This window comes from Arachis hypogaea, chromosome 6 (genome assembly GCF_003086295.3).
Source record: "Arachis hypogaea cultivar Tifrunner chromosome 6, arahy.Tifrunner.gnm2.J5K5, whole genome shotgun sequence".
In the NCBI taxonomy this organism is placed as follows: Eukaryota; Viridiplantae; Streptophyta; class Magnoliopsida; order Fabales; family Fabaceae; genus Arachis; species Arachis hypogaea.
The window spans coordinates 4,098,857-4,168,652 of record NC_092041.1 but is presented as its reverse complement, the minus strand read 5'-3'; the positions used below and the strand labels follow the sequence as shown (position 1 = coordinate 4,168,652).

The following is a 69,796-nucleotide window of genomic DNA, read 5'->3' as shown; positions in this document are numbered from 1 at the left end:
CATTAAAACCTCCACAAGCAAAACCTTAGTTAGGAAAAATCTCGTGGTAGGAAAAAGAGTACTAGCCTTTTTACATGTTTAACTGTAATATTGTTTTAGTGAGCTAACATTCCAAGTGTTGGATAACCTTATGCCATCTAGTCTTTCCAATTGATAAGCCCCCTTTCCAAGGACTCCACGTATTCTGTAAGGGCCGTCCCAACTTGCTGCGAGCTTTCCATGGGAGGAAGGTTTCCAGACATCTTCAGTTTTTCGGAGTACCAGGTCGCCTACAACAAAGTTTCTCGGCTTTACCTTCTTGTTATGTCGCCGACTTAGACGTTGTTGTAGTGCTTGGTGGCGAATCGCCGCTGTGCTGCGTACTTCTTCAATGAGATCAAGTTCGGCTTGACGAGCTTGTGTATGTTCCTTGGCTTCTACCCGCAGGGAACTGTGCGAGACTTCAATTGGTATCATGGCCTCCGAGCCATATACTAGGCGAAATGGTGTCTCCTTGGTCGTTGAGTGTACTGTAGTATTATATCCCCATAATATTTCAGGGACGAGTTCAGCCCATAAGCCTTTGGCGTCATCCACTTTCTTCCTTAGAGCCTGCAAGAGGACCTTATTTGCTGCTTCCGCCAACCCATTTGATTGTGGGTGCTCTACAGAGAAAAAGTGCTGCTTTATTTTTAGATTCTGCAAAAAAGTTCTGAAATTATGGTCGGTAAACTGACGACCATTGTCAGTGGTAATATGTCGAGGTATACCGAACCTACAAATTATGTTTTTCCATACAAAAGAGATCATATGACTGGAAGTAATTTTGGCTAATGGTTGAGCTTCAATCCATTTGAAAAAATAATCAATTGCAACAACTAAATACTTGACCTGTCTTGGAGCAGTGGGGAACGGTCCGAGGATATCGATCCCCCACTGGTTAAATGGCCAGCTTACGATTGATTGATGTAGGTTCTCGGCTGGTGTATTAATGATCCGAGCATGTTTCTGGCAGTTATCACAAGTTCGAACTTTGTTCTGGCTGTCTTCCCAAATGGTGGGCCAATAAAAGCCAGCTCGGAGAACTTTCTGCGCAAGGCTTCTTGCCCCCGAATGTATCCCGCAAATGCCCTCATGAGCTTCATCTATAACAAGGTCGGCTTCGGACCTGTCTAGGCATTTTAGTAAAGGTCGAGAATAACCTTGCCTGTATAAATTATTATTTAACAGTGTGTAAAAAGATGCTTGCCTTTTAAACTTTTTCTGATCCTGAACTTCATCTGAAATGGTCCCATTTTTAAGAAATTGTATAAACGGTTGTTGCCAACTATCTTCGTTAGAAATAGCAAAAATACCGATTATATTTATACTCGGCTCTGTTAGGGTGGATTGCAAAAGCGTGGCTGTGTGCGATTGTGTGGTTGACAGTTTAGAAAGTACGTCGGCTCTATGATTCTGATCTCTAGGTATATGATGTATTTCACATTTTGAAAAGTTTTCCTTAAGCTGGTTGACTATATTCAGATATTTTAGTAAAACAGGATCTTTCGTTTGAAAACTTTGGTTTACCTGTTGGACCACTAGTAAGGAGTCACAGTAAACTTTTAATTCAGAAACATGTAATTTAACAGCTAACCTGAGTCCGGCAATCAGAGCCTCATATTCGGCTTGATTGTTGTTGGCTTTGAAGGAAAATCGGAGAGAGTGCTCTATGATGAGTCCTTCGGAGTTTTCAAGAAGAACTCCTGCTCCTGATCCTTGAAGGTTCGATGCCCCATCAACGAATAGTACCCATTGTGTGCTTTGTGTGCTTGGGCTTGGGCCAGTAAATTCGGCTATAAAATCGGCCAAGTATTGGGATTTAACAGATCCGCGAGGTTGATACTGGATATCAAATTCAGACAGCTCAATGGACCATTTAATCAACCTCCCGGCTAACTCGGGCTTGGTGAGTATCTGGCGTAAAGGTTGTGTTGTTTTAACATTAATTGTGTGGCTTTGGAAGTAGGGTCGTAGACGTCTTGCAGAGAAAACCAAGGCATAAGCAAGCTTTTCCAACCTCGGATAGCGAAGCTCGGCATTCTGCAGAGACTTGCTGATAAAGTAAACTGGCTGTTGACCTTTCTCATCCTCTGTAACAAGAACAGAACTAATTGCTGTGTCAGTAATTGACAAATACAAATATAGAGTTTCGCCGACCTTAGGCTTCTGCAGAATAGGGGGTTTAGATAGAAATTGCTTTAAACTTTGAAACGCAAGTTCGCATTCCTCATCCCACTGAAAGGTCTTATTCTTCCGTAAGCACCGAAAAAAGTTGGCCGACTTTGCTGCTAGACATGGTAAAAATCTCGACAAAGCTGCTAATCTCCCTGTTAATCTTTGAACCTCTTTTATGGTTGTCGGACTGTTCATATCAAGGACTGCCTTACATTTTTCTGGATTTGCCTCCATTCCTCTGCTGGTGAGTATAAACCCAAGAAATTTGCCTCCTCGGACACCGAAGGCACACTTTTCAGGATTGAGCCTCATATTGTAAGCTCGGATTTGCCCAAAAATTTCGGTAAGGTCGGCAATGTGAGATTTGCCTGTCTTTGTCTTAGCGACCATATCGTCCACATATACCTCGATGTTTCGACCTATCTGTTGTTCAAATACTCTGTTCATCAGCCGCTGATATGTTGCCCCTGCATTCTTTAAACCAAAAGGCATTACGTTGTAACAATAATTACCATATTCGGTTATAAAGGCTGTTTTCTCTTGATCTGATGGATGCATGAGAATCTGATTATAACCGGAATATGCATCCATAAAACTTAATGCACCATAACCACAAGAATTATCAACTAAGGTATCAATGCATGGTAAAGGGTAGGCGTCTTTGGGACAAGCCTTATTTAAGTCTGTAAAGTCGACGCACATGCGCCATTTACCATTACTTTTTCTTACCATTACGACATTGGCTAACCAAGTTGTGAATCTGATCTCACGGATGAACTGGGCGTCAATGAGCTTTTTGGCTTCAGTCATTGAGGCGAGTCTTTTCTCAACTCCGAGGTTCCTTTTTTTCTGAGATACTGGTCTGGCAGCCGGGTTTATCGCAAGTTTGTGTGTGATCACCGACGGGTCGATACCTGGCATATCTGCGGGGGTCCATGCGAAGAGGTCGGCATTCTGTCTTAAAAATTGGACGAGCTTATCTTTTTCCTCGCCTTTAGTGGATGCCCCAATAAAGGTGAACTTCATTGGATCATCTGCCAATAAAACCTTTGTTAGATCTTCATTTGGCATGGGACGATCTTCAACATCAGCCCTGGGATCTAACTCGGCTAAGGTCGGTTGATCGGCGTGTATAGAGTTGATTTGTCGCTCAGCCGCTCTTTTGATAGGCTTCAGGCTTGCATTATAGCAGTGCCGAGCTTCTTGGAGGTCGCCGTGGACCGTGGCTATTACCTTATCCTGCACTGGAAACTTGACACAAAGGTGGACGGTGGATACTATTGCAGCAAATTTGTTTAAAAAGGGCCTACCCAAAATGAGGTTATACGGGCTAAAACAGTCAACAACAAGGAATTGAATATCCTGTGTCTTGGAGAGCGGTTGTTCGCCTAGTGTGGTCTGCAGCCATACAGAACCCATAACGGGTACTCGTTCTCCTGAAAAACCTACAAGATCTCCAATAAATGGCTGCAAAATGTTAGTACTCAACTTCATTTTTTCAAATGTAGTAAAGAATAGAACGTCAGCACTACTTCCTGAGTCTAAGAGGACCTTTCGAACAATTAGATCGCCTAGCTGAATATAGATGACAACAGGGTCATCCAGGTTTGCATCTTTGCAAATAAAGTCGGTTGATCGGAAAGTCACTTCTGGGAGTTCTTGTGCTTGTTGGGGATTGTGGGTGGTATCCGCAAGTGCTAACATTGCTCGGTAGGTTCGCTTCCTTGCCGAGCTTGTGTTACCACCCCCAGCATACCCTCCAGAGATACAATTGATTATGCCCCTAGGTTGAGCGGGGGCCTTTTCTTTGTCTTTTGCTGATGATGACTGCCCTACGAGAGGTTGTTCGGTGGTCGGCACCGCCCTTTTTTGAATGTGGCCTGAGATAAATTTGTCAAGGTGGCCCTGTCTTGCTAGGCGTTCTAGTAGATCCTTTGCGATTACACATTCATCGGTCGTGTGACCATATTTTTTATGAAATGTGCAATACTTGGACTTATCAATATTCTTCGGCTCAGGGTAACTACCGGCTTTGCGAGGTGGCTTAATTAGCTTGGAATTTAATATTTCTTTGATGATGTCGTCTCGCTTGGTGTTGAACTGGGTATATGACTCGTAACGGGGCATTGGTCGGAAATTCCTTTTGCTCTCCCGGGGTTTATCTTCGTCCTTCGTAGTTGCTGACTTCTCTGCCTTCCGGGCCTGACGGAGTTCCTCAATATCTATCTGTCCTTTGGCTTTTTCCCTAAACTCGGCCAGAGTCTTGGGTTTGGCTACGGCAATGGTTTCCTGAAACTTACCAGGGCGGAGGCCGCTTTTGATGGCATGCAAATGGACTTCGGGGTGGAGATCAGGGATTTTCATAGCTACCTTTGTAAAACGAGTAATGTAGTCCTTCAGACTTTCTTGTTAGCCCTGCTTAATAGTGGTTAGATAATCAGAATCATGCAAGTATATAGCTGATGCTGCAAAATGATCTTCGAATTGTTTCGCCAGCTCCTGGAATCGTGAGATGGAATCTGCAGGCAAAGAGCAAAACCAGTCAAGTGCAGGGCCATCCAAGAAAGAAGGAAAACAACGACATAAAATCGGATCGGATGCACCGTTAACAATCATTATAGATCGGAATTTCTTTATGTACTGTTTGGGGTCCCCTAAACCGTCGTAGGGGGCTAAAGTTGTCGGCAGTGTGAATTGTCTGGGCAATTGAAAATTCATAATCTCTGCCGTAAATGGTCCGGCAGAGTTGTCAGGTTCTTGATTCTCATCTTCTGGCTGAGGTTCCTCGTTTCGGGGGTTGGTATTGTCGTCTTGGGGCGTCTCCGAGATATGGGTCGGCTCGGATTGGCGTTCATCGTGTCCATGTCGCTCCTGACGATCATCATTGTGTTCAAGACGAGCATTAATTAATTGCTGAATTTGCTGTTGCATTCTCTGATTCTCCTCCGCCATATGCTGGTTTGCTGCAGCCATACGTTGGTTTGCCTCTTGGAGCTCCGTCACCATCCGGAGGAGCTCGGCCGGAGTGGGAGGAGGTGCATCAGCCATTGGCAAATGTTGAGATTTGTGAGGCCTTAAAAAGAAAAAATTCGGCCCCACGATGGGCGCCAAATGTTCTTGCCTGGTCGAATCCGAGCTATAGCCTGTACTTCACCGGAAGCCGAGCAAGTATCCAATTAGTCCGCGAATATACCTCGGCCGATTGGTATAGCAAGAAGAAGAGGAAGAGCACCTGCAAAAAGCACTCCGACGCTCAAGTTAATTAAGGAATAGATGATGAGTTATAATCTTGGAGAAGAAAAATCTACCTTTTCAATTCCTGATAGCTCCTTCTTATAGCTAGGAGGCGAGGATAGCCGTTTCTTAGCATTAAGGAGGAATTAATCCTTTTTGGTGCGTTACTTCGGAAAGATCGGTTATGATCATAATATCAATACATCGGTTACAAGAGTGATATCCGAGCTATAACTCTTCAGATGGTAAGATGGTGTATAACGGCCATATCAAGTGTAAAAAAAGTATTTTTAAAAAAACTATCATGAGCTGCCTGTCTTCATTGAATCAGCACTGGCTTCTAAAAACGCTGGAAGTAAATATTAAAAAAGATAAAAGAAAATAGAAAATGTAATGATCAACTACATATAGAAGTTGACTGCATATCTTAACATATCTCCACTCGTTGCAAAAATGAAGGGGTAATCTATAATCTCAACCAAAACAGAAGAACATCAGCTAGTTAGCCTCGAGATTAGTTCCGAGTGTTTAGCAAAGTCGTTTTTCGGGGAAGAATAGCTCATAAAATCAATCACACGCACACAATTTCAGCATATCTATCTATAATTTGAATACTTGCCTCTGATACAATACAATATACATGTTAAGTTCCCAACAAGGCATTGGATAACGAAAAACTACAAGTCTACAACTTTCTTGGAAACTCAACAATATACCATCAAATTCCAAATATAAATCCAACACAAGCACCCTTCACAAATCATACCTCCCCCTCAAACTTAATCATTTTTCTGCTTTTATAATAAAATAAAGACAAATATTAAAAAATAGGAAGTAATAAATCCTTAATTGATTACCTTATGAAACTAAACTATTGTAAGAAGTAGCCACCAAGAAAGAGTGCAAAGAAGAATAACAAGCTGCCATATATAAGCAAAGCCTTCTGACCCGAAGTGAGAGAGTTACCACCGAGTCCAAATTGCTGGTTCTGAGCGAACCCAGCGATCTCAACGCTCTTGCTCTCGAAGAAGCTCTGCGCCGCCCCGCAAGTCGGGCAACGCCAATCGTCTGGAAGCTTCTCGAACTGGTACCCCGGCGGGAGCGGATATGAAGGATCCCCAACGGCCTCGTCGTACTTGTAACCGCACGAGCGGCATTCGTATATCCCGGTGTTCAGCACAGCGAACTTCTCCTCCAGGCGCCGCTTGTCGAAGCTCTCGGATTCTTCCGGTAGTGGCGGCGGCGGCGGCGGCGAGATTGCCGGTGGCGAATCAGCGTTGTTGTCGGATGTTGGAGGCGTGTCTTCTCTGGTGGTGTCGACGGAGTTAACGACTCTGAGTGTTGGAGTATGTTTGGTGCGATTTTTGGAGAAGGGTTTGAGGAGGAGGAAGAAGGAGGGAGTGGGAGAGTGGGGTTTAGGCTTGTTGAGAGGGTGAAGGTGGGAGAAGGGTGTTGAGAGGTGGAAGGTGGCGCAAGCCATTGTTAGGGTTTGGGGATATGGAAACGGTGACGGAAGGTTGGTGGGAATGGAAGTGAGTGTGGGTGGAGGAGAAATGAAGAGGATCCATGGAAACCCATCGCATATGCCCCTTACCAACAACCAGACTTGTGGTATGGATAAGGTAACAAAATTTCTGCCTTTTTTTTTTCCTGAATTTAAAATTAATTATTTTTTATATTAATTATATGAATAATTATTTAAAAGAATAATCGTAATTGTATCACTATAAAATATTTTATCGTTAATATATTAAAATTAAATATTATTATTATTATTATTATTATTATGGGTTTAAACTTTAAATACATTTTTATCTTATATAAAATACATGTATTTTTTTTTATTTTTATAAATATTTTTGAAGGACCAAAACTAAATAGCTTGTCAAAATTATTTTTTGGACAACGTGTCATAAGTTTTGTATTTTTATCTTATATATTGCTTATATTGATTTTGGGTTTTTTTTTTGGGTAATGGGTTGTCTTTTTTTTATTATTTATTGATAATTATTTTTATTTATAATGAATTCTAAAAGGACAAAAATCAAAACCAAATTTGGAAAAAAATTAAGAGGAGCTATGCCACATTTTTATTTTTAATATTGGGTTAAGAATGTTTTTTTTTTTAAATTGTGATCTATTTTTTTAAAATATGGGATGATTTAATTTACGGAGTACAAATCGGATCGTCTGATTTGGAAGAGGTACAAAAATCGGACCGTCCGATTTATGTATCCCAAATTTTTAAAATTTTTCACCTCCGATTTATGTACCTCCTATAATTTTAAAAAACAAAAAAAATTAACAAGTTTAGGTATAACACTCATCCTACTTCCATATCCAATTTTTTTAGCTGAACTATGTAAGATTCAACCAACATCCACACTCACTCGTCACAAAACAGCAAAGAAAAAAGGGTTTTAACCATATGTGAACTTTTGTAAGAGAGGTTTGGCAACTACAATAATAATAAACTTGAAAGAAACTCATGTGCCAGACAAAAGGAGCAAGCTAGAATAATCATGGAGCATGAAAAGAATATCTTAAGAAACTTTAGAGACAAATTAAAACAAAGAAGAGTTAGAGAACTTACATACAGAAAACAGAAAGGAAAGGAATTTACATAATAGAATTGGCCAAAAATGATGACAATAAAATAGAGGGTGAGGTGCAGATCATTCCCAAGCAGAAGAATGGAGAGCAATGGGAATTGGAACGGGTACAGAATGTTAGAGCATCTTTGAATCTAAAGAGAAAAAGAGAAGACAAGACAACAATAAAATGCTGATTGAAGGTATTATGCAAGCGGATATGGCAACAACAGAAGCAACAACACAGAGTAAGAAAATGAAACAAAAAAAGATGACTGAGGAGGCAGGCCTCATCAAACCCCACTAGTAGCCATGATCATCATAAGTTGGAATTGTCGCGGGTTGACGGCTCCTGCGACGGTAACTGAATTGCTAAACTTGCATAAGAATTTTAGGCCGTCTCTTTTGTTTCTTATAAAACTAAAGCTAGTAAGCAGAGTAGTGATAGAATTAGAAAGAAGTTAAGCTATGATAACATGTTTTGTGTGGAAGCCGGAGAATGTCCTGGAGCTTTTATATCCTTTAGAAAAGTAATATACATATTTGTGTTTATGCTTGGTGTCACAACTATATTAAAGCTAATATAACAAGTAGCAATAATAAAGGGTGAAAAGAAATTTTTGTGTATGGGTATCTCGATTAAAGAAGGAGAAGAGAATTGTAGAGAGAACTTACAAATGAAAATGCTAATTCCGATTTATCAGAGATTTCATAGATGACTTTAATGATGTTATTTCTTAAGATGAAAAGATTAGTTTACATCCTAAACTAAAAAGTTAGATCCAAAATTTCAAAAAATTTGTTGATGAAAATACTCTCATGAATTTGGAATTAAAAGGAATGAAATACATGTAGTTCATCAATCCTAGAAATGGTTTTCTCACAAGGGAGAAGATCGATAGAGCTATGGCTAATTGGGGATGGAGAAGGCTCTTCTAGCATGCGACTCTCACAGCTCTACCATCTGTAAGTTCTGATCACACACCCTTAGTACTCAATATTGATCCCAAAGGCAGGAGAAGTAATTGCTTCAAACTTGAAGCCTATTGGGCAGATCATAAGAATTGCAAAAATTTTGTGAGGAAATGAATAAAAGTGAAAAGACAGAAAATAATTGATGGATTGATATCACTCAAAGAATGGATAATTGTAAGAAAGGGATAGCTAGGTGGAGCAAGGCAACCTTTAAGCAGGTTGATACAAAGATAGAAAGGATGAAAAGAAAATTAAAACAAGCCCAAGAAAGTGATTTCACTGTGGACAGCAAGAAACTATTCAGTACTTAAAGAAAGAAATAACTTAATTATAGAGACAAGAGAAAAAATATTGGGGTCAAAGGGCAAGAATTAAGTGGTTAAAGATGAGGACAAGAATACTTCTTTCTTCCATACATCAACCATTCAGAAAAGGGATAGAAATAGAATTGAGAGATTGAAGAACAGCAGGAGCGAATGGGTTAGTGGAGAAAATGATATAATAAAATTGACAGAAGATCACTTTTATTAACCTATTCACGGCCTCTGACGATCTTAAAATGGAGGTATGCATCAGCAGAGTGTCTAGGAGAGTTACCTCAGAAATGAATTAAAAGATTATGAAGGAAGTCACTGACAAGGAAATCAAGGAGGCTGTTTTTAGCATCGGAGGTCTCAAGGCACCAAGCACGGATGGTCTAAACGGATTCTTTTTTCAAAAACATTGGGATGTCATTAGGAGAGAGGTATGTGATGTAGTTAAGAATTTTGTTCCGGAAGGAAAACTTTCTCATAACATTTGTGAAACAACTATTGTTTTAATTCCAAAAGCTAAGAATCCTGAGACTCTTAATAATATGAGGTCCATTAGTTGTTGCAATTTTATTTACAAAATTGTATCTAGGATTATGGTCATGAGACTAAGGAAGATTATTGATAAAATCATATTCCCTATTCAAAGCGCATTCGTGGCGGGTAGGCTTATTCAAGATAATATTGTGATTGTACAAGAGATGTTTCATGCTTTAAACAAGAAAGAAAAAGGAGCATAAGAGGACCTGGCTATTAAGATATATATGAATAAATCCTATGATAAGTTAGAATGGTCATTTTTGGAATCTACTATTAAAGCATTTGGATTTCATTAACATTGGGTCAATTTGATGATGGGATGCGTGAGGAAATTTAGCTACAAAATCAAGATTAATGGTATTTTGTCACAAAATATTAAGCTGCAAAGAGGTTTGAGACAGGGAGATTCACTCTCTCCATATCTATTTCTCATAGCGGCAGAGGTATTCACTATCTTGATGGAAGAAGCCACGAGGAAAGAGAAAATTTCAAGAGTAAAAATTGGCCCTAGTGCACCAATAATTCTCATCTTTTGTTTGCGGATGATAGAATCATCTTTTAAAAAATCTGGGATTACTTTTGACTATATGGTCCCTATTAGGAAAAGGGTTGAAATTGAGGACATTTTGGGTACGTTAGCCGGGACAATCCTAGAAAGTATTTTGACCTTCCCACTCAATGGAGAAGAATAAAGAACAAGACTCTGAAATGGGTTGAAGAGAGAGTTATAGATAAGCTAGGAGGTTGGAAAGAAAAGTTTCTCAACCAAGCTAGAAAAGAAGTGCTGATTAAGTCTGTGACTCATGCGATTCCAGCATATGCTATGAATGTGGTCAAATTCCCTATGGGCTTCTGCTAAAGACTAAATGCAAAGGTTACGAGATTTTGGTCGGTTTTGAGCGGTAAGAACAGAAGGATTCATTGTAAAAGTTGGAACAAGATAGGATAGAGAAAGAGCAAGGGAGGCATCGATTTTAAGGATTTTATATTCAGAATTTAGCACATCTTGCCAAGAAAAGCATGGAGAATCTTTGAAAATCTAAAAGCTATTTGGATACAAGTTCTTAAAGCAGCCTACTTTCTCAAATGCAGATTTTGAGGAGGCAAAAATTAGAAGAGAGTCATCTTGGACTTGGAGAAGCATCATTCAGGGGAGAGACTTCCTTCTCAGAACTGGTAGATGAATAGTAGAAAAGGAGAACAAAATCAAAATATGAAAAGATAAATGGATTTTACAACAGGATAGAGTTGAGCCTCCAGAAACAATGAGATAAGTAAGGTAAAGGAGTTGCTTAATGAATATAGGAGCTAGAATTTAAGAAAAATTAGAGTTTATTTTGACGATTCCACTATAGAGAAGATTAAAAAGACCCAGTTAGCATAATTAATGGTAAGGACAAGATTATTTGGCCACACAGATTGGATGAAAAATATACAGTTAAAACTGATTATCACATTGCAAGAAAAGAGAACAACACAAGGGATCAAATTTCTGCATCTACAAATGCAAATTTCAAAGATCTGTGGCCTGAGTTATGGAACCTACTTGTACCGCCAAAAATCAAAGTGTTTATTTGGAAGGAGGTGCATAACATTATTCCAGTTTTTAAAAATTTATTTAATAGGAGAATCACTAACACACCTATGTGTTCTATTTGTGTGCAGGAACAGAAAACTATAGAGCATGCCTTGTTATTATGTCTATGGACGAGAGCTATATGGTTTGAAGCGTAAATTCAGTGCAGCCCCAACAGACAAACAGTCTCTTCACTAGGATGTTCGATGCTAGAACTTATCAAAAAAATAACATAAGATATGGGAGATGACTATAGATAGTACATCAGTAAAGCAAGATTCCTCATGTGGAAGGTGTAGAAAGCAAGAAATCAAACAGTTCATCAGAAAATAGAATTAAACCTAAACATGGTCTTATTCAAAGTTAGATTATTAGAGCATGAGTATGCAAAAACAATTGATTAATTAAATGCAACACCCCATACCACCAGAAGAGGAGAAAGAAAAGTTACCTGGCATCTTCTACCTAAAGATTGGATAAAATGCAACACTAATGCTACATTCCAGGGAGAAACAGCAAGCGAAGCCATAGCAGTGGTGTTTAGAGATCACGAAGGGAAGTTACTTTTGGGGACAACAACAAAAATAGTAGCTAGTTCAGCACTGGCTGCAGAAACATTGGCATTGAGAAATGCTTTTACAATAACAAAGAATTTTCAGATGGAAAGAGTAATTGTTGAATCAGATAGTTTGAATCTTACCCAAGCTATCAAGTCGAAGACACCAATAGCTAAAGTGTATCCGATGTTGGAAGACATATGGAAGCTGGCAGGAACAATCCAATGCAGTGGTTTTACATGGACTCTAAGACAAGGCAATGCATTAGCCCATGAAGTAGCAAAAAATGACAAATACATGCAACCTACAAACTAATTGGAGCTCTAATCCTCCTTAGGTTTTAAGAAAAATTATCAATGAGGAACTAAAGCTTTGCAATTCATAACTTTATCGATATAGGGAGATACAATCTAAAAAACACAGACCTGTTCGAAGTACTTAAAAGGCCAAAGCAACAACCTTGTATCCAACCTATGAGGGTGGGGATGCAAGAGTCTTCAAGAGCTCTTCATTGCTCTTAGAGTATTGCTGGGAAGCAGGGAGAGAGGCTTATGAACTGACATTGAGAGGTAGCAAAGTGAGCCTTATGCGGAGGCCACATCTATCGAAGTTATTCCTTCCGTGCTTCAATGGCGGAGTTAAGAAGTAACCAAATCTCAATACACAGGGAACTAGGGAAGCGTCAACTATGGATTCAAAATGGATTAGTGAGTTCTATGATCATGTAATGTAGCTCAACAACTTTAGGTAGTAATTAGGAAGGGGATGCTTGTTTTTCTGAAGTTGGTTGAATCCATGGGGGACCCGGTTGAGTTTTTGTGTTTGTTGGTGTGGGTCGGACCCTTTAGCCCACACCGTGTAGAAAAAAAATTGTTAGGTAGGTTTCTATATTGGGTTTGAGTCCAATAAAGAATAGCAATGTGAGTATTGATAAGACTTTACGGTCATGGCCTCAACATGCATTATAGTTTTGTTTGTTTAAGGGATTTTAAAAAAATATATCATTGCACTAGTTTTTTCTCTGTACAATTCTCATGTTTCAGGCGGTACCCACCGTGATGAATGGTGAAGGGAGCCCGAAAGGGCATCTTCATGAGCACTAAAGTACTGCAGAAGAATAAGACCTGCTGAGCAGAAGTATCAAGAAGGTAAGGAAGGATGGAGAAGGCTTCACATGGACTCAGATTTTTTATCCTACAGAAGAAGAATGGATGGTTGACAACCCATTAGCTGTTAGGAAAAACTTGATGACTGGAAAGATCTTTGCGCAAATGGTTAAGGGAGGACCGACAAAGCTACATATGGAAGAAAATGATCTAGAATCAAAAGAAGATAGAGCAAACAGAAATGAGAACATAGAAACAGAGCATCACAAAAGGAAAAAAGACAAAGACGAAGACCACAACACATATAGGATAAAAGTTGAAATGGTAGAAAAAAGTTTGTTATTAAAGAGACGTTTGAAAGGAAACTATGGAAAGCCTTTGTGGAATACTTTAATAGTTAAGCTACTAGGAAGAAAGGTGGGATTTGCAGCTATCAAAAGGATGCTAAAGAGTATCTAGAGTAACAAAGACCCTGTAGATATCATTGATTTCAACAATGATTTCTATCTTGTAAAATTCTATATTAGTGAAGACTTTGGTTATGCTTTACTGGAGGGTTTGTGGAAGATATACGACCACTACCTCACAGTGAGGCTTTGAGAACCCAACTTTAATCATATGAGATCCATAATTGACAAAATCACTATCTGGATGAGACTACCGGGTTTACCTATAGAACTATATGATAGAACCATCATGAGAAGAATTAGAAACTTGATAGGAAGAGTGGTTAAAGTTGACGACAACATAGCTAAGCTGAGTAGAGGAAAGTTCTCTAGATTTCGTATGAAAGTTGACCTGGCTAAACCGCTGATGGAAAGATATATGGTTATTGGGGAGGACTACCAAGTGGAATATGAAGGAATTCACCAAATCTGCTTTGCATGTGAAAAAATAGACCATGATAAAAAAAAATTGTGCCATGAGAAAACAATAAACAAAACCAGCAACAAATAAAAAAAAAGAAGACATCAACAAGAAGCATCAAATGATGAAATATAAGATGCTAGTACATAACAAGCAAGAGGATAAGAGGAAGAACATGTTAGCACAAATAGTCATGGATAGTCAGAATGCTCGAAGGTTATGGTTGATATTAATAACTATAGTGCAACTTCGGATGGTACTCCTTTCATTACTAACATTGCTCGATATGTTCTTTATCTTGCCGAGCTGGTAAGTCCTTCTCCCGAGAATCCTCCAGAGATACAGTTAATTACACCTCTTGTTTGAGGTGGTTGGTATTTTGCCTTCTCCTGTGCACTTGTATTTTCAGGTTGGCTCTTGCTGGTCCTTGGTTGTTCTTGGTGTATGCAACCGTCAACATACTTGTCCAATAGGCCTTGTCTCGCTAGTCTTTCCAGAAGATCTTTGGCTCTCACATATTCATCAGTGGTGTGGCCAAATTTCTTATGGAAAGCACAATGCTTGGATTTGTCCACGTATTTTTAGTCTTTGTAGGTTCCGGCCTTGCTTGGTGGTTTGATGATTTTAGCATTGAGTATTTCCTGGATGATTTCTTCTCTTTTGGTGTTGAACTGAGTATACACATCAAACTTCGAGAGTTAGCTTGAAAGGCTTCCTAACATCTTTGTTTTGTGGTTTGTTTTGTCTTTCCTCCTCTCGGTGAGGTTGTTGTCTCTCCAAATGCTGAGCTTCGCGAAGTTCTTCGGTTTTCATCTGCTCTGCAGCTTTCTCTCGGAACTCCGCCAATGTCTTTGGTTTAGTTACTGAAATAGTCTCATGAAATTTTCCCAAATGGAGGCCACTTCTAAGTGCATGTAAAGGGACGTCTGGGTTAAGGTTGGAGATCTCCATGGTTACTTTAGAAAATTGCCCCATGTAATCTTTTAGGCTCTTGTGTTGACCTTGTCTGATAGTACTGAGGTGATATGACCCGTGCACATATATCTTGGAGACAACCAACTTGGGTTGGTCGAGTGGTCAGCTCACTTGTCCGCTTAAGCAAGTGTCGGGAGTTCAAACCCTGCCTTGTGCATGCAGCAACTCATTGGCCAGCGGCAGACCTTTAAATGGAGCTCAGATCCGCGATAGATTAGTCCTTAATCTGTCGGGTTAGGGGATACCATTTGGGTAAACCAAAAAAAATATATCTTTGGAGACTGCAAAGTGGTTGGTAAAGGACTTGGCAGAGAAGCAAGAGATGGAACCTGCAGGTAACTTAGAAAACCAAAGTAACATAACACCGTCTAAGAAAGTTGGAAAAGATCGGCAAAATATAGGGTCAGAAGCACTATTAAAGAACATCATAGATTGTAACTTAGTAACATGAATGTGAGGGTCTCCAAGGCCTTCGTACGACTTTAGTGTAGTCGACAGTACGAAGTTCTTTGGCATCTAGAAAAAGGATTAGATAAGGTCTTCCTCTCCTTAGGAGGGGTTACTTCCTCAGGATTCTGTTACTGCATGTCTTTCCGGCTTATGTCCTTGGGATCTCCATCACTGTGTTTCCCATTCCTTTCTTAATCTAGAAGCTCGGCCATTCTCTGGACCTTGGCTTGGAATTTCGCATTTTGGGCCAGCAGCTCCGATTGTGTTAATTGTGGGATTCCATTGTCATCCATACTGGGTGTCCCTGTGAAATAAAGCACGGGAATAAAAGAAAACAAAGAAAGAAATTTCGGTGGGGTTAGTCTCTTTCGGGCCCCACGGTGGGCGTCAATTTGTTATAGGTAGATCAGTCGTTCAGCCGATGTATACCCGAACTCTCTCAGAACTGGATTACTCGGCGTTGTTGATCTTCTCTTTTCCTTTTTCTGTAGCTCCAAATGTTGGGATCCCTGTAAGAAAACACTCTGATATCCACGTCAGTGAGATTATCAAAGATTAATATTCTTCTTTTAGTAGGTTTTTTTGTTTTACTATCTCCCCCTTTGTTTGATTCCTTTTCCGTTTTATAGGGGTTGGATTGTTACATTCGTGTTTGACGTTATGGTCCTTCTCAATAGGAGTAGTCGTTGTGTATTTCAAATGTTTGTTTCAGGTCATTGTTATCATGGGTTACTGATGCCGAGTGTCTCGGCTTCTGGAAGTTTGTGGCTATGCATGCTTTATCTGAGGTATACTCTATTAATTCTGAGGTTTTAGGTATAGTTCAGAAACCAAACGGAGTAGGGAGAGAAGGGCCAGACATATCCTGTCTGATGTTCGCAGATGACCTACTTTTGTTTGTTGAGGCAACTGTGGATTAAATAAGGAAAGTAACAAATGTGATGGAAACATTTTTCAAAGCTTCAAGGCTCGAGATCAACATAGGAAAATCTTCCATTATTTTTTCGAAAAGAAAAAAGATGGATATTCGACAGGAGATTACAAAGTATTCAGATTTCAAGGAACAAAGGGAGTTAGGCCGCTATCTAGGGCAATGATTACGAACAACAAAAGAGGAAAAGATAATTTTAAAGACACTTTGGAAATGGTACATAGCATGCTCAAGAGTGAAAAAGCAAGTGTCTTTCACTGGCAGGAAGACTGATAGTAGCACAATTGGTTTTAAGCCTAGCGCTCAACTTTAACATGCAACATGAAAGAATATCGAAAGGAATTTGCTTGGAAGTGGAGAAATTGCAAAGAAATTTCATATGGGGAGATGACTTAGAAAAGAAGAAAATGCATTTTATAAGCTGAAAAACTCTTTGTCAGTTGAAACACGTGGGGGGGTGTTAGCTTTCAGAAGACTTAACATGATGAATGATGGCTTCGTTCTCAAAATCATTTAGCAATCTATAGAGAACCCAAAAGCTCTTTGGGTCCAAGTCCTTTCCAGCAAATACTGTAATGGCAACAGATTGAATAATCTGACACAAGCAAAACAGGAGACTCACCTTTATGGAGAGAAATTGTAAAGTTGTGCCCTACTTTTTTAAACTACTTAATTCACTATATTGGAAATGGACTAACTACGCTCTTTTGGAAGCAAAATTAGTTGGAAAATGAGGGCATCCTAATCAATAAAGCCTTAAACCCAGATTCAGTGGATACTGAAAGTATCGTTTGAGAATAGACAAACCAGAATGGAGAATGGGACTTGGATAAGCTTTTCCAAAATTTGTCCCTGAGAGTGCCATGGAAATTATGCGTAGATCACCACCACAAGCGGAGTATAAGGATGATAGAAAATACCAGAGAATATCACAGGATGGAGATTTTTCTATTAGCTCTACTTACAAAGCGCTAGTGAATTGGTCAAAAGAGGAGGCAACCATATGGAAACAACTATGGAGTTGGAGAGGACCACAGAGAGCAAAGATATTCTTGTGGATAGCCGTACACAAGAGAGTCATGACAAATTAGAGAAGAGCTATGATATTTGGAGGAGTAGAGAATTGTACACTATTCGGTGGAAATTGGGAGGATATTATACGTGTTGAGAAACTGCCCAAAGGCTTTTTCTATTTGGTTGAAACTAGTGAAAACAGAGAAAATTTCTAGATTTTTTTCAATTAGTGGGAAATTTGGATTGAAACTAATCTCAAACAACAATTGGGAAAGGAAGAAGACTTAGATTGGAAGGATGTTTTTATTACAGTTTGCTTAAGGATGTGGCAATGGAGAAACAAGAAAATTCATGAACCACAGTACCAAAGACCAACTCAACCATACTCAAAGATCAATAAACAAACAAAGAAAATTAAAAGGGCACTTGAGAAAGCATACCTAATCGGGCAAAGAAGAGGAAGAATAGAGAGGAACATTCAATGGAGTCCACTACTGCCGGGATGGATCAAATTGAACTCGATGGATCTGCGCTGAGCAACCCAGGAGCCATCGGATGCGGTGTCATTCTAAGGAATGACGAAGGGCGTTGGATAGCAGGATTCTCTCACAAGCTCGACATTGGAATGGCGTTCACAACTGAGCTTTACGACAGGAAAAAATGTTTGGACTTGGCTTGGGCAATGAGCTTCCGTAAGATTGTGGTGGAGGTTGATGTAGGAACAGTTGTAAAGCTTTTAAACGAAGGAGAGAATTTGTCCTTCCACCTTAATACTTTGGTTAGAGAGATATATGAGGTAAAAAACAGAGATTGGAACAATTTTTTTTTTACAAATTTATAGAGAAGGTAATAAAAGTGTATATTACCTAACTATAAATAACATGAATTTAGAGTTTGATTTATTTTTTGGAATATGCCTCCACTTGAATTAGGGAGGATTATTAGTGAGGACGAAAGAGGACTACTTTGTCTCGATTAGTTTGTATGCAATTTTTTTTTAGGTTTTTAACCCCATTTTAATATGAAAAAAAATCGTTTGTTTTTTCTTTTAAAGAAAAGACAGAAAAAAATAGTAATAAAAGGAGAATTGGAGTTGAATAGAAAATCCAAAACTAATCAATTTGGATTAGTCTAGTATTTAGTTTATTAGTACGCTTAAGTAAATATTAATGTTTAAATCTCGCTTTATACATATAGTAATTTGTTGGTTAGTAACAAAATTTTAAATAGAATTTTGATCCATTATGAATTAGTCATTGACCTGCTGAGATAGAAAATATCGCAAAAAAAATTCAAAAAAATTCTAAAATTTAGATAGAAGAGATTTAATCGTTAATTTGTGGGTGCAATTACATTGGAGCTTTTAATGTTAGTATAGCATGAGTATATGACATGAGATTAAATGATAAATCCTCATAATTTAAACATCACTTTAATTTAAACTCATGTTATATTTATTGAATTATTCTTTGATAATGTGTAAATGATAGTACATGTCACATGTTATTGTAAGCGGAAATTTGAATTAGAATATTTGTTAGACATTGCCCTAGAAGACAGAAGTAGTTTGATTTGATAAAATTTTTATTTTTTTAAAATTTTAATATTTATGTTTGGTAAATTAAATTAAAATAAAATTTGTATGTAGTTTGTTTTTATGTAAAATTGATAGTAAAAAATTGTTAGATAATAAATTAGTTAAGTTTGTCAAATTATTTAATAATTTTTAACTATCATGTTCATATGAAAATAACTGAATATGTGTCTTTGCTTTAAATTAAAATGACTTTTAATAAGTATAAACAAAAGTTATATTTGATAGAATAGTTTTTAAAAGTTAAAAATACTATAATAAATATAAATATATGAGTTAAAATTTAGAAATTAATTAATGTATAATGTCATATTAGACTTTTTATTTTTTATAAATACAAGTCAACTTTCAAAAAGTCTACTTTAAATATTTTAAAAAAATACTTATATCTTTTAAAAAGGGCAATTTACCTATATAAAATGAAAGGAAGAAAAATTTACTCAAATGCAATAATAAAAATTTGGTTACTTGTATGTTCTGAAACATATTTATATAAACAGTGGAATCCTCTCACGTTTTAGAAAATATATACAAACCGTGGTAGGCTGCCACGGTTTATGAAGGAATCATCAAATAAGAAAATTGTGTGACGCTAGCACGGATTATGGAAGCCACAATGGGGGAATAAACCGTGCTATCTACCCACCGTTTATGAAGAAGGATGTTCGTGTATAAACTGTGATATCCTCCCACAGTTTATAGGCACCTATGTATATACTTAATTTGCGGAACCTTTGGGGATTTTATTGTTGGGGTTTTAGGGTATTTGGGGTGTGCTTGGAAACCCGTTGAAGGGGAAGAAGCACGTTTAGACTTTTTGAAAACTTCAATTTTTGGTTTGGCAAATTTTTTTCTCATAAACGTGAAAATGATTTTGCTACAAAAACCACGTTTACAAGAAGTAACTATTTTTTGCTTCTGCGTTTTCTTAATGGACTTTTAGCAATGGATACTAACTATTTATTTATCTTTTACCAACTTTATCCTGTATGTATATTATTGTATTATTTATAAAATTCTTGTTATTTTTATTTATATGAGCTCTATTCTTCTATTATTTATTATTTTTATTTTTTTCAACTGTTTGTTTGACATTATATACTTTTATAATTGTGATTTTTGTGTATTATGTTTGTTATTATCTTTTTATAATATGGTTTATTGATTCTATTAGATAAAGTAAATTAAATAAAAAATTAACTGTAAATAATAATAATAATAGTGAAAACTTATAGCATACTAAAAAAGAATACTAAAAATATACTATATAAAAAGATCATAAAAAATTTTTAGATTTGTTTTAGTTACTACAAAGTAAATATTTAATTTTTTATTATTTTTAGTACTCTCTTTTATAATTGTAATTCTCGTATACTATGTTTTAGTGTGATTTTTTATAATATAAATTATGATTCTATTAAAAAAGATAAATTAAATAAAAAAATTAATCATAAATAAGAGAAAAATCTATTAGCACTTTTATTATACTGAATTGTTTGTCTATATGTGTTATTATTGTTAGGGTAAAAAACGTTATTAAGTCATGGGAGGAAACAATTTACGCAATTCAGCCAAAATGAATTCTGATACACCATTCCACCAAATATGACTTTTATATAATTCGAATCAATAAAATTCGAATTATACTTACACGTAATTCGATATGATTCAATTCGAATTAGTGTAAATATAATTCGAATTTTATTGATTCGAATTATATAAAAATCATATTTGGTGGAATGGTGTATCAGAATTTATTTTGACTGAATTGCGTAAATTGTTTCCTCCCATAGCTTAATAACGTTTTTTACCCTTATTGTTATTATTATTATTATTAAAAAAATATAAAATAAAGATGAGAAATAAAAAAGGTAAAATTTTAATTACTGATAAAGAATATATATGCTCAAATTGTATGTTTATACTATTTTTTTAAATTATATTTATTCATATTAATATTATAAATATGACGAAGAATACATGTTATATGTGAACCATTCTTTTTCATAAACCGTGGGTGGGTACCACGGTTTACGTGTGCATGTCTCTTTTTTATAAATTGTGTGAGGATACCATGGTTTAAGTGTTTATGTCTCTTCTCCATAAATCGTGAGAAAATAACACGGTTTATGTTCATTATTCTCTCTTCATAAATCGTAATAGGATACCACGGTTTATGTGTAAACGCTGAAATGTGAGAGATTATACGGTTTATATAGATATGTTTCAGGACATACGAATAACCAAATTTGTATTATTACAATTGAGTAAACATTTCTTTAATTTATTTAATTTAAGTAATTTGTCCTTTTAAAAATTACAAATATAAATATATAATCTTTTTAATTTATCAAATATAAAATAAAGAGTTTATACTTCTCAAAAACACGGTCACCTGTTCAAAAATTTTATCAAATCAAGTTTATGCCAGTAGTATAAAAAAGGAAACAGGAAACGCCAAACGCATAGTATATAATATTCGGGTTGCCTAATTCTTAATCAAGACGTATAGTATAGCTTTTCATAAAGATAAAAAGAGCGAGAGAAATGCACTGCCGAATCAGAGGGGTCGGCCAGAAGTGATGGAGAAAGAGTCATATACTCAATATCATAAACAAACACCCCAAAAACCACTTAATAATAGTAGATAGATAATTGATTATTAACAGACACACCGCATCATTTTGTCATATCCATACGCATCAATTCCAATTCTTTCTGCCGTGTAGTTCAAGTTAATTACTATATTCGCTCGGAGTTTGGAAAAAAGGTTTAGCTTAAATTAAATGCAACATCATTAATTGTATCCAAAGTAATTCTTTGGTGCAGTGGTGCCACATTCGTTGTACAGAACCGTTAACATTAGAAGAATAAGACGACCCAACCTGTTGAGTTGTTAAACAAATGATCTACAATATCAAACACAATGAATGTTTGACTTTGACCTTTCCCCCTTTTTTCTGCTAAAACTATATAACAATTTTCTTTTACAGGGTTGACCGAGTGCCTTTTCATTTTGGTGGTATTGTTTCCTTTTCACACATGATTGGCACTATGACTATTTTATTATGTTCTTAGAAGTGAAATTGTGGGATTTTTTAATCCATATAAATGAAACAGTTTACATAGGAAAAACTAATCATCGCGCAAAACTCAAACAAACAAGCCTTGTCTTCCAACACCTCCCAGCAGACCTTTCTTTACACCTCTTTCTGTTAAATAGCATATAAATCTTAAAAGAAAGAAATGAACTTGCAGACGCAGTGACATGCTTTTATCTGTAAACTTCCCTCTTTCAAACAAATGAGTGGATTTGAGGATTCCCAGAGAAAAAAAAACTACAAGTGATAATTGATCATTGTTCGAAGACATAACTTAAACAAGTTAAGCATAACAGGGTGCAGAAAGCATTTCCACTCCTGTTAGTGCATATTAGTTTTAAGCAACGATTGGGCAAAGCTTTTTACCCATACTTCTGTTGGAACTTTCCAAAAAGCTGAACACAATTCACAACCCTTTTTTTAGGCCAATTCAACTTTCTATATATATTCTATCTTCCATGTTTAGTTGTTTACTTCCTTATCTACAATTCTCCCAAACTTTTTCAGGTTTGTCAGGCAGTAACATAACAGCCGACACAAAATTCAAGAACAGCTTCAAAGCCCTATCTGCATTGCAAGCAGGAATCAGCAGATAACAATAGCAGAATAATCATCAGAAGTTGACTTTATCCTTCTCTTACAATCTATTGACTATTATATTGCTATAGCAAATACGATAGGTAATTAGGTACAACAATAAACCCCACTGAAACAGGGTAACAGGTGAAATTTAACTTAGAAAAGTAAGCATCTGATCTTTTACAACAACATATCATATCATAATACAAGCCTACCATGGATGGAGTGCGTCATTTTGTACCAATTCATTTCAATATGACTGTAGATCCTGTACATTATAATTCAAAAGGGAACAAGAAATTCTACCCAAAAGCACTATAAATTAAACATTTTTATTCGACAACTGTTCTACGAAATCAGCAGAGACTAAATTTATATAAAAAGGAAAAAGAGAATCCTTAGTTACCAGCTACACGCTAAACTCTATCATCATCAACCACTGATGGACCAATTCACCAAGCAAATCAGTATGAAAACATGAAACTAACCCCAAGAACAAGACAAAGTCAGCTTCCTGCCGTTGAACGCAATTCCTCAAGAGCAGCTTTGATCTGTTCCTGAACCAGTTCCAGCCTCTTGGAGTACACTTCCAATTCCAATATTTGCTGCTTCCTCCATCTCTCATCCACTAGTTCCCCACCACCCAAACCCAAACCCAAATTATTCATCGCTCCGAACCCCAATGGAATGGGGTTCAGTGAAAAGCCTCCACCTCCAAACCCTCTTCCGCCAAAGTGACCACCTCCCATGGCAGCACCACCCACCAATTCCTTCACCAACGGCGACAAACAACTCCTCACCGTCTCTTCAACCAAACCCGGTATGCCATATCCACCGCTACACTTGTTACTCTCACAGTTATTGTTTGGCGTTGCAGGGAGACCTGTAGCGGCAGCGTTGAGATTAAAGTTATGCTCTTTATGTGACGCCGATCCATCCATTGACTCGCGTCTCTCTTCGATTTTCACCGTTGTCGCAGCGGATGATCGCGGCCGTGATCGCTTCCGCGAAGGCGGCGTTTTCTTCTCGGAGGAATTCCCGAATAGAGTCTCAGTCCTGGGCGCGGGGAGGGCGAAGGTAAAATTGAGGTTAGGGTTAGGGTTAGGAATGGGATTGAGGTTGATTTCGTCGTCGTCCAAGGCATTATCAGCGACTGGACCCAAGTTGCTCCAGATCTTGCGTGAAATCTCGAAGGTGGCTTGATCGTGAGCGCTCTTAAAGTTGAATTCCTTACCGGAACCAATCTTGTTGAGAACGTTGCGGTACTTCTTCTTCAACCTCCGGATCTTCTCCACAAGCTGGTTCTTGTTGAAATCCAGCTGAAGCTTCGACTTAATTTGGTCGTAGAACAAAGCAGTGTCGTTGTGGTGAGATGAACCTCGCTGCGATGTGTACTCGAGAAACCCTTGCAGAAGCTCGATCTCATCCTCGTCCGTCCACAGCCGCTGGAACAGCCTCCGTGAATCGTCGAGCGGCTTCTTCTCCTCGATTTGCTGCTGCCGTTTCGGATCGGAGGAGCTGCCTTCGAGGGCAACGACCACGGTGGTGGCCGCGTTGGCAGTGGGGGTTGAAATTGGAGCCTTTTCGCCGTTGGGGATGACGGAGGAGGGAACGGCGACGGTGACGGCGAGGGCAGCGGACGAGGTAGAGGGAGAGGGCTCGTTTTCTTCGTCGTCAGGCAAAACGTCGTCGTCATCGATGTCTTCCTCTTCTTCGTCCTCTTGGGACTCCTCGTCGTCTTCGTCCATGTCTTCTTCTGGGAAAACGGTGTCGTGTTGCTCCGATGCCATCATTCAGAGAGAGAAAGCAGAGAAAAGAGAAAGAAAGAGAAAGGGAGAGTGAAAGGAGTTTGGTTAGGCGAAGCCAAAGCCGAAGAGTGAAGTGGGCTCACGGGTTTCGGTTTCGGTTTTCGTTTTGGTTATTGTTCGACTGACTCACTGACCACCCTTTGGTGGTATCTAGCAATTGAAATTGTGTTAAGAGTCGTTTCGGTTTAGGTGGTGGACCAACCTACCGTATGTTTTTTCTTTTTTAAATCCACAGACCTGTTTTAATAGCGGGAGTGGATTTTTTTCGGTGAAAAAAAAAATATAGATGGTGTTAATTGTGATTTTTTATTTTTTATTATTTTTTTATATTTAATTTTAATCCCACTTATAAATTTAATAGTGAGAGATCACACTTCATTTATTCAAGTGTTAAAAAAATTAAAGAATATCTATCTTCGACTTTAATCCGTTTTCAATAATAAATAAATAAAGGTGAAAACTCAGGTGAAGTCAACTTCATACGAAGTTGATATCTAAGAGCCGTTAGATAAAAATTTAGTCAAATCAGTCAAATCATTTAACGGTTTTCAAATATCAACTTCACGTGCACATAGAGTTTCCACCATAAATAAGTCCCGTAAGAAAGGTAAATCAACTTGATTGGTTGAGTCTTTAGTCTATTTGAATTCAAATTCTATTTTGTATATACAGTAATTCAATGAGCAACAACAGATCATTAAATGCATCTCAAATTCGCAAGAGATTCTGTTGAATTAAGAGATACTATGAAAACTAAAAAAAATTCCCGTAAGGTATACTGTGTTGAATGTGGTATAGTGTGTTGAATGTTGATCTCTGTATATTTTCTTTCTAGTTCTAGTTTCACCTCCTCGAGTTCAAACTTGAAACTTCACTATTTAGCATAGCAGCACCGAAATTTGGTGGACTAAATGGGCAAATGGCTAATTGTGTGCCTCTCTATCTGTGTCCAGCTACTTGTTTGTTGATGCCTTGAAACTCACGTATTTCATTTTCTTCCTATTTGCTAACCAATCCCATTAACGTGTTCAATTCAGTATGTACATTACCAAGCAACTTCCATCTCTTGTGCCTTTTCCCCCTCTACAAAGTCTATCCCATGTATGCACGTGGAGGGTTTTTTTTTATTTTCAAGACAGTTAAACTTCCATTAATTAAGAAATATTTACAGATGTCTATACACTAGGACCACAATAAAAGAGGAAATTATTATCTCAAATATATCTTTATAATAGAAGAAAAGAATGTAGTAAAAATTAAAGAGAGAAAAAATTTTGTCAGAGCTAAAAGAGAGAAAAGTAAAGAAACTTCAATAACTCAACTAGTAGGCATATTGAGGAGGTCACCATCGCCTGATTTTTTTAAAAAACCTACGAGTTTCTTTCTTTTCATATATTCCAATTCCATAGCAGAATCACAAGTAATTGGAGATGATTGGTTCTGCTGGTGGCTGTTCGAAGGATTTGCATACTGTTTGACCACCACTCGGAGAAGCTGTTGGTTGTTGGTTGTTGATCCCACTACTAGGTCTAAGAGAAGGCTATGGTTCCAGATCTCCAGCTGATTCCTTTTTCAATCACATTTCTTTTTTTAGCAGGTTTCTTCAAACTCACGAAGGTGAGGTTCTATTTTTGTTCTCAAAGAATTACTGTACTTGTAATATTTTTTTAATATTCTGGTTAGAAGAGAATTTAGTTGTTATGCAATTCTTTAAAATTATTTATTTAGCAGTGTTAGATTCTGAGCTTTTAAGTCCTTGAATCTTAATCAACCGTTCAAGTTATGTTTAGTTATTGTGTTTTAGTTATTCCATATTATTCATCGTTCTGACCATCTTTGTTCCCACCAAAATTGTGTGAGTATATTATGAATATTTGTAATTAATTCATATGGCAATCTAAAACATGATAAAATATAAATAGAGACAGTTTCACCAATAACTTTTAGTAATACATGTCTTATTCTTGTTGATAATAGGTTTCATTTCCACCCTTGAACCGTCTTCTGAACTTTCTCTTTAATCAAACTAAATGTTGTTTTTTCGATCTAACGGTAGTAGAAGAAAATGTCAAAATACTTGTCTTGCGAGCTAATATATTCTATATTTGGTGTTTTTGCCAGTTACATGCGGAGTAGGTTGGATGTGTTACTAAAGAATACAATTAATTTATTTAAATGAACAAAAACTGAAGATTTTGTAGGATTCTAGTAGATTAAGAATGTTAACACAGTTATCTATATTAGTCTTACAAAACAGAATAGAATCGCAACAAATAATAGATGATTCATCCTACAACAATGTCTAATCACTTGTATTTTTTAGATTGAACTATTTTATTCTGCCTTATATAACAAGAAGGAGAGTTTTTTCTGCACATAATAACAAAAGATAGGAAGATAAAGAATCTCTTTATCGGATATTTTTATTTAGCCTAAAGAATTCTAAAGATTGACTTTCTATAATGACAGAATAAGAAATAGTGGTAACTAACTATCAAATTCAACCAATTCAAATAAAAACTAAGTTTATTTAAGATAAACCATAAAAAGTTTCATTTAATTCTGTCATAAGCTTTGCTCATATCAAGTTTAACAACTATTTTCGAATCCACACCATGCATTTTGTTTTTAGATAATGCATGCATTCATATGTAATTAGGGCTGGCAATTCATACCCTACCACCGGTATTCAACTCGATCCAACTTGCACCTCGTATATAACACATATTTTTTAAAAATTAGGTATATAGTGAAGGAAGTGAAAGTTGAATCCACAACCTCTCTTATGTAATGACTTACAATAAGTGAATAACCACTAAACTAGTTTGTTAATTTAGTAATTTAGAGCATTAATTTTTTTATTTTTTATGTTATTAATATGTATAAAATTCGAAATGATTGAATTTTATATTTATTTAAAAAAATTGATATTTCTGCAGATATGATAGAGTTTAGAATTTTAGGGTACAAATAGAATTAGGGTTGAGAGATTTTCAACCCGCGGATAGGATTAAGGTAGGGTCCAAACCCTACCCTACTCTACCCTACCTATTGCCAGCCCTATATGCAATAAGGATATTATCTAAAATTAGGTTGTTCCTTAACAAAAAGACCCTAGTTAAAACTTATTAGCTTAGTCATTATTTCCTAAAATCTATGCACTATAACTTTAGAGATAATTTTATAGACAACTGTAAAGAGAATAATTGGTTTTGCCTAATTTATAGAATTAGTATCTGGAACTTTCAGAGTCAAGTAGATTTGCCTGTGATTAAAGCTCTTGAGAATTTGGATCTCAGGAAAAAAACTAAATTTCCCGACAAACATCACTAATAACAATATCCTAGTAATTCTAAAAAAGTTTGGCTGTCATTCTGTCCTCACTAGGTACTATTTAACTCTTGATTTGGCCTTCTAATATTGCTCCTCTTCATGATAAATTATTTTTAATTGTCTTTTCAAATCCGTTAGATAGTATTTAGTTTGTGGGTGTGTCCATCTAATATATAAATACCGTGACATACCTCTATTATTTAGTTGGAGGGACACAAGTTTTTGAAGAACACAGTAATATATGGTTACACACAATAGACATGTACTTTCAAAAAATTAAGACAAATTTTGTATGTTGGACACAAATTTTTTATTCATTTTTACCTTTAATATTTTGTAAATTTTCTAAATCTACCCTCATTCTCACAACGTTTCCTTCTTCTCCTTCATTCTCACCAATGTGCTGTCTTTTCCTTCTCTCCCATGACAACAACTCTCTCTTTCTTTCTCTTTCGTATTCAAATCATTCACTGTGTTTTTCAAGTCATCTTCTTGCAAATCTAGTCTCTCTTTGGAAAAGAAGACATCACCACCATCACTCCTTGGATAAGACATAGTTGCTTTCATAACTTTTTTTTTCTTTTATTTTTTTTTAATTTTTTTTATAATAATCTATATATAGATTTATTGTTTTTATATTTAAATTGTTAAAAATATTGGTAGTGATCGTACCAATCTTTAAAAAAAAAATAACAAATTAAAATGGGAACAGTGAATATAAAGTTACTGATGTGTTGATAATAAAAAAAATAATGTTGACATTTTAATATAATTGTGATTTGTGTATTATATTGTGTTTTATTTATTAAACAAACAAAAAAAATTATGTATTATTATGTCTATGTTTATTTATGTATTTATATTTATGGGTTATTTTCTTCCGTTCATTAACCAAACACAACCTTAGTTCAGCTCCACCATGAGTCACCATTCTCATTTCTTTAAGCTGCATTTGTAGCGGCTCAATTTTCTTTTTTGAGGTGCTGTTGCTGATTTGTTGGCATTGGAGTAGCTTGTGCCTGCATTTCTTAATACGAAACAAAATAAACATGGTTGATCCTTTCACATGCTCTCTCTATACGTCACTGATAATTTGCCTAATTTCAGGATTAGACTACTATCTCTTCTGAAATTTAAATCTTCTTTTCGATTTTTTAATGGGTGAATTTGTGTCTAACAATAACGATGCATGATCAGAACCTAATTTTGATAATTGGAGAACAATTGAATTTACGTAACTAATCATCCAGCCAATGCCACAAAGTACTCGGTCCAATTTCTCTTGAATCACATCATCTCCTCTACGCTTGTTATACCAAGTGAAAGGCCTGGCCACTAAGGTGTTCAAATTTAAATCGATCCAAATTAAACCGTTCATTCAATTCAATCTAAATCGAAAACCAATTAAAACTATACTAATTCGGATTTGATTGGATTCTATTTTTTGCAAACCGTTGGATTAGATCGGATTTTGAATCTATTTTTCATAATCGATCCAATCCAATCCAAACCGCACAATGTGGTATAATATTATTATTTTATTATTATATTTACAATTATACTTATAACATGTTCAATTTGTTATATGTTTTTTTATTATTCATGTATTATTATTATTTAATAAATATTTTATGTTCAAAATATTATTTATTCGTTTATTTTAACTAATCTATAATTTTATTTCTATTGTTATGTTATCGTTGGCTTTTTAAGATATTGTTAAGACTTGTTATGTCATTGTTGGTTATTTAAAATTTGATGTTGAGACTTGTTATATGTATTTAATTTTTTTATTTAAAAAACCGCCGCTTGTAATCGGATCGGATTTCCAAAAAAAGTTCATCCAATCCAAACCGCACCGCACATAAATTAAGCGTACGGATCAGATGATTTTTTTCCTTGAAATCGCGAACACTGGTCACTATACCCAAGGCTCTTTTATCATTTCCTCCACTATTTTTTGTTTGTGATGAGATCAAATAGAAATTTCCATAAAATAGTGACAGCACTCTGAAATTGTTGAATAACACCGTTCCTCGTCCAGCGTAGCAGTCCCTCGCTTAGCTCGTTGTTAAAATAGTTTTTAAAATTTAAAAATATTATAAAAGATATAAATTTAAATATTAAATTTAAAAATTAATTAAGATATGAAATTATATTAAATTTTAAAATTTTAAAATATACAAGTCAATGTATTTTTAAAAATATTCTTATTTTTTAAAAATTACAAATACAAACATATAATCTTTTTTATTTATTAAATACAAAATAAAAAAATTATATTTAAAAAAAATTACCAAATCAAGCATATCTAAAACTTGACTTAACAAAACCACTTATTGGCCAATAGTCCAATAATGAAGTGTGACACAGGAATTATGAAGGGATTCACAAATTTTGTTTTGAATGTGGCATGCTACGACATGCAAATGCTAACGACCAATTGTGAATGAGAATTTTTAGTGTTATGTCATATGTGACTATGTAATGTTAGGGAGCGATGAGTAATATGATTATATGACCAAAAAAAAAATCATTAAGCCAGACTCATTTTCTTTAAGAAAACTTTTATGGTGCTGATAGCAAAAATAAACATGTGATGAGGTCTTTGTGTAACTAGTGACTATTGATCTCATTGACTATCATGGAGTAATTAGTAGGCTGTGTTTCTTGTTAAAAAAATGGCTCCCGTTCCTTGCAGCAACCTGTGGTTAACTAAATGACATATTCGGCCTATACTGAAAATTTGGTACTGGGCTATAATGGTAATAAAAAAATATAAAATTCAAGTGTTTTACCAAAAAGAGATTACAAAAACTTACGTTATTATTTATTGAATGACAGGAATATAATTGTGAAAATTTTCGAATTCTATTATTAGTTATATATATACACACACGTAAGACAGAAATGATTAATGACATTTATTTAATTAATTAAATAAAATAATAAAGGATTCCTTTTTGTTAAACAATAACCGAAGCACATAGTATATAATATATAAATAAAATACATGCATAAATATGAATATAACCATAAGTAGGACAAAATTTGTAGAGCTAAAAATTTATCATTCATATATTAGAATATTATAATAAAAAATTATAATAAAAAAGTTAAATTTATTTTAGAAAAAAAAAGTCTCTGTTCGATAATAAAATTAGAATATTATATTTAATTTACATATATGTTTTTTCATCCATATAGATTATTTAGACACACTTAAATTTATCTGTTATTCAGTTGTAATTTTTTTATATAATAATAAAGAAGTATAAAAAATTAATTTTTAAATAGTTAATATTAGTTATTTTTTATTATAAAATTATTTTTAACTCCCGTTTAAAGAAGATTTAGAATTTATGATTAAAATTTAAGATTTATAATTTAAAATTTAGTATTTATATATATTTTTTTAAATTATTGTTGACTAAAAAAGTAAATTCCTAATTTAACTCAATAGTAACTCCAAATAACTTTTGAGAAGATTAATGTTGTGAGAACAAAGGTGAATTTTTGCACACTTCTTTTACTTGTTGACAATTAGATTCAAGAATCTCTATTAAGACGCATACTGTCAAAATCATCAATTCCACAATTAGGACACTTGAATCTTTAAATGTGATAATGTCTCCTCCAATTCTGGTTTTGAAATCTTTAGTTATAACTGTTGCATCAAATTTCTAAGAGAATTGGTTAAGGTATATTTTTTGCGACCCACAAAGACTTACTGCAGTTAAAAATTTTTCGCCATTGGAGATATCTTCCTCTCCTGCACCTTTTTACCTTCACGGGCAAGGCAATTTCGGCTAATAAATCATGTTACTATTAGACAAAATAAACATTTTGGAGATGAAAATGACTTCCAGTAATGACCGGTAAGGTGACGTTGTGAACGAAAAATAAAAGGTTTGGACAAAGATTAGCATAATATCTGAGATTTAAAAGGATAAAGAAGGATTGATGAAAAGAGAAAATTAATAACAAAGAAGGATAATTTAGTAACATACATTTTATAAAGGATAAACAGAATTTTTTCAGTTTAAAATTCAGACTATTGACTCACCAAAGATAACAAACACGGTAACATTTTCACCTGTTTCTAATGCAGATATGAAGAAGAAAATTGATAGAGTAATATGCATGGGATTTTGAAGATAAAAGAGACTTCTAATTTCATTCTCCAATGACATCTAACATTAAAATAATTTGGGTCAAAATGTCATTACGAGATCATGCTATTGGTATACTAGTACTACGATCCAAATACAGAAGAAGGACTACATGGAGAAGAATGAGACTGTTTAGCCCAAAAATCGCCCAGCACGATATTTCACTGTAACTGAAACTTGAAAGTAGTAACTAGTAAGTATTGAAAGGATAATGACAAACGAAAAAGAATTCTCAAAATTGTTCATTAATAGTACTCAGAAACTCGGTTAAAACGGAACACAAATTAAACCAAGATCCACTAACAATATCATTCTATAGACCTAACACAAAAGAAAATAGGTGTTGGATAATACCAATAGAGCAAAACAGCACAGGATCAGAACAGGGCAACTCAAGACTCATTTCTTTTTTCCAGCCTTGGCAGCATCAGAAGCCTTGGTCTGCACAAAAAAAATGCAAGATTTTTTAAAAGTTAATCAAACAAGGAAGGCATTAAAGCTAAACAACCAATGATAAACCAGAATAATTGTAAGCTACTTAAATACCTTCTTGACACCACGAATCTTCTTAGCTCTATTCTTTCTCTCCTTCATTTGCTTCCTTGACTTTTCTACTTTAGTATCAAGCCCGTTCTGAAATAGACAGAGTATATATTTTAGCTTTTGATCGCCCGAAACAAATAACCAATGCCAATATAGGGAAACAAAATGAGAAAATATAAGAAACCAACTTTTAGTTAATCAACATTAGCCAACTTTAGGGTTTAGATTTATAATTTAGGATTTAGACTTAAGGATTTATGATTTAGGGTCTAGATTTAGATAAACAATATACATTTTTAAAAAGTTGACTTATGTTGGCTAAAAAAAATTGATTGCCTAACATTACTAAAAAAAAATTGTACAACAATAACATATATGGCAAAAAGCTAATTGAATATAAAAATCATAAGGTGCTAAACGACATGATGAAATTTAACAACCTATATACCTTCATCACCATTTTTCAAAAGATAAAATGAAAATTTTATGCGCATATGTTGACAAGTATATGGGTCTATAACTTGAAGAACTACCAATTCCATCACAACAAGTAACATAACAAAATGGGAGCAATGTCTATAACAAGCATTAATAAAATAAACCAATAAAGAAAACAAAATTACAAACAAAATCCACAGGAGTAGAATGTGTTGGGTATATACTGACCCTGATAAGCCTATACTTGGGTTCATACTTCTTTGCATTGTCAACAGAATCATAAATCAAACCAAAGCCAGTGGATTTGCCACCACCAAAATTTGTACGGAATTTGAAGACAAACACAGTGTTTGGATCCTTCACATCATACATCCTTGCTAGCTTCTCCTTCAACTCGGCCTTCATACCATAAACACACAAAACCAAATCAATAAAAATTAAAAAAAAATGCACTATTCTAGTCACCTAGTATATTAATATTAACATCTAAATACAAAAAAAAAAATTGAAGAAAAATTGAAAAAACAAAGCACCTTGGAAACGTTTGCCCTTCCTGGATGAAGGACATCAATGACCTACATAATGATAGGGGAAAAGTTAGGGCAAGAATGAGATTAAGCGAAAAAACAATGAAAAGGGAGAAGACATACGAATTGCTTCCTGGAGAGGAGCCTGTTCGTCATGAATTTCCTGGTTCGGATCGTAACGGCCTTGTCCGCCATGATGGTTCTTCACTGCAGCTCCGAAGGGAAGAGAAGGAAATACAACAACAGCAGCAGCAGCAGCAGCAGCTTCACAAGGCACAGAGGATGGCAACAACACAGGGTTTCTATAAGGTTTTCTCTATACATAATGGGCTGCCAATTAAGCATTAAACTATGGGCTTGGTCCATTATCTTCTCTTTTTTCTTCTCTGGCCCACTAACATAAAACAAAAACAATTAAAGTGAGTTGCTAACAATCCAAGAAAAATAGGATCAAACCCATTTGAATTACGAGCAAAAAAATCATTTGAATTCGTGAGACGACTGCTTAAATAAATGTTAGAGGGATAAATTGTCTTGTTAACAATCTATTCGAAGACAAATTCTTAAATGAATAAATAGAAATTTAAAAAATATATGTAATAAAAGCAATAATCATCTCTCATATTCAAATGGAAAAAGTAGACGGATATCAAAGTATAAAAGGAAGAAAAAGAAAGAAGGAGGGTTAAGGATCTTTAATTATCTGTACAATCAAATATTAGTTCAATCACAAGTAGAAGTTGATAATGACAGAGATTTTAGGAAATCAGGAGAATGAATGAATGATAAGATGAGGCTGAGAAGGCATGGCCCATTACTGCCTAGCTGGCCGAATAACTCCCCCACTTCTCCCTCCCTCCATCCCATTCACATAACCGTCTTTCTCCAAACCTCCTTTCCATTTCTTAATCATCTTCAGAAACAATAAAACGATTCACTAATTCACTTCAATAGAGAGGCCAACAATCCATAACCATGCCCACAACTCTCATACTCGAGGCCAGTCCCGTCACCTCCTTCAAATGGAATCACCGCACCAGCTTCCTCACTAAACCCCCTAAGCTCTCTCCAATCCTCTACACCAAACCCCCACACTCTCCCTCATACACCCTCAAATGTTTCTTCTCCCCAAATCACAATCACATCCACAACCAAAATACCTCCTCCTCCAAATCTCCTTTCGATGTTCTCTTAGACACTTTATCAAACACCTTGTCCGCGTTGCGGAAACCCGCCATAGCCGCCGTGTTGATGGGGCTGCTTCTAATGTACGACCCCAACGCTTCTGCTTTGGCCGCATCTGGGGGTCGAATAGGTGGTTCATCCTTCTCTTCACGTTCTTCTTCTTCTTCATCGTCGAGGAGTTACTCTGTGCCTAGAACTTCGGCACCTACGCCGGGCTTCTCTTACTCTGCGCCCTATTACGCACCTTCTCCCTTCGGTTTTGGCGGTGGCGGGATTTACGTTGGACCCGCCGTTGGGGTGGGTGCAGGCTCTAGCTTGTTCCTCATATTTGCTGGTTTCGTTGCCTTCATTTTGGTCTCTGGGTTTCTTTCCGAACGGTCAGAGGGTAGTGTACTCACCGCAGCTGAGAAAACCACCGTGCTCAAGCTCCAGGTTTGGTCAAGTTGCTCACATGAATTACGTGAACACAAAGTGTTGGCGCTTTCGTTTTGTTTTCTTTTGCTGGCATTGCCATGGATAATAATATAACATTGCTTCTTGTTTTTTCTGTCAATGGAAAGTATGACTTGATATAGGCTTAGGCTTGGGAGTTTGCTTATTATTTCTTACCAATGCATCGTTACATTGTTGGTTTAGATTTCTGAACCCAAAGGGTCGTGTGTGTATGGCTGAAGTGGTTTGCCTTTTGTAATTGGCTCTATAAAGAGTTGTTTTGTCCAAGGATTATTCATTTTATGTGAGATTAATTATTGGCACTTTGGTTTATTGTTGCTTACTTAGTTGATTGTAGGTATTGGTATAAGTGATTTTCCTTGGCGAATGATTCGTTCAAATGGTTTGCCACTTGTTTCTCTTAAGCTAGGTCTCAAATTGATTAGTATGAATGGGTGAAAAAAGAAAATAGTACTAAGAGTTTTATACTTCCCCCTTGATAGGCGATACTGCTCAGGTTAAATTAATTGGAATACACGAACTGTGTTCATAAGTAGATTAGATCTAGAATATTACTCTCCTACTTATGTCTTGACGTTTGATAATTGATAGTTGAAATTTTTCTTTGATTTAGGCTAGTTTTTGGATTTCTCAACCAAAGTGTGTGCGTGAAAGACTGTTATTTGAATTAGTATCTGACAATGCTTGTTTGTCAGCTTTCTCTTGCCTACTTAACTATCACTGCTAAAACAATATGTGAAGTGTGATTTCATTAATGATTCTTAAATCTTTGGTAAATATTAATGGAGGAGTTGTTCCTTCAGGTTGGATTGTTGGGGATGGGTCGCACACTTCAGAGGGATTTGAATAGGATTGCAGAAGTTGCTGATACATCAACTCCTGAAGGTTTGCGTTTTGTATTGACAGGTGAGGCTCCTTAATATGGGATTTTTTTTGTCACGTGTTTTATTTGTTTTGTATCACAGGTGATTATGGTATATCTGGTTTACCTATCATGTGAACATGATTAGTATCTTGTATATATTGTTTTTCAAAGAAATATGCTCTGACAAAGGATTGATGGCTTATTTTAGTGAAAACAAGTGTTATATAATTTTAGTTTCCCTCTTCTTAGCACTAGAACTTATGATTATGAACTTTGCTAAATCCGTAACTATTTCAAATTTTGGGTCACTCCTATGATTTCATATGTAATGTACCTTATGGTGACTATCTGATCATCTTTCTGCGTTTGTTATGTGTGATGTAACATACATCAAGATGGCTATATGATCTTTCTATTCTAATGTACTTTTCTATCTGATTTTCTTTACAGAGACCACTCTAGCTTTGCTTCGACATCCTGATTACTGTATTTCAGCATACTCAGCTGTAAGTGACTTTTATGTCTAATATACTGCATTGCTATCTTGATATTAATGCAAACAACTAAGTTCTATTGTTCTGTTAGTTGTGCTACCTTTTTTATCATAAAAGAGATTTTTTTTTGGGGGGTCTCCACATGCGTGTTGAGTTAATTGTATTGATCTAATACCTTTCGGAGTACATTATTTTTTCACTTAATAAATTATTTACTTTTTGATCTCATCATCCACCCCCCAAAAACCTTTTCAACCTTACTCGTGTTCAATTATACCCAAAATTGATCTTAGCTTGAAGCTTGAACATCTGCTGCAGTAGCAGTAGACCAAACTGCAACTGATTTTAACATAAGATTTCCTTACACAACTGCAGGTGGATGTAAAGCGGGGTATAGAAGATGGGGAGAAACGTTTCAATCAACTTTCAATTGAAGAACGAGGAAAATTTGATGAAGAGACACTTGTCAATGTGAATAACATAAAAAGGCAAAGCTCAAGAAGCCAGAGAGCAAATGGTTTTAGCAATGAGTACATAGTGGTAACATTTACTTTCATAATTAGTTGCTTAATTTGTGATTCAAAATTTTGTATTGCAGCATATAAAGCAGTTAATTTGATGCATTTTACTGTTCTTTATTTCTGTTACTAAATAATTTGAAAACAAGGCAGCATAATCAAACCATATTGTAACAACTTAAATTATTTTCATCGGTGTTTAATTTTTAGAGACCACTAGTTCTATGGTGGTGTTTGATGGTAAACATGGCATACTTCAGTGTGGTCACGGGTCACCACTTGTTGGATAATTATGATGTTTTAATTGCTTCTTACTGTAAGATATGCATTAAGAACGACTTTAGACTGTAAGTTCTAGTTGAGAGTTGAAACTTTGGTTCTTCCTTTACCTCTCTTGATAATTGTGTGGTTGTAATGACTAATGATTCCTTCATGTTGTCCCCAGCTTTGGTGGTTACTGATCTCACTTTTTAATCATAGTGTCTCTTTCTTGTAAATGATATTGGTCTACATTAATTGGCTTACATCTCACCTTCATTCAATAGGAACGGAAGTGAGCAACTGAGGCTAGCTCAGTTGGTGTCGGATGTTAGATTAGGCATCCCCTTTCCCATGTCCCTGGGTTCAACCCCCCTCGTGTACCCAAAAAAATAGGAATGGAAGTGAACTAAACTCGTTCAAACTGTTGGTAGATGTAATATGTGTTTATTTTGGAAATTTTGAATTTAAGCTCTGCATTTCTGTTTATGGAAAAGGAAAGAGAAGATAAAGAAACAATTTGTTTTAATGTTTACATTTTGAGTGCATATAGGTGTCATCTGGTTGCAACTTTTCCCTCTATTGTTTCTCTAAACTAGGAAGGCTGAAGCTCCATGGGGTCAGTTCTTGTGTCTTTTTCTAACCCATTTGCTTATATACCACAGATAACAATTTTGGCAGCTGCTGAAGGAGAACATAAACTTCCTACCATCAATGGTGGTAAAGACTTGAAGGAAGCTTTACAAAAACTTGGATCGATTCCATCTAGCAAATTATTAGTAAGAGCTAAGATATTTTGATAGTATCCTTTACAGATTTCATTAATATGTTCTTTAACATGATATAATTATATGGTTGTATACAGGCAGTTGAGGTGTTATGGACCCCACAGAATGAAAATGACACCCTATCAGAACGGGAGTTACTTGAAGATTACCCACTTTTGCGACCTTTGTGAATTCTGATCTGCTTGCATATGTGCGAGCAATGGGATTACGAGCAGAATTTGTGGATTGAGTATCATTGACGGTAATTATGCATAAAGAACAATGTTATGAACTTATATTGTCTTTCTACTCAATCTGCAAGGTGTGTATTCTTCTAGCTGCAACCAATGTAAGTAATGCCGGACTGTCACAATGAAAGGTTCAATCTTACAATTTGATGTTATTAGTTGTACAAATTACCAGTAGGATCAATTCTAAAGAATATATACACTATTTATAGAGAATTATTTCATCACCTATTCATCTGAATCGAAAATAATGTCTTTTTTTTGTCTTGAAACTGCTTTGCTCTTAAATTCGGTGCTCTCTTCCAGGATTTGGTCGTGTATGCTGTTGGAACATATTCTTTATAATAGCCTTTTTCTACACGGAAACTACACAGGCTTTTGTGCATGAAATTTTAAGGGATTTTTTGACGATGAATGATTACAATGAGGCGTTATTAAGCAAGTTAATGTCTGATCCACGCACTAATGAAGACAAAGTATATAATCTCATCTATTGAGCAGTGTTATAAGGCCTTATCAAGCAGGCTCTTTGAACTGAGAAAAAATTTGCCCCCTTTTATTTTTTATTGAAAGACATCAATAGCGTCCATTTCCTAGCAGTCTAGCACTGATTTTACTTGGCACACATTACTTGGATGTTTCAGCTATATAAGCTTCGCTTTGCTATTCATTCTGATTTTCATTTCTTCGCGTTGCTTTAAAGAAGAGTTAATTAAGTGTGATGTGTGCATAAGATATCGTCATTCACTAGCTAATTGCACAAGTCAGCACAATACAACTCAAATTTGACAAGGCAAAGGGAGCGTTCCTTGGGTATGTATTCTACTATATAAGTTTACATTAAACGCAATTTCACTTGTTATATCAAGACGAGTAATTTATTGGCGATAACCCCAGAGCATGGGTAACAGAGAGTAAAGGAAAGGATACGAATTTGGGATCAAACACACACACACAATGAATTCATGAACCTTAATAAAGGATTCAACATCAACATCCCTGCAAAGATAAAATCCATACCACTTAAAGACAGATTATTCATACAAAAGTTCATCTAATCCATATATCCATATATAAACACTAATACATACATGATACATCATCTTCCACAGCAAAGAGCAACTTGAAGTGTGAATTTAATTTCACTTGGCTAACTCCTTCTCAATGGCGTTCTTAGCAGTCTCAAGATCCTCATCAAAGAACATATCCCAGTGGCCATCCCACTTGATGAAGAACTCGGTGTCCTCATAATACTTAACCCGATGAACATCACCGGCTGGAGTGAACAGGTAATCCCCAACCGTCAGATCGTATCTCTCCTCCTTCGTCAGATTCCAAACGCTCTTCTTCCCTTCAATCACCACCAGGTCATGCCCGAATGTGTGGTGGTGCGCCGGCTCCACGCTTCCCGCCTTGAACCTAACGAACGCTGACGTCGGACTCTCCCTCAGGATCTTCATCGACCCGCCCGGAATTATATCGATCGGATTCAGTTCCCGATTCTTCACCAGACAACAAACCGCGCACGTGTCCTGCACCGTTCCAGTTTTCCCGATTTCAGGCATTTCCTTGAGCGAGTTGTCCAGGAACGACTGGATCTCCTCCGGCCAAGGTTTGTTGTCGTTTGCCGGGCAAGGGGACTTGAACGGAGTTTTGAGCCACGTCTCGACGATCTCAATGGCGGATTCCGGTGTAGTGGACTTGCCAGAGACCGCAAGGACGTTGGAGTTGTTGATGGATCGGGCGTTGATCGCGTCGGCAGGGGTGAGACATGTTGCGGCGAACACACCAGGGAATTTGTTGGCGAAGATGGAGACGCCGGCGCCGGTGCCGCACGCTACGAGGCCGCGGACATCGACGGCCGAGGATGAGGAGGATTCGGAGACGAGGCGGCCGACCTCGGCTCCGGCGGAGTAGTAAGAGGAAGTTCCGAGATCTTCGACTTCAATGTTGCGGGAGCGGAGGTGGGAGACTAGAGCGTCTTTGAGAGGCGTGCCGAAGTCATCAGCGCCAGCGATGATTTTGACTGGGCGAGTGGTGGTGGCGGTGCCGTCTGCTGCCATTGGGTGGTGGAGACTGAACGAGAGTGAACTATGCTCAGTGATTCCTTCACTCGGTCACAGATTAAAACGAAGAGGGGACCGAACCTGGTCTTATTATCGTCCTAATTAATTGAAGATTATTTTGATATTTTCCTCCCTGGTTATTCTTTTGGATTTTTTGTAAGTAAATAAAATAAAAATTTAATTTCCAGCTGAGATAGGTATACAATACATATATCTGTTTATAGTTATCTCATTTATAATATAAAAGAGATATGTGATTAAACTATATTTACATTATGAACAACACAAATGTTATTTATATTTATATATTAAAATTAGTTACTAAAATAAATTATTATGCGTTTATATATATATATATATATATATATATATATATATATATGATGTTTAATTTATTTTTAATATATTTATATATTTTAATATGTATTTAATATTAGTAGTGGTTAATTTTAATAATTAATTTCAATACATAACTAATATATTTGTTTAAATAATATATATATATATAATATAGTGTAAAAATATAAATACTCTTTTATTTATATAAATTGATAGATATTATATTTATTTTATTTATTTAAAAAATCTCTTATTATTTTATAATTTAGTTAATATTTGTAGAATGTATTAAGATTATTATTATATTAATTATTATTATTATTAGTTAGTTGAGAATCTTTTAGGTGTTTTAAGATTAAAACTAGTTATGTGTTTTATTTTATTTAACATCTATCACACAAACATATAAATATAATGAAATGAGTCTATATATTATTTTAAAAATGTGTTATTTTTCAAATTTTAAAAATTTTATTTATTTGAGATGATTTCAAACTTATTTTATGTGATTATTTGCTTTAATTGTAACACATTTATCAATTAATTGTACAAAAAAATGTAATTTTATTTGCTTATTTATTTTGTATGTGAAATAGCACGTTTTGCTTATGTATGCGTGAATATTCTGGAATTGTGTCCCTCACCACTCAGCTGGCTGTGGATAGGTTTTCACTTCAAGACAAAATAACATACAGTTACCGTTTTAAATAAGGGTAAGAAAAAATACGAGCGAGATTATACTATGAATATTTAGAAGTTCGTTGCTAGAAATATTTATAGATAATAAAAATTAGAATAGTGAGTTTTTAACTGAAAAAAGTGGGTGTGTATAAGTATTAGTTAATGCTGTAAATTAATATGGTTTGCAAATCTAAACTGCTACACAGCACAACAAAAATCAACCTCAGCCTCAACTTCAACTTCAACCTCAACCATTCTCCATTTTCTTTGGATCGCCAACTACTATAAAAACAACCTTCAGGTATCTCCTCTGTGTCACTCACTGAGTGTTACTAAGCTTAATTTAGTGATTTACAATCACCAACTACACTAGACTACTGTATAGGACCAATATAATTATCAAGTGTTTAGTTGCCAATATACACGGAAATATTTGGTAACAAAAAAAAATTTTTAAAAAACCAACTATAGTATAAGTCAATTCAATTAACTTTTTTTTTAATTTTGAAATTTTAGAAAATAGGGATAGTGGAGAGTTGTTTTATTTTATTTTATTTTATGTAATTAGCATATTTTTCAATTAGTTACCTTTAATTGGCTATACTTTAAATTAGTTCCTTAACGAAAAAAATCGAAACTTATCTTATTTAATATTCATTAATTATTATTAAAATTAATAAATATTAAATAAGATAAATTTTAGATTGATTTTTTTTTTCTCTCGAACATTACCAATTAAAAATTCCCACGGTTGTTTATGCGTTGAAATTCACACAAGATTATTCAATGCAACAGCTTTGTTTTAAAAACAATTTTATGTCAACAGCAGCAAAAGGTTACTTTGATATTACAAAAAATGATAGGGGAATTGGAAACAGCTCACATTGATGCTACAGAGAAATAATTAAGAAAGGATCACCTTTCTATCTGTACTCTGCATAATAAAAAGGGGTTTTGTTATTCTATAAATGGCACTCCAACGTGAGAAATAGATTTTCTCCAATTTTTTTAACTTGAGAAAATGAGTGTAATTTTTTATTATTAACTTCATAAATGAGATCAAAATTAAATATAAGAGAAAAAACAATAAAAAATAAAAGATTACAATTAATATCATTCAATTTTTTTTTTTTTTTTACGGGAGAGAATTCATTCCCCTTCAAGGTGGAATAGTACTGGAGCGTGCACACCTGATAACACTGTTGCTTTGTATTAAAGTTAGTAAACTAGGCCCCAAAAAAGAAGTTTATCTTAGCCTGTAAACGGTCTTCTGGGCTATGACTATGTGCTGGAACCATTTATATTAGTCATTATTTATGAAAAGACTTTTGATTTCTTAATGAGGTGTCTCACAAGTCAGAAGTAGTCATCCCCTTATAAGGGGAATCATACAATAACACCTTTATTAATAACTATATAAGGATATAAGCAATGACACCTTTCCCCGCCCTTGACGGGATGAACATTCATTCATTCAACGAGAATCATAAAAGATATTTGAATTACTAACTAATCAAGAGTCTGTCATACTCATTCACCTAAATGCCTTAATTTACAATCATAGAACTAACATAATTCAAGATTTTCTACCAGGATTTTATGGTTCTTGGAAAAATGTGGCAAATGATGCAGCAAACTAAGCGTGTGATAAGTGAAAATTATAGGAACGATTATTTCTTGTGATTGTGCATCTTTCATGTCTTTTAGTGTAACAAGGCACGGAATCTAGAGTGTGCATGCCCGGTCCGATCCGGCTTCGAATATTTTAGAGATTAATTTGGTGTGATTTCATTAGAGTTGGGTAAGGGTCTTAAAAATAGATCCAGTTATTATTTCGGATCGGATCTAGACCATGATTCAAGTCACCCGAAATCGATCCAGTGGTCCGGTTATCATACACAATTAATATTTTGTGTATTAGTGATAAATGATGGCTATTCTTATGTGAAATTTAAGTATTGTAAACCTTAATATTTTGTATTATTAGTTATTATAAGACTATAAGTTAATGTTTTATATTTAAAATGCATAAGATTTTAGACTAACTAATGCATAATATTGTGTTATTTGTATTGATTTAAATATTTGGTGTTAATAGATAATATTAGTATTAATTATAGTTATGCTTTAATTTTAGAGAATAGTTGGTTCTTGTTATATTTTTCTAAGTGAATTTTATTATGTCAAATAATGGTTGGAGTCTTGGAAATTTGGATATTTTCACATGCTAGCTTGTAAGAAGGTATCAAGATAATGTAATATTAACGACCCAATTTTTACCCGGTATAATCATAACGCAAAAGTGTGTAAGTTTCATCGAGCCTAGGGTTTAGGTTCGAGTCTACTAAATAAGTCCGATATATATTTTGAGCCGAATCTAAGTCACATCAAACTCAATTTCACCCGACTCATGCACACCCCTACCGAAATCTACATTTTCTTAACACTGATCATCATTCTTCTCGTTTGGAAGGAATTTTCGGATCATATGCTGTCATCAATAATGCTATTCGCTGGAGGTATTGCCCCATTATATATTATTGGTACATGAAATGTCACACCATACATGACCAAAATTGTTTGTGTTCTATGATATCCATATATTTCATTTCATGTTTTAATTAATTAAAATATAAAAGGTAATCCATTATTCAATGATTTAATAATTGAAATCACAAAGTCCATTCACACCATGTGTTTGCAGCATTGCTGATCTATCTCAACGTGGCTTAGATCTGATTAATGAATAATGATTGCCAGAGAGACTGATGACAAATTTGTTATTAATGTTAACTACTTATAATAAAAAATACTTCTTGAAACAATAAAGTGATCTTACATTAATCTTGATTAACTTGCCTAGCTACTCTATTACTCTCAAACATAATTGATTATTTAATCTCACAACTAACTGTCACTCAAGTGTGAACTTGAAACATGTCTACAAACACATAATTCTTAAATAATGACACACATGCAATAAGCCAATAATTAATAAAACTATGACTAATAAAAAAATATCTTTTCACTGAAGAAATAAATTAAAACAAGGCAAAACATAAATTATTCTCCTTATATTATACGGAGGTAAAATATAAGTTTTATTCAAATATTGTCTTTGTGGTCTAAATGATTCACTTGTAAAATAGAAAACACAAAGTACTGACAGCTATTAGAAAATACAACCCTTGTATCCAACGCATTAACCTTAATATTTGAACATGAAAGGCATCTATTTCTTAGTATGGAAGATAAACAATTCAATATAATATAATTTTGTACAGGTAGAAGAGATGCGTAGTGTATATTGTAATACACACAACAAAAAAAATATTAACAGCCCAACTAAGAAGAATCCAAAGTTGAAGCACCTAAACTAAAAATTAAAGAATATATCAAAATATCAAACAGTAAAATAATGCTCACAAGAGACCAGCATCACCATGAAGTTGGTCGAACTGTAAGTAAAAACAATTATGTTGAAGGAGACAGTGACGTTTCTAATTAGTCCATTTCGTAAGTAGCTTTCTTTCGAATCTGTGACTTCTTAGGTGAATACAGAAAAAAGACTATGTGATTTGAGTTATAATTCGTTTGATATTTAAAGATTAATTTTAAAAATGATAATAATATAATTGAAATCTCAAAAATTAAATTGATGGATGATATGGGTTTCAGAACTATTTTGATAATTTAGTTCGAGTTAGTAATGCTTAATTATAGAACCACTAAAAAATAATGAAATTAGTTTTTGGGCCAAGCGTAAAGCAACAAGGAGAAAGCGCCGCCATTACTGGCAGAAGACCTTGCCGACGAAGAAGAGGAGATTCTCCCACCGTCACTGGTCTCCTCCGCCCACTGCAAGACACCGGATCCCGGCAACAATCCTTTCTTCATCAACTTCTTCTCCGCACCCACCATTTCCGGCCACACGGTGCCATCGCCACCGACCTGGAACACAAAAACGCCGTGCCTGCCACCGTTGGTGCTGTTATCGGCGTTGGCCACCCAACTCAGGACGTCCCAGTAGAACTCAACTTCTACGCCGTCTACGAAGAATTTGTCATTCCCTCTGAACTTCCATGCAAGCCTCTTGACCACCAAGCGAAGTTGACTGTCAACTTTGACTCTGAGCGAGCCTCCACTGCATTCAATCTCAATGTCATGCTTGCAACCCATGAACACCGCCCTTGACACGTAACTCTTGCTCCCAAACACGTGCTCTCTCCTCGAAAGCAAGATCGGATCAACGCTTTTCTCTTGTGTGTTTTGGAGAATGTTATAATTAATGTCACCCATGAAGAATTTGATTCTCCCATTGCATGAGATCGCCAAGTAGAAGCACGACTCTGGCTCTGCTGATTTCTGAGTGAATTTCGTCCGGGAGAAGTTCCATTGGAGCTTGATCTTGTGGCGGCGCTGGTTTTGATGGTAGTAGATGGATTTGGAGCCGTGCGGTGATCGGAATAAGGAGAAGGTTGAAGGGTTTAGGGAGATGGTGGTGGTGAATATATCTGCAGCGTAGATTGTTAAAGAGTGAGAGAAAGGGGTTTTGGACCAACTGAGAGTGAGGTATGTTGATGAAGATGATGAGTTGAAGAGTTGAGTTTGGTATATGCATGTTACTACATTTTGTGGCGGCGTTTGATTCGAAGTGGTGGTGGATTGGCTGAAACAAGCAGGGATCATCATCTTTTTTCTCTTCTTTAATTTCTTGAGTTTGTAATAGTTGTAACCATAGATGGAGGAAGAGGAAGAAAGGGAATATATATGGAGTTATATATATATATATATATATATATATATATATATATATATATATATAGAAAAAGATGTTAGTTGGCTTAGCTTGTTGAATTGAATTATTCTGTGATGATTGAATGAGTATGATGGAAAATTTCCAACTTGGATGTTTGTGGGATTGGTAAGACATACACACAGAGAGGGAAACGGGGTTGTTATGATTTGGATTTGGATTGATGAAATGTTTCAATTTTATATATATGTGTGTGTGATTGGGCAGACTTAACTACTCATTGGTTCATGTTCATGTTTATGATCCCTTGATTTACGCCTTTGAATGATGGCTTCTTCTTAGCTTTATCTTTTGTATTTGTGTTATGCTTGTGAGCTGTGTTGCACTGGCACTTTTCCAAGTCATCACACACCACTGCTCACTTTGGCCATTTTTCTTTAAAGAATGGTGCTTTTTCAAATTATTTTGCTCTCTCAATCATCATATATTCATCTCAAAACCGAGTGGAACATGGGCCCTCCTCAAGAAAAAGGACTGCCCCAATTAATATTTACTACTTTCTCTCTTTCACGGCCAAAGAAAATTATGTATGTTCCTGTCACACAATATTATATTGTTAACTTGTTAAACAATGCTACAATAAGAGACTAATGTTGATGTATACAACAATAGTTATAAAGTTGAATACTTCAAAATTGGATGCTACAATAGCGACTAACGAAAAGTTAATGTTTTTCTTCATTCAAGTTAGCTGAACACATGACAAGATTCTACCCCTTAAGATGAAAAATAGATTGGACATAAAAATGTATACCCTTTACTGAATATATACACATTTAATGGCACAAATCCATCATATCATGATTCTTCTTATATGGACGTGATAAGCTACATAGTTGTGCAGAGGAGAACCACAAGAAATAGGAGTGCAACTAGTCCCAAGAACAATAAGAAAGTAGAGCAAGCTTTCCTTAGTGAAATCATTGACATAAAACTTAGTTCATTCTGCTGTTAGGCCACAAAAAACAGATTATAATGTTAATAGATCATGACATATTCAATACATAACTAACTACGAAAATACCAAAGACTAGAGTACTCACCTCTACCTGACTTCTGTTTTCATCATCAAACTGCCACAAAATACTCAAAGCAATAATTAGTAGCCCTTAATTCATGGTGGTATATAGTTTAGTTTATTAGTTGCAAAAAACTTACAAGAAGAGGTTTCATCAACTCTTTCTGATCTTGGGAGTATACGGTTTTCATGAAATCTACACATAGTATTATTAAATTTCAAAGATAATTAAAAGCCTATAGCTGATTAGGGGGTGAATATTCAAATTATAAGGTGCCTATAGCAGATTAACAATAATTGACTGATTATAATTTTGATTACTTGAACTGATTATGACTTCCTTGACTGAAGCAGAATAGTTTGGATTAGCAGATAATAGAACTGTACCTTGGTTATAACGGTCAGTGTTATCATTGCTACCAATATCAGGAACATTGCTTGGCCTAAAGAGAAGCACAAGTAGTGCAATTACTGAAAGGTGAACCTATCTGTCAAAATCAGTAGTAGACTGGATAATGATAACATAATCATTCATGTTTAACTAGTGTTATGTTATCTATTTATTAATTAGTATAGTCATAAGATGGTTTATGAAGCTGTAAGACAAGGGAATTTTTTTAAGCCTCTTCCTATCATCAAATATCATTCCCTTTTCCGTTTTAATTATCATGTTCCTATCATTTTCTGATTGCTATGCTGGATAGATATTGTAAAGGGGAAATTTTGCATTCTCAAAGTATCACTTTTTAGTAAAAGGACCTTATCAATTATGTCAACCAGCTAAGTCAGAATTATAGCATCAAGTTCAAGAAAACAGTTTGCAAAAACTTTCTAAGTAGGCCCATCTCATCATATTCACCGTCCAAACAAGCTAAGATTTATTTTAACATTTATCTATTTGTAATGAAAGAGTCTAAAATATTATATAAGATCTTTGTTTCAATATGAACAAGCGAGACAAGGCTACCTGTTTGGGCATGTTAATGATGCAGAAACAGAACGAGCGAGTGTTCTGGTTCTTAGCTGAATGTCTGAAAGCATCTTCCAACGGAAATCCAGGTCTTCATTAGTTCTGCAAATTGGGTGAAACATATATGATTAATACTCATTCATTACCAAGTGATATGTGTAATGTGTTGGTTGGTGCTAATAAATAGTGTTACAAGATGGGTCTAGTGGGAGGATTAAGGAGCAGAGATTCAAGACGATCGAGCTTCACTCCAATGTTCACTAGTATGGATTCAGCAGCACTGGAATTGAAATTGAGATTGAGTTTGGTCTCTAAGTCTTCCAAAGAGTTTATGGCCTCTTGGGCTTCTGTAAGCCACGCATCCTTTATCATCGGATTCACAGATATTTTTGTTTGACATAAAAAAATAATCTCTTGCTCCTTATTTATTTGTTTGTTTATTATTCATATTGTGGTATGTATCTCAGTACAACACTAATACTAGGTAAGAAACACAAACATGCCTCTCACCGTCAGCATCAGCTGGTTATGGTTATGTTCTTGTACCTTCCGTAAAACCAATTTTCTTATGTCTTGGTATTAAGTATTAACAATCGTGTTATATGATATCTTATCTCAACAACTTAACATGCATTTCAACTTAAACCAGTTTCATGTGCTTGATCTAATTTATAAATCATGTCCCTCTGAAAGACAAATTAAAGCTTAATAAATTTGTTATAAATTTTTTACTTTTTCAATTCTCTAGTAAAGTCTCTAGTCTTAGATTTTCTTATATTTTGTTTTCTGTGCTTTTCAGAGCTTGATTATAATACAAATGAGGGTGTATGTTAAAACATCACCTTTGATGGACAATGAAAAGGGCATCAAAGCACTATATATCTCAATCACTGGCCAGCAAACAGAGTATGCATTTTTAATATCTAAATCGTATTGTTTAATAAATTTTGTTATGTTTTTTTTCTTACGGTGTTATTCAATATATTGTATTGAGTTATTTAATCTTTGTTTATTAGCTACGATTGCGGATTATATGTCATAAAATGGTTGTAGGTCATTGATACTGAAAAAATCAAAAAAGAAAAATATACATAAAAAAATTAGAAAAAAATATGTATATTTAAACATGGTTTATTTTCTAATTCTAAATTAAAACAGATTAATAATTTTTTTTCAATTGTAGGATAAATTTAAAGTTAATAATTTTAAATAGAAATATGATTCACGGGTTCTTTTTGACGAAACAAATGAATTGAAATATAAAGCCATTGAAAAATTTAAAGTCATAAGACTCTCCAAACTATCTGTTGCAATTACAAGCCTTTTCTGTAAATTTTCATAAGGAGATATAGAAAGTAAATAGATTAAATACTATACTTATCTTTTTGAATTTTATGGAAGTGTTTCTTTGTAAATATATTGAAAAATAACAATTCCATGGATATTAGGTCTATTTGTAAATTATTTAATATGGTGTAACACCGAAATTAATTAATATTAACACATAAAACTCTTTATCATAATATCATTACAGAAAGTAAAGCATATGTCACTACATTAATAGAATAACACCAAAATTCTACAACTACAACACCAAATTTAATTCTAGTGAACACTAAAAAATGCTGATATTAAAACCCAAATAAAAAAATAAAATTCATTATTCAACAAACACAATAATACCGAATGTCATTCAAATTAAAACCGAAAGTTTTATCTTATTGTATTAAATTTCTGAATTGATAATTCATAATTTATCCGTGATAAAGGTTTGAATTTGGCTACGTCATTGATCCATCATCTAAAAGGTTCAAGTGCAAAAGTTAAAGCATATATTAGCACAAATATTTACATGCAAAACCTCAATTTTACCTAATCAAACACATCAATTTTACCTCATTAACAGCTTTCTTTTTCTTTTCTTTTTTTGATACATTTGCAATTTGTTTTTCAGTATGTGATCTCAATCTATTTTTGGGACGTCCTTTTGTTCACACGTGGTGGACTTTGAAGGTTGTTAATTTCATCCAAAGAAGCATCTTCATGTGATAACAAGCATTTTCTTTTACTTTTGGTTTTATGTTCTTGCGTCTCAGTCATCACATTATCATAAGTGTGTTGCAGAATCGTAGTCAACTCCTTCGATTCTAATACAAATTCACATATATTGTGTGACCGAAACACCAAATCTCTTACTTCTTGGATCCAATAAAGGTTCATCATGGTTACTCTTGATATGTGTGTGCGTCCTCTTTACATTCGTACTCTAACGTTTCAATATATATATATCTCGGTGCCACTTTATCTAGTCGCTCAAAACTTAACGCACTCAAACAATGACGGCACAAAATGCCTCTTGACTCGAATAATAAGCATTGGCATTTTACTTCATATGTCGTGAAACCTAGAGCAAATTCCGTCGATCTTATAATACAATTCATCTTTTCTTTAAATTGTGTTTGAATTTTTTTGAACTTCGCATGAGTATACACGTGTTGAAATTGAGCTTCTATTGATGACTTTGTTGCATAAGGTATGATAGTATGAAAATTTTCAGCATCGGATTATCTCTTTTTGCTCTTTGCTTCCTAGACAATTATCATATTATTTCACAAACTGAATCAATGAGATTTTGCATGTAATAAACTTGTTAAAAAAAAAGCATGCATGCTCTCACTCTTTTGTGTGCTTCTCATCCCAACCCAAAAGTGATGATCTAGATATGTTGGTATCAATAAATGCCAATCTTTAAAAAGCTCTAAAAAAATATCAAAACAGTAAGTCAGACAGCACAACACCCAAAATGTATATAATTTCGCATTGCTATTACAATGCAACAACACCAAAATATCTAATAAAGTTACTGTTATTTGACAGCCACTTATTGTCTACAACACCATACTTTGTAATAAAATCATTCCAATTTCAAATGCATCTTTTGTAATAAAGTTTCAAACAACATGACTCGTCTCTTGTTGAATTTCTTCATTTCTCTTGTAGCTATTTAATTTCTGTGGAATCTTCTTCATAATATGCCAAATACACCACCTATGAATTGTAGTTGACATGCAAATCTCAATAGCTTTTTGCATTGATGTACATTGATCGGTATTCGGTAAGAATACCTTTTGAAGCCTTTCTTCCTATGCAACGAAGTCAACATTCAAATAACCATTTAAATAATTGAATATTCTCATTTTTTATCAAAGCACATCCAAAATGTGTAGAATGACCATAGTGATTCACACCAACAATAGAACCAAAAACTAAATTATACCTGAACTTAAGCACCTCTGAAAACACAACAACTATTTATAATTGACATCGACAATGTTTCAGACCAACACAGCAAAGTCTCTGTTTGTATTATAAGTGGTATCAAACGAAACAACATCACTAAAATACTAAAAAGCAGCCCAGCTTTGTGCATCAGCCTAACAAACATTTTTAATTAATTCACCAACCTCAAGTTCAAGCCCATAAAAGAAGTTTTTCTTATTTTATTTCATTCTGAATAAGTATGTCCCAAAGTTTTTGGCATCATTTTATTCAAAAATATTACGAACTTCTTTTGTAATGTAAATTTCTAACATCTTTTTCAATAAACTTTAGTTCACGATAACCTCTTACTACTGTAACAAATGATTGATATGTCTTATTTGGCCTAATATCAGTTTTATTGTTATTCTCAATTGTGCGACGGTCAAACATACTTAGCTGCCTATGTTGTTTAAACATCTCTGTTTGATTTGGACAACATGCATGTAAATGATCCAAAACAACTTTGGAAATAACTCAAACACCAATCTCCTTTAATAGATGTATATAAATTCTTGCACGACAATTTAATCCTGTTGATGGGTTTATCTTCTCAGTAGAAGATATGTTGGATTTCCATTTCCCTTCTCTATTACATGTAATTGGTTGATTTTTTATTTTATTTTCCTTTCTATTTGTATTTTTTTGATAGCAAAACCTGTAACTTTAGTATAATCTTTGTAAAATTTTTCAACTGCTTCAAATGTGTTAAAAATGATCCTAACTTTTGGCACAAACTACTCATTAACATCAAACAAAAACTGCAATAACACATAAAACTGGTTAATACAACACCATTATTATCTCAAAACAATAGTAAGATCATTCATATTTGACATCAAAGAATTTTATCAACTAATACTTAAATAGAAATCACATAAAACTAAACACACAACCACTAATGCCATTTAGCACTTAAATTTAATGAACAAAACACCAAATCATTAACACTGATCTTTACAAACCAATCCAAAAAAAAAAATGAACTTATCAGGACAATGTCATTCTTTACTCTGAAAAATTTTGAAACTCTCATTAAACGTAACATAAACATATTTTCACAATCAAATTCAAAACAATTCAAAATTCATAGATCAATCAAACTCAAATCCTTAATCATCAACATTGATTTTCACAAAGATAAACGTAACAAAAACTAACTATATTTATTCTCTCAATCAAACTTCGTCGACTACGTTCGATTGAAAAAAATCATCCAACTCACCCTAGTTTAACGTAATCAAATTTGCATAATCCAACTCGCCTTAGTTCAATGGACTCGAACTTGCATCGTACCAGAGGCGAAACTTTAGTTTGACAATGGGGTCATGGCCTCTCAAATTTTTTATAAAAAAAATAGTAGTATTTCTCTAAAAAAAATATAGTTTAATTAGCTTACCTTAACTCCTTCACTTTGATACGAGGTATTTGAATTCAATCTTCATCTTTTGTATTTATTGAATAATTTTTAGTTTTACTTTTTTTAGTTTTTCACCATATCTTCCATTTCAATAAATTAAGGATTAATTCATCGCAGTACATAAATAACTTGATATTTGGATTTGGACCAAAGTGGATTTTGACATGTTAAAAAAATTTGTTGGCTTTTTCTAGAAAACACATCAAAATTTTTCATTCTATTTAAAAAAAATCAAATCTAGAAAGATTATATAACAAAAAAAAAAGGATAAAAATCATAGTTAAATCCTTGCCAAAAAAAAAATTCATTGCCTTTGTTCGTAAAGAAAAAACACCCAAAACAAGTTTTTAATGGTGTTAGTTATAAAAAAAATATTTTTTATTTATTTAATTTGATGTTATTTTATATTTTATTATTTATTTAATTTAATTTTTATATTATGTAAAAATATTAGAATATTTAATAAGTATTAATATTATATTTATTATTATATTTTCATACATTGATAGAAGAATTTATAAGTTATAACTCAAAAAGCTTTAATTTTTTAAGCTAAGTTTTGAGTTTAAGCAATTATATTAAGTTTTGAGTTTAAGCAATTATATTTTTTCGCATCATCTTTATAAAATTAGATAATTTTTTGTTTATTTAATTTAATATTATTTTATATATTTATTGAGTCCTTAATTGAATGTCTTTTGGCTAGAAAAAATATTCAATAAATATTATAAATTTTAGTAGTTATTATTCTAATTTTTTTATATATATTTTATAAGATATATATTCAAATTTTTGTACAAGCATAATTATAAAAAATCAAAGAATTATTGCATTTTTCAAGAAAAAGATTAACATTTAAAAAAAGGAAAAATATCACTTTTACAATATCAATATTTATAGATAATTCTTCTACTTCAATGAATCATGAAAAAATTGAGATACAATTTTTGAAGATTTAAAAAGTTACATTATTGATGAGTTTAACCTTAATATTGTGTAACTAATTCATTCTACAAAAATACTTATCCTTTTATCCAAAACATAAGAAATGACAGATAGAAGAAATTAATGAAAAATATGAAATCATTTTGTGAGTAACATGATATTCTAATTTTTAATTTAACTATTTCTTATGTAGCAAAGTAAGGATGTTCCCGTCACCAAAAAGATCATATTACAGTTGAGCATTATTTTAAAGTGAAGATATTTTTAGTCATAATTGATAAGTAATTACAAGAGTTGAATAGCAAATTCAATGATCAATCATTGGATCTACTAAGTCCGAGTTCTACTCTCATGCCTAAGGATGCTTACAAAAATTTTGACATTGCTAAAATTTCTACTCTTGTTAACAGTTACTATCTCGAATACTTTACTGAATAAGAAAATATTAATTTACCTTTTTAACTTCAATATTTTATTCTTGATATTCATCTACATCCAAAAATAAAGATTCTATCAACTATTCATAAATTATGTAAATGTTTAGCAAAAATAAAAAATAAAAAATGTATTATTTAATTAATAGATTGATTCGTCTGATATTAATTTTTTCAGTTTTTACAATTACTATAGAGAGATCATTTTTTGCAATAAAAATAATGAGAATAAGGTTAAAAAATAAGATGAAGGATGAATTTTTTTAGATAATTTAGTTATTTACATTAAAAAAATTGCTAGAAAATTTAATTCTGACTCAATTATTAAAAATTTTAAATCATTCAATATTCGAATAGTATTATTATAAACTATTTTATATTTTTTATCTGTAGAATTATTTATTATCTTATTAGAATAATTATATTTATAAATTTTATTTTAAATTTTTTGTTTCTCAATTTTTTTTCAAGTTCTCCATTATATCATACATTATTTGTTCTTAATTTTTTATTTCAGATCGACGAAAACGAAAAAAAAATAAAAAATGCAGAAAATGCAGAAAAAAATAACAAAAAATTTAAGAATGCAAAAAAAAAATCTGCAATAAAATTACAAAAAATATTAAAAATTAGTTAGTTAAAATTTTGGTATAGCACATGAATGAAAAATAAATTAGAATAATTTAATTGAACTTAATTACTTAAAATACTTCGTCGCAGAGTTTTTGAAATAAAAAATCTGATTATGATGATTATGAATGATAATTGGCATCGCACATTCCCCATTAAGTTATTTGTTCGCGGTTCTTCACGTCTCATTCCCATCCTACACCCTGGCAAGTGTGGCAACATTGTACACCATTAAATTTACGAAACGTGTAAATGTTTTTTTTTTCTTTAATTAATTTCATACACCATAAAATCAACAAAAAAAAAAGGAGAAGTACATTTCACTCATTCAATTGTAGAATAATGATTGTATGGGCATAACTTTAATAGTCTATTTAAAAATTTTCAACCGTATTGAATTGAATTTTAATATTTAGAATAAATGAATAAATTATAAAATTAAATTAAAATTTTATAATAAATAATTTTATTTTTTATTAATATAATATAATATTATATTAAATAATAAATATATTTATATATTAAATTATATAAAATAATTAAAAATTATATTTTTTAACTATTTTTTTCAATTAAAATTTATTCATCTCTTAAAAAAATAAAAATTAGATTAATCTAAAAATATTAAATAATTTTTTATGATTAATTCCAACGACAAATCAACGACAAATCAACAATAAAAAACAAACATGAACTATCAAAAATTAACTTGTTAAGTGGTCTAATGACATAGCAAATAAGAAAAATTAGTTATTAAGGTAAATTATAACAACTAATTTATATTAAAATTTAAAATAGAATAAAATTATTCCATTTTTTATTAATATCATGATTGACACAACTTCACTTAAAATATTTTGGCGTATTGATAATTTTTTTAGATCTATATAGTAGATTTTTCAAAAAAAAATATATATTATATTAAGTGATTTAAAAAAAAAGAAAAAAAGAAAATAAAAATGATAAGAGAAGAGAGAATGTGTGTTGCAAAATAAAAAATATTTAAAAATATGAGTAAAAAAATTTAAAAAATAATTAAAATATAAGAATATTTTAAATTAAATACTATTGAAATGAAATTTTAAATTAAATCTATTTAGGTCAAATTAATTTTAAAAAGTAAATTTAAATTAAATTATATCTAAACTAATTTAATCATTTTTATTTCAAACAGTAAAATTAAATTCAATTCCTATAAAAATTAAATTTAAGGAATTTTCAAACATCCTGAACAAAATTTAGCCTATTCACACTGACAAAGAGATCGGGTGAGGCTTATAAAGAAGTGAATTTTTGTTGGTTGTAATTGGTAAAGTTTATTGTATGATAAATGCAATGTGTTAAAATTATATCTATATTATAAATATCAAAACTGTAGTAAAAAAATATTAATTTTTAAAAGTAAAATAAATTATTATTTTTATTCATGAAATATTAAAATATTAAAAATTTATCTATAAATAAACAAAAATAATTTTATATGATCATATTTATAAAAATTAAAAATATTAACACATTTATACATAAATAAAATTAATATCTTTTATAGGTATAAAATTAATTTTGTTAAGCCAACGAACTATAATTCAAATAATATAATTTCTCAATATTCATTTAAGAGATTGAAGGTTCGAGTTTTTTTTATTTTTTATTAAAAAAAACTAATTTTGTTCGATCATGGTTTAATTTAACTCTTAAAATATTAGTGTAAAAATATTTTTTTTTTTTACTCTTTATAATATTTCCTATCATCATCACAACAATATCATAATGTCCATTTGGAATTTTCCATGAAAGATGATGATGGCTCATGTGAAGTAAACAGAAGACTCACTCTCTCAAATCTCACTTCAACTTTCTTTCTTCACCAGGTAAAAGGCAACCTCACACAGTCACAAACCCACACAAAAATAAAAAAACAAAAAAGTGAAAAAAAAAATATAGTTTCATTTTTCTTTTTTCTCAGTTCACATTCCTTCAATCAATGTAGAGAGCGACATCTACAACAAAACCCAGTTAATTTTCCTTCTCTCTCTTTTCCCCCATCTTCTGTGTCGACCTCCCTTGTTTCTGACGTCGGTTTGCAATTTGTATATCCTCTGTTCCGTTTTCAATTTTTTTTTTTTTGTGGCTTTTGGGGGTTGTTTTCCCTTTTGAAAAATTTTCGATCTTTAGTAGCATTGATAGCGAAAGAAGTTTGCTTTTTTGTCTGCTTCTTCTCTCTAAGCTGTTTTTCACTCCCTACATTCTCCAAAATTGTTTGATTCTCCCTTAATTTCGATTCATGGGTTCTTAACTCTAACATGGCAACGCCCCAATCTAAATTTCAAATCAAAGCCCCAGGAGCATTTTTGCCAACGATTTCTGAGATGGGTTTTGCTGGTTTTGCTGTCTCTGACCAAGTTCAGGTAAGGTTCAATCTCAAGTTCGTTTTGTGTTAATTACTCTTACGCCGGAAAACTGGGTACCATCTGTTTGGTGAAAAGCCTAAAAGAAAAAAAGAAAAAGAAAAAGGAGTCTTGGTAGTTGGATTGAATTGGGGTTCACTTTTGCAAGAACAAAATGAAGGATTTCCCTTCTTGTTTTGGTGAAAATGGAGTTCAAGTTGCAGATTCTTCATCTTCAAGCTCCAGTAAGAACGCTCAGAATCTAGTTTCCAGTTCTTATCAATGCCAGATTCGAAGCCAGTCCTGTGTGGTTACTGTCACGTGGAGTAAGAATTTGATGGGGCATTGCCTCAGTGTCGGGATCGATGACTCTACAAACCAGTGTCTTTGTAAGGTGGACATCAAACCGTGGGTGTTCTCCAAGAGAAAAGGTTGCAAGAGCCTCGAGGCTTATTCGTGTAAAATTGATGTATATTGGGACCTCTCTTCGGCGAAATTTGGCTCCGGGCCTGAGCCATTGGAGGGATTTTATGTAGGAGTTGTTGCAGATCGGCAAATGGTTCTCCTTCTGGGGGATTTGAGGAAAGAAGCTTTTAAGAAGACGAATGTTGGTCCATTGTACTACAATGCAGTTTTGGTTGCCAAGAAAGAACATGTTTTTGGTAAGAAGTTGTATGGTACCAAGGCCGTGTTTTGCAATAATGGTCAAGTTCATGACCTTGTGATTGAATGTGACACAAGTATTAGTGAACCGTCACTTATGATTCGCATCGACAGCAAAACGGTGATGCAAGTGAAGCATCTGAGATGGAAGTTCCGGGGAAATCATACTATCCTGGTAGATGGCCTTGCAGTGGAAGTTCTCTGGGATGTGTATAATTGGCTCTTCAATCCATATCTCGGAGATGCTGTCTTTATGTTCAGAACATGCCTATCTACTGATAAGATGTGGCCTGCTCAACCTCTTTCTGATGCAAATCTGTTGCACTTGTCTTTCTCTCAGAGGTTTTCTGATACCAAATCGCAAGGTGTTGGCTTCTCGCTTATTTTACATGCTTGGAAGAATGTGTAGAGAGATGCAGGAATCCGTCATTGATACTAACAGAGACCATTTTAGTGAGTTTTGATTTATCAAACATGTGATTGAAATATAGTTGGCTATAAATGAGTCCTCTTGCTTGTCTCATTTCCCTTGTCAAACTCATACCCTCAAGTTAGCTGAGCTATTTGAACTGATCGGAAGCCATTTTTTATTCCAATTGGCTGTATATTCGTCTTCAAAGTGTTGATTTTATGATCTATTTTGCTGAAACTAAAATGTTGTGGTTCTTTTTCTTGTGCTATTCAAGTGCATTCCTATTCTCTTTTACTTTAGTGTATACCTATTATATCTTGTTGAGTTTGCCAAATATTTTAACTGTTAGTGTTGCCAATTCATTTGATTATGTAAAAGTGGCACTGCAAGCTGGTGCTTTTGGAAGAAACCTTATTAGCCATAAGTGTAGTAAGTATAGGGGAGCCAAGGTCGGGGAGTAAGATTGAGAAAGATTAGTGAAATGGAATAAATTCTCTATAATCTTCTCTCTTTCTTTCTTGCTGATCTAATAACCCATGCACTGGAATTGGATATCAATATCCCTTGCCTTGATAGAATTGCTTGCTTTGATGCTTGATAATAGTTAACAAATTGTGTATGAGATACTGTCCAATTATATTTGTATGCTGAGTTGAACTTTTCAAGTATGTCACTAGACCACTCTGATGATATTTCTCTCTTTTTAGTACCATTAGCTTCTCTGTGTATGATTCACTTAATGCAAATTATGCACCAGGAAGAAACTTACTACTTAGTAATGTGATTATTTTCTTTGAAGAACATCAACCTTGACATAGCATCTGTGTGGGTAAAAAATTATACCACTATGATAGCCATTCCTTCAAAGGAGAGCCTTCGAGCAATGGTTGAGTTGTCTTTGTGTGACCTTAAGGTCACGGGTTCAAGGCGTGGTAACTGCCACTGATTTAGTTATCGGGTTAGGCTACTTACATTACACCGTTTGGGTGCGTCCTTTTCCTAGACCCTGCTTTAACGCGGGATGCTTGTGCACCGAACTGTCCTATGATAGCCATTCTTTCTCAGTGTTTCTTTCTCTTACTGGGTGCTGCATTTTGATCTTACTCTTTTTAGCATAAATATGTTTTGTTTTGACTCGCTTATCTCTTAAATCATGAACGAAATCTTCTTTGTTCTAACACAAGTATGTGAACATGCGCATGTACACTCTTGCTCCTGAGTAGTAGTGCTATGAATAGATAGGCCATAACAGTACATAGTTATATCCAGATCAACTTGGAATATATTATTGTGATTACTATTTTTTTTTCCAGTCCTTCATAATTCATATAGCCTGAGAAATGAGATGATTACAAAAATCAGATGTATATGATTTAAGAAAGCATCATCCACTTGCACTTTTGAGGAGTCCAGCTCCCAATTGTCAAGTTCATGAAGAGCATATCTTTGCTGCGGATCAGTCAATAACGATGGCTGCAAGTTAATACTTTGGGCCATTATTGTCAAATTGCTACATCATAGCACCCCAAACAAGAATTCAAAGATTACCTTAGAAGTTTGTTGTGGATGTAAGTTTGATCAATAGATAAACATGAAGGGATTGTTTTAGTAACATAGTAGAAGGAATAAGATCAGAAACTTACATTTATACATGGTGTTGGTGTTGAGTTCTTTTGCAAATTATTATATTAAAAAAGGAAAAAGGAAAAAGAAAAAGATACAAGCTTCCTCGTTGGGCAAGCCACGTGTATTCAGACATGTCAAATGTTTTTTCTTGGATCAAGCATTACTGCATTGTTTCTTGTTTCCTTTATCCTTTTCTTTCTTTCAAAAATTGTAACATTCACATTACTTTACGTTACCATCGTCCAACATTTTGATTATGTAGAAAAGTGGTAAAAGATTATTATAAATAAATTATTATTGTAGAATGAGGAATTGCAATGAAATCAGGGAATCTGTAAATTGACATGACATCTAATAATAAAGTCATATTTCTGTTTATGTTGTTTGTCTTATAGGTTGTGCACGATTGCACTTTCCCGCCTTCGGCTAACATAGGATGCCAAAAATTTAATTTAATTTTCATGTATTGACAAAGAGTATAAAATTAAATGTGTTTTAGATGAATAAGGAGTGATAGGGGACAGCAACTTTTGTGATTTATAGTCATCAAGTAGCCATTAATGATGTTTTTAATGGTGTGAGATTTCATCCAATGGTGTGGGATTATTCACTTTTTTTTATGGTTACATGCTGGCTAAAATTTAATAAAGTTGTTGGCTCCTTAGACTTTTTCTAGATAAATTTTGGGTAAAGTACTGATTTAATTCTTAACGTTTGGATTAGTTCTAATTTTGTTTATAACATTTGAAACATCCTATTTTATTTTAAATATTTAATTTTGTCCTATTTTATTTTTATTTTTTGTTAAAATTAAAAAATTTTCTTTTAAAATTAAAAAAATGTTGAAAAGTTCAAATGCATTCATTCATCATTGTATGGAAAAAAGTCAAAAGAATAATTAATTTAGAAGGGATGATGAAAGGCATGAGTCTTTTAAGTATTGACATAATGAAAGGCACAGTTGTATAGAGGTGAAGAATAATTGCAGGTCCTTGAAGAGGAAGTGAGAAGATCACAAGAGTAGAGGTTAACCCCGAAAAAGCTAAATGACATTTTCCGCAGTTACAAAAAGAATGGATCCGCACCAAACATAGCAGCGTCCGGTATGGCCGCTTGCCCAAACGGATTGGGGAGACAATTTCATAAATATGTTATAAAGGCTGCAAAATTGTACGTCAATTCTTAACATCACCATAACACTGGTCCCTACTACTTAGCGGGCTTCACCATCTTCAACCATAATGATGCTTTGCATTGCATGCAATCGATTCCAACATAAACATGTGAGACATAATGTCCAGTGGCCAATGCTATCTCGGTTACTAATTTAATGAAAATATTACTTTTCTCATTGTTGGAATATGAATTGATACGTTATCCCTCATTATACATACCGGTGGAGACTCCGATGCAGTGATTTTTGTGTAAAATTGTTAAATAATTTAATATATTTAGTTAAATTATCATCTAATAATTTTTAATTTTTAAATTCATATAAGACAACTACATATGAATTTTTACCGCACATGCCACAAGTCCACAACATTACATATTATCTTTGTGACGTGTAATTCATTGTCTTTTAATTATGTAGTTGATCAACTATGCTGCATGCAAATAAAAAAAAAGGTGATTAATCATATAGCTGAAAATTTTAAATATATATTCCGATTTTTAAAATTAAAAAATAGATAGATATAGCACAACTCATTGCAACTTGAAAATTTATGCGCCATTTGCATCACATCACTGCATGAATTAACGACCTTGTGTTCTGCGTTGCGGACAAAAGCAGAATGTCTCGTATCGGTGTCGTGTAGTAGTTTCTGATGCGTATGTATATGGTTTTCCGTTTTTGAGTTGATTTGAATTCGTGGCATTGCTTCACTCGACCATTTTCCGCTAAGGATTTGCGTCCACCCGTTTCAACTTTGATGATGGCAGAAAATTATGGGTCAACAAAACAAACTCGTGTCCATGAATGAATGAAAGAGTTCCATGAGAATAAATAATATCTATCAAATTCCATGTTGGTTACAGGTACAGCTGTGTCGTTTGAAACCCGGATGTGGCGTATGTGTGAAAGCTCGCTGGTTCATTGTGTTCTTGAACAAATAATGTGATATTTGACGAACAAAGATGACAAAAAAAAGAAAGGCAAACAAGTTTCCAATTTAAATTGTACAGCCATGAGCCATCTAAAGTACTAGGTTGTCGAAAACAAAAGGTAACCCGACCTTATGGCTGAGTGAAGTCCTATGAAATGGTAATTTTAGATCCACAGGACCTGCTGAAACTTTACACGTCTTAAATAATAATTAAGTTAAAACGCATAACTATATGAATTTTCATCTAAAAGTAGAGAAGAAAAAGACGGGGGAATTCTAACGATGTTGATTCAAACCGGCAACAATCTAAGGCAATGTAAAAAACTCGGCTAAATAAATAACAAGAATCTTCAAGAAATGCTGCATCATGATGTCAGTGTTAAGCTCTTCAAGGCGGTTGTAAGTTGAGGAAGCTTGTCGGGAGCTCTCTGCTTGTAATCTTTCTCCAACATTTTGGCTGCTAGAGATTGTACCTGTGATCCTTCTTTCTCTTCCTTGCTCTTCCCTTTTGTAACCTGTGTGATAGCCGACGTGCACTGGAGAACAGGAGCACAGCTCAATTTTCAGGCATATAAATTACTAGTTGTGTAAAGAACTCATTAATCCCAAGCTTCAGAAGAAAATCAACAATCTATGGAGAAAAATCTTAAATTCATCAAAGCATAACTAAATGATTGCTTTCACTATAACCAATAAAACCTTTTTGTTCATCCCTCCACCAAATAACGCCATGTTAAGTTCTACAGACATGAAGTTGCACCGAACCACACGACAAAACACTCACAAGGGAGGAAGGGAGAAAGAACTCACCAAGCATACACCAAAAAGTGCTCTTGTATTCTTGCCTCCAGTCAGGTCAATAGTGGATGTATAGTATTTCTTGGCAGTTTGGAGATTCTCTAATCCACCAAGTGTATAAAGTACCTGCGAGTATCATAATTTAAGATGATGCTGATGAAGACTGTAGAGCAACTATTGCGCTGCCATTCACATAATCCATGGCATGCAATGTTCTGTGCCCTGCTATTAACATAGCAAAGAAATGGGGAAAAAATCACAGTTCCTAGAGACATAACTTACATCGGCATAGGCTAAGTGGTAGAGTGGCACAGTAGGTTGAGATAATATTAACTCCTCGTAGCAAAAAGCTGCTTGTTTATACCTGATAGAAAGATAGAAATATTAGTCAAATAATAATATAATAATATAATGCAGCCAACTAAATAATCGATAACATACTAAAATCCTAATAATAACTTTTGTCGGATGGAAAGAGAAAAACAGCAGAATAAAAAATCTTACATTTGCAAGGAGACATATATTTCGGCCAGTTCTCTCCATGCATCATGATCTGCCATGAATCTGTTATAATAAGAAAAATAATTCAGACACTTGATCTAGTTTTTTAAGGTACAGGACAAAAATTTCCTTTTTATCATCAATGAAGGGATGGTATAAATAATTACAAAAGGGGTCCCTCACATTTCTAGATATTTATTAAGCCATTCAATAGCTCCTGGAATGTTGCCTTGTGCCTTTGCCATAGCCACTCTCCTCTTATGGATGGTCTGTAAATTAGAAAAAACAACCAAGGGGAGACAAACTTAAGCTTTTGGCTTTCTTTGATTATGCAACCCAGCTTAAATTGGGTGATAAAGATTATGCATCAAATCATATGATAAAACATAACAAAAAAGGAAATCATTGTTTGATCACATAAAGTAAGATAGCAACTAGTATGCTAGTTCCTTTAGGTTTCCCATAAGGATAAGTGGCCTTACTTGATCAAGAGGATTATCCTCCAGTAGGCTTGAGTATGCCTTCTCTGCTAATTCCCAGGACCCCTTAGCTTCAAGCAACAATGCCTCCAACCTGCCTGTAATTTTTCCGCGAGTAAGGCACCAGTGATAAATTTTTCCAGGGAAAAAATATGCAGAAATGCATATGCACAGTGAAAGCTATTTGGATAATTGAGTAATAAATAAGATCATAGGAAGCACAAACACATTTAGCCAAAGTAACACTACCTACATACATAACTCACAAAACTGTACATGCAGTCCCACTTAAATTTGTTTTCCCTTTTAGGCTTCCATGGTGGATTAATGTAGTGCGAGATAAATCATAAGAGTTGCGTACTTTAGATTGTGCTATATTCTTGACAAATTAAAGTTACCATATCCATAACATAAAAAAAGTGCAAATTAGAAGGTAACTTACCAACTCGTTTACTGTCTGGGAATTTCTTCCGGAGAACCTTTATACAATCCTGATAAATAAGTAAATTATTGTCAACTTCAAGAGGATAAAACCTCAAGCCATTAGGTTTCTCATCACATATGAAAGGAAAAAATACATCAAACACTCAATTTTGGGAACATAAATAACATGATTGGCAGCATACAAGTTCATTAGCACACTGGTTTTCAAAAATCTAAAATGCTAACAAGATCAAAACATCTTGCCCAAAAATTTTAATTAGAATGATACAACCTTTGTGAAAGAATCATGATTCATGCTATAGCCAGATATTGTAAAACCATTATTTTCTCCATCCACCACCACCACAAGAGAAAAGGGGAGTAGGGGACTCAGACTTATAAAAGCAATTGGCCAGAAGATGAAAAGCAGCCAAAGACACCGCATTTCTCATCACTCATAAGTGACGTATATGTTGTACAACCACCATGCTCCATGAAAACAAAGGTATCAAATAATCATATAATTCATTGAAGAACACATCAGCAACATTATAACACTCATGCCACCTCCATAACATAAGTAAGAATTAGAAAAGCAAAAATATATACATTAGTAAAAAAGACATTGCATTCACAACATTGTTGAATGATCATAGAACTAAACTGAACTGCAAACCAACAAAGATACCTCAACAAGTGGAAGCAAAGATTTCATAATTCAACGTGCAAAGCATTGTATTAAATGAAAGAGACTAAGGGAGAGGAAAGAGATCAACACCTTAGCAACATCAAGACTTTGGCAATCCATAGCCGCAACAGCAACCTGTTCATACAAAGTCCACTCTGCATCAAGAAATAAACAATCAATAGTCATTCAGAAAAAGTAGACTTACAACTGAACTGAATTTTAGTCAAAAAGCATTCCATCACTGCAACTAACAGAAACCTAATATATAAAGGAAATCGGTACATAACATAATGAAATAATCAGAGAACTAAAAGCATAAGAATGAAATTAGGTCAAAAAGTAAGGGTATGATGGTGACCTTCAGGGCCAAGAGCGGATCGCTTGGAAGGATTGTTCAGGATGGAGAGGCCATGGTTGAGGACTTTGTCTGAGCGGCGAAGCTTGAGCTTCCTTACGAGACAGAGGTACTCCCATGCTCCACCTCCGGCGTTGTCCACCTGGCTCTCGAGGCGGTTCAGTTGGTTCTCCTCCGTTTTCGTAACCATCTTGTGCCCCAATTCACACGCAGATCGAACAACTGATCGATTTTATTCGCAATCAGAATAAGAAAAGAAAGAGTAGTGTCTGCTCTCGGCGGCTTGGGAGGGTTTGAGGTTTGGATCTGATGCAGTGATGGTGTTGGAGTGAAGTGTGCGCCACAGAGAGACGCTATCTAAGGTCCAAATTGACTTTGGATGGATCGCACTTCCCACGTTCACTTCCACTGCGCCACCCTCCTTGCCAACTGAACTCAATTAAGGGGAAAAAAAAATTATCTCCAATATTGAAATCTAATCTAATCTAATATAATCCAATATATTTCTATACTCTAAAATAATAACAATGAGAATATAAACAAAAGTTTGTGTACACATTTTTCTTTTTAAAATATTTTTATTAAATACTTTGAAATCAATAAAAAGTAGATTAATAAACACATTAATATCTATTAATATACTAGTTTAAGTAATCTTAATATACTTTGTAAAACTCTTCTACACTATTTTTTTCTCAAGCATTGGTCCATAATTTTAAAGTTTGGTATGATTAAAGCAATTGAATCTTAACATTAGTTGAAGATAATCTCTTCTACTTAACCACACTCTTCAAATTGGATTTTTATTATTAATTATATTATTTAAAAATGCAATTGACATATAAAATTAGAATTCTGTTAGGTAACTAAATAAAAATATAGTCAACTGTAATTAATCAATAAAAAAATTCTATTAAAACAACAATGCTAGGAACCAACTCTATATAAGCCAAGAATCAACCAACTGGTAAATCAGAGACACCGATAACTTTAACCGGATGTTGCTACTGATAGGCACACGGATGTTTTTTTTCTTATAATTTGGATGGTTTTGAATATGATTTCTATGTTTCATGTGTTACGCATTAATAAAACATAATTAATTATATGAAACCAATTAATGAATGATCAAAGCATCTGTTCCGTGATTCTCTCCTAACACTAGCGTATCTTCCCTCATGTTTTGAACGTGATCAACAATAATTTAACAAATAAATTATAAATTAATAAAACTAATTATAATTAATTATGTTGTTCCATTCTTGGCTGATTATTAGTTGGTTCCATATACTTTTCCCTATTAAAAAAAATAACACCACAATTCAAGAATCACCTTAATTTCACTTTTAGTAAAACAAAAATATATATATATAAAAAACAAAAAAAATATCTAAAACTAAACAAAACAAACATCTAAAATTGACTAAATTCTATAGTGATCTTTGAGATTCATAATTTTCACTATTTTAGTCCTTTATATTCAAAATTCACTATACTAATTTTCGAGATCCAGCTCCAAACATCATATTAGTCTTTGAACCCTTTATAGTGAGCTAATTCTAACTTGTCACGCTAGACACAGGACTAACTAACGTCGTTTTGTTTTAGCTCTTACACAAGGTAAAAACGAAGTCGTTTTGGAGAATGAAGGAACGATTTGCACATCATATAAACTCTTCTTCGTCTCTCGTTTTTGCCTTGTTTAAGCGCCAAAACGAAACAACACCGTTTAGCCATATGTCCAATGTGACAAATCAGAGCCAACTCAATACTTAGTTCACTAATTCAGTACTAGAAAGGATCAAGGGACCAATATAATGCCCAAAACTGGATTTCGAGGACCAATATAATAAATTTTGAATTTAAAGGACTAAAATAGTGAAAGTCATGAATTTAAGGACCACTTTGAAGTTTTAATCTACAAAATCATAGTAAAAAACTATCCAAAACTTTTTCAATTATGGTAAAGAAGAACGCATCACTTTTGGATATAGAAATATCTAAAACCTAATAAAAGAGAGATATCCAAAAGCATTTTAAAAAATCATCCAAAATTTAACAAAAGAAACATCTAAAACTATTAAAAAATAATTCAAAACCTAAAAAGAAGAAATATCTAAAACATAAGAAAAAGAAACATCTAAAACATATTAAAAAAACCACAAAAAGCAAAAATAAACATCTGAAAAGTAACAAAAAAATCGTCTAAAATCATTGTAAAAGATTATTCAAAACTCTTTCAAATATGGTAAAGAAGAACACATCACTTTCGTCGTCATTCGTGGCCTGCCGTATTTTGACCCTCCTCCACCATCACATGCATGACAACTGCCTTCTCTGCTCGTGTCTCATCTTTGCGGTCCCAAGAAAAGACCGCCAGTATGAGTGACGGTGGCTTAGCCACGATCGGAAGTCCGCAGCGGAACCTACGAGATCCGAGATCTTCGCCCTTCCCCGTTGCTGCTCCATCAAACTAAATAGAACTTGTTTAGTCTTTTTTGCTCTCCTTCTCCTTTGCGACGGCGCCGTCCACGGCGCTATTGCTAATCGTTTGTCATGTGACATTGGTGCTTGAAGGGGTTCTATAGTTGACTTCTTCAGCCAAATCTATTTCGTGCCATCCACAATCGCCTTCATCCAAATAGCTTGATTCTGCATCTAGGGAGGTTGGTACCAGATCCAGATGCTCCAATTGTATATCTAAAGTTTTTGCTTTTGAATTTTTTTTTAATGGCTATTGAGTAGTAGAAATTATGAATCATAAAATGTCATAGTTTATGGCAAGAAGGAGTAGATCTAGCAAGGACTAGGATGGCGGCAGCGATTTGGGGGGCATTGGAGATCATTGGAGGTGGTTGAGCCAGCTAAGGATTGCGTGCGAGGAAGGATGAGGGAGGTGATATCAGGATATCAATGGCTATTAGAGTTGAAGGAAGGAAATGAAATGCAATTTTTTGAACAATTTAGAATGAGAAAATGAGTGTCTAATCGTTTATGCAATGACTTGATTTTCAATTATGGTTTAAAACCTAATAAGGTATTAGTGAAAAAGAGATGGTAGCAACATTCTTATACATGCTTGGGCAAAGAGCTTCTTATAGAATGTTGGAAGAACAATTTTAACATTCAGGTAAAACCATATTTCATCAATTTCATCATGTTCTATTGAAGGTTTCTTAATAGACTAAAGAAGAGGGGTTGAATCTATGACCTCCTTTTTAACTCTTGTTCACTTAGCTTCAAACTGGATTCAGAACTTATTTGCTATTGAGTCTGTCAAGTTGATATTTTAACATACAATTTTCTTTTGTCTCTTCGCAAAAGGATCAGGAACAAAGCAACTCTTTATTTTTGGATTACTGTGACTTCTGAGGAATAAGCAATTCATGAGACACTTTTGTTTGTCTCATATCGAAGGAAAACAGAAGAAAAGTAGAGAAGAGAGAATCACACAGCCATGTATACTGATTCAACCACCATGTACAATGTGACATACATTCAATCTCCACCACAACAGTGATTGAATTTTCACTATCTTTCACCAAGATTACATTCACCAATTTTTTTAAGATTCAACCTAATCCTATCTGGGACAAACTTAGCTTCTACCCAAGCTAGATTTGGCAAGGTTCACTCCTAAACTTTCAACCACTAAGTGCTCACCCAACTTAGTAAGGAAATTTCTCAAGATCATGTGTACAAAGTAGAAATACAAACAAAAGAGTTTGATATAATTTTCTGGCTTTTTCTTGATAACTCTCTTTGTCTTTTCTTTCAATAGCTTTTACTGATACCTCACTTAATGCATTTTTCCATTAGAAAGAAACAAAGAAAGATGAACACTGAAAAACATAAAATTTAATGTAAAATCATGAAGGAGAAGAAGGGATAGCTTGAAAGCTATGAAGACCCAAACTTATGGCTCACTCCTTGCTTTAATTTCTTGCTTTTTATCCCTTTAATAGAGGAGTAAAGCTTCCAAAACTTGAACTTAACTTGAATAGCTTTGACTTCTTCTTTCCCAAATAACACAGCAGCAACGCAGAAAAGAAATGGAACGATAATAGTGATTAAAGTTAACATGCATTATTACCTAGCTGCTTTTCTTTCTTCCTTTTTCAATTTTCTTTAAGGATCTATGCCATTCATCAATACTTTGTGCACTAAGTTTCGTTCTTGACCCTTGGTTTGTAGCAAAACTTCATAACCTCCATTTTCTTTTTAAGTTTCTTGTTTGGTACATGTAGGAATAAAGAATCTTCAACAAGCTATAATGAAGTACAAAATTGGAAATAATTTTCTGATTCACCTTTGATTTGATCTTTACTTTTGTGCCCTAACCTCTGACTTTTCTTTTTCTTTTCTTTTTGTTTCTTGATTTTGGCAATCACTTTTTTCTTCTTTATTTGAGCTCTAATCAAAGCTTCCTTTTCTTGGTTTCTCTTATAGCTAATTCACGTGGGTTGGAGAAGAGATAAGAGAGAGAATGAGTTTGGTCACTTTGCTTTGATTC

General features: G+C 34.0%; 10 protein-coding genes and 1 long non-coding RNA gene across 13 annotated transcripts; 4 read left to right on the top strand and 7 right to left on the bottom strand.

Annotated features, from left to right (window-relative positions):
- Positions 1–6,015: 6,015 nt before the first annotated feature.
- On the bottom strand, positions 6,016–7,086 carry LOC112695457 (uncharacterized). The gene has a single exon (XM_025747806.3). The coding sequence runs from the start codon at positions 6,908–6,910 to the stop codon at positions 6,302–6,304; it is 609 nt and encodes a 202-aa protein (XP_025603591.1). The 5' UTR covers positions 6,911–7,086; the 3' UTR covers positions 6,016–6,301.
- A 10,718-nt stretch (positions 7,087–17,804) lies between these two features.
- Positions 17,805–18,852, top strand: LOC140173570 (uncharacterized). The gene is made up of 2 exons (XM_072198045.1): positions 17,805–18,119; positions 18,814–18,852. The coding sequence occupies exons 1-2, from the start codon at positions 17,805–17,807 to the stop codon at positions 18,850–18,852; spliced, it is 354 nt and encodes a 117-aa protein (XP_072054146.1).
- Positions 18,853–22,698: 3,846 nt separating this feature from the next.
- Positions 22,699–24,821, bottom strand: LOC112695456 (probable transcription factor At3g04930). The gene has a single exon (XM_025747805.3). It carries the CDS (start codon positions 24,388–24,390, stop codon positions 23,104–23,106), a length of 1,287 nt encoding a protein of 428 aa, XP_025603590.1. The 5' UTR covers positions 24,391–24,821; the 3' UTR covers positions 22,699–23,103.
- A 7,091-nt stretch (positions 24,822–31,912) lies between these two features.
- On the bottom strand, positions 31,913–34,105 carry LOC112695455 (small ribosomal subunit protein eS24z). 2 transcript variants are annotated; one of them, XM_025747804.3, is made up of 6 exons: positions 33,542–34,105; positions 33,425–33,466; positions 33,120–33,290; positions 32,457–32,543; positions 32,265–32,351; positions 31,913–32,080 (listed from the first exon to the last, which is right to left on the bottom strand). In XM_025747804.3, exons 1-5 carry the CDS (start codon positions 33,611–33,613, stop codon positions 32,310–32,312), a joined length of 414 nt encoding a protein of 137 aa, XP_025603589.1. In that variant the 5' UTR covers positions 33,614–34,105; the 3' UTR covers positions 31,913–32,080; positions 32,265–32,309. The 2 variants fall into 2 exon arrangements, with proteins under 2 accessions (XP_025603589.1, XP_025603588.1); XM_025747803.3 differs by lacking the exon at positions 31,913–32,080 and having other exon boundaries at positions 32,123–32,351.
- On the top strand, positions 34,106–38,478 carry LOC112695452 (FLUCTUATING-LIGHT-ACCLIMATION protein 1, chloroplastic). Its single transcript, XM_025747801.3, has 6 exons — positions 34,106–35,035; positions 35,860–35,962; positions 36,372–36,427; positions 36,791–36,955; positions 37,857–37,970; positions 38,057–38,478. The coding sequence occupies exons 1-6, from the start codon at positions 34,394–34,396 to the stop codon at positions 38,147–38,149; spliced, it is 1,173 nt and encodes a 390-aa protein (XP_025603586.1). The 5' UTR covers positions 34,106–34,393; the 3' UTR covers positions 38,150–38,478.
- A 661-nt stretch (positions 38,479–39,139) lies between these two features.
- LOC112695454 (DNA damage-repair/toleration protein DRT102) lies at positions 39,140–40,598 on the bottom strand. The gene is made up of 2 exons (XM_072197903.1): positions 39,298–40,598; positions 39,140–39,205 (listed from the first exon to the last, which is right to left on the bottom strand). The coding sequence occupies exon 1, from the start codon at positions 40,267–40,269 to the stop codon at positions 39,349–39,351; it is 921 nt and encodes a 306-aa protein (XP_072054004.1). The 5' UTR covers positions 40,270–40,598; the 3' UTR covers positions 39,140–39,205; positions 39,298–39,348.
- A 4,301-nt stretch (positions 40,599–44,899) lies between these two features.
- LOC112695450 (uncharacterized) lies at positions 44,900–46,050 on the bottom strand. Its single transcript, XM_025747798.3, has one exon. The coding sequence runs from the start codon at positions 45,982–45,984 to the stop codon at positions 45,037–45,039; it is 948 nt and encodes a 315-aa protein (XP_025603583.1). The 5' UTR covers positions 45,985–46,050; the 3' UTR covers positions 44,900–45,036.
- Positions 46,051–46,763: 713 nt separating this feature from the next.
- On the bottom strand, positions 46,764–48,692 carry LOC112695451 (uncharacterized). 2 transcript variants are annotated; one of them, XM_025747799.3, is made up of 6 exons: positions 48,290–48,692; positions 48,094–48,198; positions 47,514–47,569; positions 47,267–47,322; positions 47,152–47,181; positions 46,764–47,056 (listed from the first exon to the last, which is right to left on the bottom strand). In XM_025747799.3, exons 1-6 carry the CDS (start codon positions 48,466–48,468, stop codon positions 46,937–46,939), a joined length of 546 nt encoding a protein of 181 aa, XP_025603584.1. In that variant the 5' UTR covers positions 48,469–48,692; the 3' UTR covers positions 46,764–46,936. The 2 variants fall into 2 exon arrangements, with proteins under 2 accessions (XP_025603584.1, XP_025603585.1); XM_025747800.3 differs by having other exon boundaries at positions 46,764–47,053.
- A 203-nt stretch (positions 48,693–48,895) lies between these two features.
- LOC140173557 (uncharacterized) lies at positions 48,896–50,331 on the top strand. The gene is made up of 2 exons (XR_011862799.1): positions 48,896–49,002; positions 50,051–50,331. It is a non-coding gene; the product is annotated as an uncharacterized lncRNA (long non-coding RNA).
- Positions 50,332–56,610: 6,279 nt separating this feature from the next.
- On the top strand, positions 56,611–58,599 carry LOC112695449 (uncharacterized). The gene has a single exon (XM_025747797.3). The coding sequence runs from the start codon at positions 57,406–57,408 to the stop codon at positions 58,300–58,302; it is 897 nt and encodes a 298-aa protein (XP_025603582.1). The 5' UTR covers positions 56,611–57,405; the 3' UTR covers positions 58,303–58,599.
- Positions 58,600–62,071: 3,472 nt separating this feature from the next.
- LOC112695448 (uncharacterized) lies at positions 62,072–66,032 on the bottom strand. Its single transcript, XM_025747796.3, has 9 exons — positions 65,287–66,032; positions 65,019–65,083; positions 64,260–64,308; positions 63,821–63,915; positions 63,522–63,607; positions 63,342–63,401; positions 63,120–63,201; positions 62,850–62,963; positions 62,072–62,575 (listed from the first exon to the last, which is right to left on the bottom strand). Exons 1-9 carry the CDS (start codon positions 65,471–65,473, stop codon positions 62,405–62,407), a joined length of 909 nt encoding a protein of 302 aa, XP_025603581.1. The 5' UTR covers positions 65,474–66,032; the 3' UTR covers positions 62,072–62,404.
- Between the last annotated feature and the right edge of the window lie 3,764 nt (positions 66,033–69,796).

What these genes read in the sequence shown, in the direction of transcription:
- LOC112695457 (XM_025747806.3), bottom strand. Translation starts at nt 6,910, where the DNA reads ATGGCTTGCGCCACCTTCCACCTCTCAACACCCTTCTCCCACCTTCAC.
- LOC140173570 (XM_072198045.1), top strand. Translation starts at nt 17,805, where the DNA reads ATGGAGTCCACTACTGCCGGGATGGATCAAATTGAACTCGATGGATCT. An exon ending in TGGTTAGAGAGATATATGAG is followed by an intron (nt 18,120 to 18,813) that starts GTAAAAAACAGA and finishes TGTAAATGATAG; the next exon opens with TACATGTCACATGTTATTGT.
- LOC112695456 (XM_025747805.3), bottom strand. Translation starts at nt 24,390, where the DNA reads ATGATGGCATCGGAGCAACACGACACCGTTTTCCCAGAAGAAGACATG.
- LOC112695455 (XM_025747804.3), bottom strand. Translation starts at nt 33,613, where the DNA reads ATGGCGGACAAGGCCGTTACGATCCGAACCAGGAAATTCATGACGAAC. An exon ending in TCCTCTCCAGGAAGCAATTC is followed by an intron (nt 33,467 to 33,541) that starts GTATGTCTTCTC and finishes ATCATTATGTAG; the next exon opens with GTCATTGATGTCCTTCATCC. An exon ending in CCAAGTATAGGCTTATCAGG is followed by an intron (nt 32,544 to 33,119) that starts GTCAGTATATAC and finishes TGTCTATTTCAG; the next exon opens with AACGGGCTTGATACTAAAGT.
- LOC112695452 (XM_025747801.3), top strand. Translation starts at nt 34,394, where the DNA reads ATGCCCACAACTCTCATACTCGAGGCCAGTCCCGTCACCTCCTTCAAA. An exon ending in CCACCGTGCTCAAGCTCCAG is followed by an intron (nt 35,036 to 35,859) that starts GTTTGGTCAAGT and finishes TTGTTCCTTCAG; the next exon opens with GTTGGATTGTTGGGGATGGG. An exon ending in TTAGCAATGAGTACATAGTG is followed by an intron (nt 36,956 to 37,856) that starts GTAACATTTACT and finishes TATATACCACAG; the next exon opens with ATAACAATTTTGGCAGCTGC.
- LOC112695454 (XM_072197903.1), bottom strand. Translation starts at nt 40,269, where the DNA reads ATGGCAGCAGACGGCACCGCCACCACCACTCGCCCAGTCAAAATCATC.
- LOC112695450 (XM_025747798.3), bottom strand. Translation starts at nt 45,984, where the DNA reads ATGATGATCCCTGCTTGTTTCAGCCAATCCACCACCACTTCGAATCAA.
- LOC112695451 (XM_025747799.3), bottom strand. Translation starts at nt 48,468, where the DNA reads ATGATAAAGGATGCGTGGCTTACAGAAGCCCAAGAGGCCATAAACTCT. An exon ending in TCATTAACATGCCCAAACAG is followed by an intron (nt 47,570 to 48,093) that starts GTAGCCTTGTCT and finishes GCTTCTCTTTAG; the next exon opens with GCCAAGCAATGTTCCTGATA. An exon ending in AAAACAGAAGTCAGGTAGAG is followed by an intron (nt 47,057 to 47,151) that starts GTGAGTACTCTA and finishes GTGGCCTAACAG; the next exon opens with CAGAATGAACTAAGTTTTAT.
- LOC112695449 (XM_025747797.3), top strand. Translation starts at nt 57,406, where the DNA reads ATGAAGGATTTCCCTTCTTGTTTTGGTGAAAATGGAGTTCAAGTTGCA.
- LOC112695448 (XM_025747796.3), bottom strand. Translation starts at nt 65,473, where the DNA reads ATGGTTACGAAAACGGAGGAGAACCAACTGAACCGCCTCGAGAGCCAG. An exon ending in ATCCGCTCTTGGCCCTGAAG is followed by an intron (nt 65,084 to 65,286) that starts GTCACCATCATA and finishes TTCTTGATGCAG; the next exon opens with AGTGGACTTTGTATGAACAG. An exon ending in CACTTTTTGGTGTATGCTTG is followed by an intron (nt 62,576 to 62,849) that starts GTGAGTTCTTTC and finishes CCTGTTCTCCAG; the next exon opens with TGCACGTCGGCTATCACACA.